Source organism: Nyctibius grandis, chromosome 6 (assembly GCF_013368605.1).
Source record: "Nyctibius grandis isolate bNycGra1 chromosome 6, bNycGra1.pri, whole genome shotgun sequence".
Lineage (NCBI taxonomy): Eukaryota > Metazoa > Chordata > Aves > Nyctibiiformes > Nyctibiidae > Nyctibius > Nyctibius grandis.
In genome coordinates, this window is record NC_090663.1 from 32,121,029 (window position 1) to 32,192,543 (window position 71,515).

Genomic DNA, 71,515 nt, shown 5'->3' on the forward strand with positions numbered 1-71,515 from the left:
TCTAGCAGTTCCCTGTCCTTCTTGAACTGAGGGGCCCACAACTGGACACAATATTCCAGATGCGGCCTCACCAGGGCAGAGTAGAGGGGGAGGAGAACCTCTCTCGACCTACTAACCACACCCCTTCTAATACACCCCAGGATGCCATTGGCCTTCTTGGCCACAAGGGCACATTGCTGGCTCATGGTCATCCTGCTGTCCACTAGGACCCCCAGGTCCCTTTCCCCTACGCTGCTCTCCAACAGGTCTGTCCCCAACTTGTACTCATACATGGGGTTGTTCTTGCCCAGATGCAGGACTCGACACTTGCCCTTGTTATATTTCATTAAATTTCTCCCCACCCAACTCTCCAGCCTGTCTAGGTCCCTCTGAATGGCTGCGCAGCCTTCCGGTGTGTCAGCCACTCCTCCCAGTTTTGTGTCATCAGCAAACTTGCTGACAGTGCACTCTAATCCCTCATCCAAGTCATTAATGAATATATTAAATAGAACTGGTCCCAGTACCGATCCTTGAGGGACTCCTCAGGCCTCCAACTAGACTCTGTCCCATTGACCACCACTCTCTGGCTTCTTTCCTTCAGCCAGTTCACAATCCACCTCACTACCCGATCATCCAGACCACACTTCCTCAGTTTAGCTGCGAGGATGCTGTGGGAGACTGTGTCAAACGCTTTACTGAAATCGAGATAGAACACATCCACAGCTTTACCATCATCTATCCACCGGGTTATGTCCTCATAAAAGGCTATCAAGTTGGTTAAGCATGACTTCCCCTTGGTGAAGCCATGTTGAGTGCCCCTAATGATCCCCTATCCTTGATGTGCCTAGAGACAGCACCAAGGACAAGTTGTTCCATCACCTTTCCGGGGATGGAGGTGAGGCTGACCGGTCTATAGTTACCCGGGTCCTCCTTCTTGCCCTTTTTGAAGACTGGAGTGACATTCGCTTTCCTCCAGTCCTCAGGCACCTCTCCCGTTCCCCATGACTTAGCAAAGATGATGGAGAGTGGCCTAGCAATGACTTCTGCCAGCTCCCTCAGCACCCGCGGGTGCATCCCATCAGGTCCCATGGATTTATGGACGTCCAGGTTGCTTAATTGGTCCCTGACCCAGCCCTCATCAACCAAGACAGATTCCTCCTCTATCCTGACTTCTTCTGGGGCTTCAGGGGTCTGGGGCTCCTCAGGACAGCCTCCAGCAGTATAGACAAGAGGCAAAGAAGGCATTCAGTAACTCTGCCTTCTTTTTATCCTCTGTCTCCAGGGCACCCACCTCATTCATCAGTGGGCCTACATTGCCTCTAGTGTTGGTTTTACCTGCAATGTATTTGAAGAAGCCCTTTCTGTTGTCCTTGACCTCTCTTGCAAGGTTTAATTCCAAGGAGGCCTTAGCTTTCCTAGTTGCCTCCCTACATCCTCTGACAACAGACTTCTATTCCTCCCAAGTGGCCAGCCCCTCCTTCCATGATCTGTACACCCTCTTCTTCCACTTGAGTTTGCCCAGCAGTTCCCTGCTTAACCATGCAGGTCTCCTGGTACCCTTCCTTGACTTCCTACTTGTTGGGATGCTCTGATCTTGAGCTCGGAAGAAGCAGTCCTTGAATGCTAACCAACTATCTTGAGCCCCCTTACCTTCTAGTACCCTGTCCCATGGGATTTCCCCTAGCAATTGCTTGAAAAGGCCAAAGTTGGCCCTACTGAAGTCCAGGGTTGTAATTCTGCTAGCTATTCTGTTCCTGCCACATGAGATCCTGAACTCTACCATCTCATGGTCACTACAACCAAGGCTGCCCTCAACCTTCACCGCTTCAACCAGACCCTCCTTGTTAGTGAGGATAAGATCCAGCAGCGCTCCTCTCCTAGTTGGCTCATCCACCATTTGCATCAGAAAGTTATCATCAGTGCTACTCGAATGCTACAGTTTTCATTTACGTTGGCAGCTGCCAGGAGCCCATTTGGAGCAGCGATTTTGCACTGTTAGCCACAGAGGCCTTTTGGATGGAAGACACTCTACTGAGCTACACTCACGGTCCCGAGTTTCTTCCATAGTGATGCTGAAAGAGAACCTCTGACACGAGGTGATGTACATATGGGTATAGCATGTTGAGGTTTTTTAACCACCTTACAGTGAGTTTTGGGAGCACTGATCTTAACCCAGGCCCCAGGTAGTATGGCCAAGCAGAAAGACTCTTTATATACACCACCCAGAGGTATGGGTTTTGACCAAATGCTTACGGAGTCCCTGATTAATTCTTATATAGTTAGTACAATGATATTTTTTTTTTGTGTGTTTGGAAAAGAGCAATGCTTGCCAAGATAGGCTATTGTGTCTAATTAATTATTTTTCAAGATTAAAAGCTACTATACTATCTCTGAGAAATATTGCAGCAACTTCAGAAAATATTTGGTAAAATATTTAGTATGTTACAGCTTTTTGCGAGTTTTTTTTAAAAATCATCTTACACCACTGTAAACCAGGGGAAAACCCCCACACCTCAGTGTGCTTAACTATTTGTTCTGCTGCACCAGTCCTGTGCTTCTGGGATGCCGCTGTCAGCAGAATTTGGTGAGAGGAGGGGGAGCGGGCAGGGCGGTGGTTTACCAGCCTACAGCAGGCATAGGCATCCTGACAAATTCAAGATTTTTGTTGACCCAATTGTCCTCAGGATCAGGACTAAATTTTAACAGCTGTCTGGTGATTGCAGAAGCCTCTTTATCTGCAACCTTCCTCTACACGATAGCAGCAAATCCAGCGTCTCCACCAGATGCAGTCTACAACCTCTTTGAAGAGTGTCAGATGTTGCTAGCGTGATGCACTTCGCATTCAGAGAACATCAGCCCAGTTGCTCTGCAGGGAGCAAGGGACTGGCTCAGTAATGTGCATCAGTTCAGAAGTGGGGTCAGAGAATTTCTGCACATTTTTGGGAGTCTGTGTGCTAGATGGGTAGGATGCCCACTGCCTGTGCATAGAAAGCAGAATAATGGAAGACACTATAGAGAGGAAGGAAAGAAACAATAACTGAAAGCAGCCCTTGCAGGGCTATGGAAGGATTTCATGAAGCTCTGAATCTACTTTATGAAATCTACTCCCCTGCAGGGTCATGAGCTGGTGTGTTAGCCTGGATTCAGATAGCAAAGGCTCTCCTGGCCCCATCACTCTGTGCATTGCCACCGAGGGGCCTCTGGGCAGCCTGTGTGTCCTACCAGCTCTGTCCCACCAGATCTCTGTGCGCAGTGGAATCCCATTGTGTTTCTTCCAGAGGCGCCTCTGAATCCCTAGGGGCAGGAGCTGATTTTTGGACGGCATGCAAGAGCTCTTGAAATGCCTGTGTAGAACCTGCTGCTCTGTTGTGAGAGGTTGAGGAATCTAAGCAAATGGTCAACTTCTTGAGATTTAGGAAACAGTCTGGTATTTAGGCTAGAGTGAAAACAAATGTTCCCTGCAAAAGCAGATGAGGATGCTGTGTTTCACTTCCTGGAATTTAGGGCTGGCAAAGACAGAATCCTTTTAATTCATATCATATCAAGGTCTTCTGCACATTCCTTCTGAATCGGAGATGCTGGAAGTGGAAAGTTGGCTCTGGTTTTTATGTGTTTCCAAAACAAAGTCCTTTTGGTGATATTCTTAACATAGATTGAATGAGTGAAATGAAAATGCTAGAAACTTTTCTTAGAACCCCACCTTTAGGACACTGATTTTTTTGAGAGACATCTAACAGACCCTTGTAGGTACAGCTTGTTACATGTAATGTTGTCCTTATGGATTTTCCGGTTTACCACTTTGGTTTTTCAAACGTGAGAAACATCATGGGTGATCGTTGTGACTTCAAAGAAAACAGGCTCATCCTCTTGGTCCAGTTCTTTTCTCACTAACACAATGCTGTAACTCTGGATTTCAACAGTTATCCCTCATTTACACCAGTGAAGTCACTCCCTGTGTGAAGTGACTGGTCTTTTTTTCCTGTACAACTAGAACCAAACGTGAGCTGATGCATTTCATTTAGTCGGTCAAATCCAGTCTCCCTGTCATGTGTGACATACATGGGCCCAAAGGTTTCCACCCTGATATGAACAGAAATGGTAGGCAGTCTAAACTTGCACCTTTGTGGCCTTGTAACTGCTTTAGTGAATTGCTAAGTGCACAATTAACGTAAATCCCAGAAAGAGGACACAAGCCTCTGCCTATACTTTCTCCACAAGCTTAGCTGTTCCTTCTACCCTGAATTTTCCCTGCCCCAAATTCATGCTCCTTATGTGGACCTAATCACTATGTCTGCTCTAATTATCAGCAAAAACACTCCCCATCTGACTGGAGAATTTAAGGACTGACATCAATGCATTTCAATAAGCATGGAGGTCTGTTACCACCACTGTAAAGACTAGGAGGGTGCAAACTCTGCCTGTACCCTCTGCATGTGGCTTTTCTTGCACTATGGTCCAGTTCAGGTTCCAGGTCTCTGCATAATTCCTGGATTCAGGAGACCACAGACTGTGCCCAGATCTTCCCTGACAGAGCTAGGCTTTGGAGATGCTTGTCAGGCCACGGGACACCTCTTGCATCAGGGGCACCCTGCCAGGTGTTGAGATTGGGCAAAGCTTTGGGTAGCAATGAACACAGGAGTGAGGCAGGGCAGATTTTGGCTGTTTCATCACCAGGGCACACATTTCACTTAACTGCGCAAAGGAAACTCAGTCCCTCTTCCTGCAAAAGATGTAAAATAGTGGCATTGCAGCCTGCTGTGGAGAAATCATACATGTGTAACACCACCCACAGTTACCCTGCCTCAGCTCTGCTTCCCCTGTTAACCTGAAGAGTGAAACAAAGCATAAATATCAAATTGCTTCTTGGCTATTTTAGAGCTTCTGTACAATCCTCTTCCTTCCTCCCTCCCTCTTTCCTGTGGTCCCCAGAGCGGAACCCTCCTGATGCTCCAGGGCTGGAGCCACAGGGATGCTCTTTTCCAGGCTCCAATGCCACAAAGACACAATGAGGAGAGAGTGGCCTTGCGAGCAGCCCATGATCTGTGTGTTTCATGGCTGCAGGCCTTCCATCTGTTTTTTTCTCAAGGACTGCCAGATTGCTGCCAGGGCATGCCAGCAAGCATGTCCTCGAGCATGTTACTGTCCTGCCCCTCTGGCCACATCTGCAGGCTCACTGCATGGTGGGACTGGTCCTCAGGCCTTCCCAGCAAATGGTAGAGACCCAAGTTCAGATGGGTTAGTCATTACATTGCCATATCAATGTATGGCATTCAAGCTCTGACATCAGATCTCTCTCAGAGCTGACTCCTTAGCAAAGAAAGCAACAGTGCCAGGATATTTTGGATTCACCATTTGCTCTCAGAATCCAAACAGGGTCAAAAAAGCCACTCCTGGCACATTTTAACCTCTGTAGAGGTCTGAAAGCTTTTCTCCCTGAAGGACACCTCACCACAGCCTACTTCGAGTTTGACTTTTGTGGTGTCTCCTTTCTGCTGCGGCTCCTGGAGACATCACAGGAGTTGCAGAGCTGGTGAAGCTCTGGAGTGGGCAGAGGGAGCCTGTGGTGCCTGTGCTCACAGCCACTGCTCATTTTATTTTTGCTTCTGAGTGGGAAGCCTGCAGTTGGTTTTAATCCCATTTAGAACGTGTGTCTCTCAGAGTCTGGCTCTCTTCTTGTGTAACACTGCGACGCTGAGATATTCTGGGACACTTTTACTAACCATGGCAGATATGCATTCCTGGAGGCTGGAGAGAGGGTGTTTTTCAGTGCAGGGCCACATGTTTGAGTGATTCCAGCTGGGAAACCCACTCTCTCTGGTGGTCTGATGGAGCCCAGGTTTACTGACCTTCATAAAGCAGTGCCACCCACTGCAGTAAGATCCTCCCTCCATGCCACTCACATCCCCCTTCACACTGTGCACCCCGGTAACCTGGGACTTCACGCTTGCTACTCCCGGGTTTGGGCAGGCAGAGCAGTTTAGGGGCAAGGATGGCACCAAGGAGAAGGGAAGAAATGAAGCTACCCATGAATGACAGCAGGCTTCATTCAGGCTCCAGTGGGCTCTTTGAGGGATCCAATGTGGTTTTTTGAAAGCAAATTTCTTAAATCCTTAATTCCAAATAATCCCTGCTGCTGAAATGGGATGCAAACATCCTATACTGTGATCATGCCTCTCTCCTAGTCTTCAAAATAATTGAGGGGTGATACTTATGCAAGGTGACTGCCTAGCCGAGTTCCTCTTGTCCCCCTGATCTCCATTCAGATGCTAATGATGCTTTAAACCAATGTTTGTGCTTCAAAGTCCTAAAGCAAAGCTAGGCAGAAGATCTGTAGACAGTACAGGAGCTAGCTATTTTTAACTCTCCTCTTTCCTAAGTCAATATTGGGATAGGCAGCAATGAAAAAAGCCAACATACGGAGAAGGAATTTGAAGCCATGAGGGCTTCAGAAGCTGTCAGAACAAGCAGCCCCACAGGGCAAAGGGCAGCAGAGGGGCACTGGCAGGTGCTAAGTGGGCTGGGGGACCATTTGTCTCCCAGGAAAAAAAAGCACTCGACTCTTCAGAGATTTACAATGGCTTCTGTCCACCCAAACTCTTTACCTACCTATATATTTCAACATCCCTTAAGCAGAACTGCGTGCCTCCGACTTCCCTGTTAATGGCAGAGGCTACAGTTATACTTTGGAGCGCTGTTCTGATCAGCCCCCAGCTGTACAGCTGCTGATGTTTTGGGAGGAAAGCATTTCCTCAAACCCTTCATCTTGTCAAGTTGACTAAATCCTACCATGTTTTGGAAAAGGATAATCGGAGCAGGCTTCATAGATTCATTCAGACCACCAGAGACTCTGCTTGCAGCTTTCTTAACAAGAGGTTCCCAACAAAGTTTCAGAGAGGCATGGATTTAAATAATACCTTTTTCTTATACTTGTATAAAGCACATTGGGAGAAAAATAACTGAGAAGATAAAATATAAGTTTGGTTATGGATAAGAATTGCAAGAATTTGTTTGAATTTACTTTGGCTCTACAAATGTTTTCTCCCATCACAAAGAGAGAAAGGGAATTCTGTATTCTCTTGGCAATGAGGAGAGCACATTTCTATTCTCTTTGACTAAGAAAATAGAAAATAGGGATTAAGTGACCTGTTCCTACTATATTCTTTCTTTGCTGTGTTCTCCACTGATGGACAAAGGGACCCAGCAAAGAACACTGTTCTGATTGGGAACTTTTTGTATCCTTACTGCTATTCCTTCAGCACTTAGCCTGTTAATGTGGGACAAAGGAAGCAAAACCTGGATGGGAATAGGGGCCAGGAAGGTGGAGGATTACCCTACGATTCCCTTTCTCTGAAAGAAACCTCAAATGGGTAAGATCAGAATGGGCCCCATCTTCCCAGCTCTTGCAGTACAGGTCCTTTCAGAGCTGCAGCCTGGGCTCTCCCATGTTTGGTTCCTGCATCCCCCCCAAGGCACCCGTGCAGGGCGGAGGAAGGATAAGGTGGATAAGCTCATTGCAGCAGGAGGCTGGCGCATAGTGTGTGTCTCACTGCTCCTGAGCTTCACAAACCTGCTCAACAAACAGCTTAGAAGATTGCTCACTGTGGTGTCTTTGTTCACTGATTCAGCAAGGAGTCCTCTAGCAAAAAGAAGGTAGACAAGGCTTGATATTCCTGTACTTTTGAAATAACAAACAAGATTTGACTCCTCCTACATCCCAACCCCACCTAAAAAGAGCAAATCACGTTTTCCAAGTCCGTGTTCTTCACACACTACAAGGAATCAAAGAGAAGCGAAGCCGACTCTTATTTTTCTCCTCTTTTCCTATACACCCTGAAGAAAGATCTGATTAACCTATACTGAAAGTCTGGCACCGCTCAAGAGAACGGCATTTTGTTGGGGCTGAATGTTAGACCTGGAAAAAACTGGCCAGCATCTTCTCACCAGCTGCAATCAAATTATGGTGAAATAGTTTCTATTAGGGACATGGGCCTAACAAATGAAGTGATATTGGACACAGAAACTACTAAAGGACATCTTGTTGCCTGATTCATGTGAGCTAAAAAAATGTCTACTAATTTACAGGTCTTCAGTTTTTCAGCATTCCTTTAGGGACTCCTTTCAGAGTTTGCTTCCCAGGGGTACTAAGCAACTGCCTTCTGAAAATTGCTCCTTCTCAGTGTGTTGAGTTTAGCGGTCAGATAACAAGGTTTTCACCCTGAGAAATACTGTTGACAAGTGAGATATAAGTTCAGATTCATTGCAATGCCTGTGTTGTGGCTAGAACAGTGAAATGTTCACCAGCAAGAGGAAGCTTGCTACTGCCACAGCAGCAATCACGTCATTTCAATGGAATTTCTTTTTTTGGTTATTGGGAGAATGTCCTGCAAAATGGTAAATTTCTGTATATAACATATTTTAAACACAGTTGGTTATCAAGGGTTAACTTGGTTAGTGGAACCAAAGTGAAAGTTTTAAAATTCTGCTGCCATGGAGAACAAATGCCTTCAAAGCGCTTATAGCATATGTTATTTAAAAGAGAACTGAAACAATGTCCTGGTTTGAATTATTTTTCTTCACAGTACTCCTCTAACTTTATTGCCAAAGAAAAGACTTCCAGAGCCAATTTTTAATCTTAATTATACCAGATTCTATCTGGCATATTTCCCTTGAAGTTAGAGTTACACCAGATTTACACAAAGCAGAATCTGTCCCAGTTTCCACATTAGACACTTTCTCGAAAGATAATTTAGGTTAAAAACTGGGATATCTGACTAAAACAGCCAGCAGTCCAAGGATCAAAACCTACCTACATGCTGCCATATTCCCTATTCTTGAGTCTAAGCCTGAGCTGCAGCCTCCCATCCATTGCTGCAGGGAAGTGATCTATCCCTGCATTTTCCTCTCATCTCACTTTCTCATTTCTCCCTCTACAACCACCTTGCTCAAGTGAAGTGCATACAACCGAGTACTCTAAGGGATTGTCAACAACAGACAGGCAAATAAACATGTGGCTGAAGAAGAAAGTGCTTCCTGCAGAATAGATGAGGTACAGACTGAAACCTGGTGACCTCAGACAAAAGGAAAAGCCCAAACAATCTGTTCTAGAAGTGACAGAAAAGAGAGGAAGAGTTTCCCCTGACTTTTCAGTGTGTCAGTCCCTCCTGTCTCCCAACTAAATAAAGAAAACTGAACACGTGGGCTTCAGTCACTGGCACTCTTGGAATGGCTCTAGGTATGATTGGCGCCTGCTTGATTTCTTCCATCACAGATTAGGGTTATAGAACCAACCTCAATCTTGTGTTTGAGCACAGGAAACATAAAGCACTGCAAAAGCAACAATGTGATTCACACCTCCTGCCAACACACCTCCAGCACAATCTTGGTAAATAAAAGTAAAATGAATGGTTGAATTCAAAGACTAAGAGAAATGACTAAATTTGTTTCCAGGTCTAGAGCTTTTTGCTGACTGTGTTAACATGGATGTTGATTCTTGCGATTCCTAATGGAGGATTAGGGGTTGATCTGTTCTGGAAAGTATTGGGTGAAACTTGTAACCTCCACTGTCTCCACACAAGCCCCAATTCTGTAAGTTCTTAGGAGGCACTGATGGCTTTCCCTCCTCTTTATCCTTGGGATGAGGGCGATTCATGCTCAGAATCTCTCCATGCCACAGAAATAGAGGCATGGTGTTTTGGAGCATGAAACAACCAGGGAGGAGAGGGATCCTTTTAGTAAGCCAATTACAATTCAGAAACCTTGGCCATAGCTCCAGTTCTTCTACAGAAAATCATTCTGAAGGGATGTATTGTTAATCATTAAGCATCAGAAGAAAACCTGATGACAGTTTTCATCAGATTTGTCTGGGATGAAGCAGAAAAATGACATCCCATGTCTGGAGCATGGACAGTTCAGGGTAGTCAGTAAACAGACGTGTTGAGTCTCTCCTGAGTTTGCCCCCTTGTGATGCTCAGCCTACCTGGCTCTCCTGTGCCCATGGGAGGGATGTATGGTGGATGTGGTCAGCCCAGGCACATGCGGGGACACAGTGACACAGACCGGGGCTGGCCCATGCCCATCGTGTCAAGGGTGACCATGTCGAGGGTGGCTGTAACCTCTATGTCTGGGGTGGCTGTAACCGCTATGTCCAGGGTGGCCTCCACACCAGCCAGCTCCCCCGTGCGGATCTCAGGGCTGGGTCCCTGAGCACAGCAGCCCAAGAGGGCAAAGTTGGTACCAATAGTAAATAGACACAGAACCGAAGCAGCCTGATCTGGCCGTGTTTTGGTCCCGCTGCAATCCATTAATTGCTGCAGCTTGAAAGAACAAAGGCAGAGATAATGGTCTCAGGAGTTATGAACAGAAATCAAGCCTGGGCTGAATCACCAGAGGAGGTCCTTTGATTTCAGGGGGAAAACTTCTCATTTGTGGCAAGGAGGAATTGCTCTCTCTGCTTTACTTGCAGCATGCCCCATCCCCCCGAGCTGCTGAGCGCGGCCCACGGCAGCCCGGGGCTGGGCAGGGCTGGACCTGCAGGGATGAAGCCCTCGGCATCTCGGGGATGGGGGGACGGCCCCGCTTCACCATCCTCTCCAAATCCGGTCGATCCCTTAACTAACCCCAGAGACCCCAAGGGCTGGCGGGGCGTGCGGGGCCCGGCGCGGCCGGGCTGGCTCCTACCACGGGCTCCGGTGCCCTCTAGTGTCACGGTTGGCAGCGGCGCTGCCCGGGCACCCTCGGCCGGCTGCGGGGGCACCTCCGGAGGCACCCTCGGCCGGTGGCACCCTCTCCCCCCCCCGCCCTGTCGGTGCGGGCCCGGGGCTCCTCGCCGCGGGGGCTGGGGGGGCCGGGGCAGAGCGAAGCACCGAGTAAGGCGCCGGTGAAGGGCGAGCTGGAGAAACAACCCGTTTTCCCCTGGCCTTGCGGGCTGCCTTATCTCCCCCCTAAACTGGGTTCGGGCTGCTTCTGGACTAGAGCGGCCTGTTTATTCTGTCGCAGTGAAAAAGTCAGGGCGGGAGCTGAAGGAAAAACAAAGCCTGTTTTTTTAAAAATAAGGCTTCCACGGCTGTTTTGGCATCATTTAACTTCAGGAGCCAAATGAAACAATGAAAGCAAACCAGCTCGACGTTGAGCAGCAGCGGCCTCAGTGGGAAAACGACGGGCACGGGGAGCTACCTTAGCCAACCATGTGGGGAATCAAAATAAAGGTTGGGGAGGGCAGGTTGGGCAACGTTCATTTCTTTTGTCTGGCTCCCTGCTCTCCCGGTGACACGGGATCCCTGCTATTCAGAGCCAAATTCTGTTGAACAAACAAAATGAGGGAATCTGGTGTTGTGGAAAGAGGGAAAGAAAAAAACCAAACTGGTAGGACTGTAAATGCACACAGGGCCTTCCTGCGGGCAGCGCACGTCTCCCAGTGGGCCTGGGGGCCTTGGCCGTCCCCTGCCTTGCTCCTCTTCTGTCTCAGGAAGCCCTCACCGCTGTGTTCCCCTCCCTCTGCGACAGATACAAGCACAGATTTATAGCGAGAAGCGATGAGAGGCTACTCCTCTCTCTCCCTCTCTCAGGGGTTTAGGGGGGACTGCTCCAAGCCGGAGCTGCTCTTCACCACACTCTTCCTCCTCCAAAAGGTAAAAAGGGTGAGCAGGCTGCGGCTGACCCCCGCGCCGTGCACTGCTGCAACGTGGGTAACGATAATCAAACCCAGACCTGCCTTCCCACCGAGACAAAAGGCTGCGGCCCCACGGCGTGGCTTCCCGCGGGCCCCGAGCCGGGGCACCCCCTCTCACCCGCCCCTGCGCTGCAGGAGACCCCTCATGAGCCATCTATTAGGCTGCCTTATAGCCTCAACCAGCTAAACGCTGCCCGGCTCACCCTTGGGACAGAGTCGCAGGAAAGGGCTCATTACTTGCAGCAAATTGGGACTCCTCCCAGGTGGGGGGATGCTGAGCGGGGCGGCTCGCCGTCTCCCAGTCCCCCTGGAAGCGTCCGAGAGCGGAGCCAGACGTCCTGCAAAAATCCGCCGTCGGTGCCCGCTGCCCGGACCCTGCGGGTGCTGCGGGTCCGGGGAGGGACCCCCCCCCCCCCGCCCCGCTCCGCCCAGGGGGCAGGTTGGGAGGATAAACAGGCGAGAGCGGCTCTAGCCCGCCGTTTTGTTTAAGATGTGCCGCTTCCATCTGTTGCCGCACAAACACACGCTAGCGGGATGCCGTATAATCCAGCCCTTCGCGGGGAGGAGAAGGGGGCTGCAGTGGTGAAAATCCCCCCCACCCCCAGCCTGTCCTCTCGCTAACGCCAAGCCCCCCGCGATTCCCTGGACGGCATCCTCCTGCGCCACACGGGGCGGGGGGTAGAGCTCAGCAGCCGTCCCGGAGGGTTTATTTTAACTACCACCTCCTCTGCGCGGGACCAATCCATAGGCACCGCCGGCTCTTGGGAGGGGGGATCGGCCCAGCAGCAGCTGCCCGGCCCCGGCCGTGCGGGCAGAGCCCGGTATGGGTGCCGCCGGCTGGGTCCCCCCACGGGGCGGCGGGAGTGGGGCCGGCGCGGCCCGGCCCTTAGCGTGGGGAAAGGGGAAGCCACGTCGGAGAAAGTGTTACCGCTCCCCTGGAGGGGCCCTGGGCGAAGAGGCACCACCATCCCCGTCCCGGTCCCAGCAAAGGCAGTCGGGCTCCCCGCCCGCAGCGCCAGGCTGGCGCGTCAGGCAGTTTTGCCACTCCCCGAATTTGCAATTTTTATTTTTCGCTGGGTCTTGTGAGATCCCACGTGGAAGCCGTTAACGACCGCTCGATAATGATCATGACAAAGGCATTATTCAAATGAGGCAGGTAATTGCAACCAGAAGGCGCCTCCTCCCCTTCCTTTTGCTCCTTTCTTTTTGCAAGAGTAACTCTCGCATTACATCCCATCCTGACGATACTTCGCCAGGAACCACCTCCATCGCCCCGCACGTTAAGCCACATACGTTCACGACGGTAAATCACTGCCCGGTCCCGGCAGGGCCGGGCGGGATCGCCTCGGAGCTCGCAGGCAGTTGTTTGCCGCCGATCTGAACCGCGCATCTCCGCGGGGCTTAAATCTGAGAAAAACCGCAGCTCCGACCCAAGTTCTCATAGGACTTTTCCCTCCGCGAATTAAGGGGTTCAGGCTGCTGGGTGCGCTCGCCCCTCCAGGCAGAGAGTTCCAGGGTGAAGTGTTGTTTTTTTTTCTGGCTTGTTTTTGACTCACTAGGAGCCTGTTGTTTATTCACAAGCATTACGGTATCCTGTTAGCATTCCGACTAGGGGCTGCTCACAGATTTGACTCCGATGATTTCCTGGAGGAACATGTGGAAGCAATAGCGGGGTTGTGCGCTCACCCGAGCCGAGGATGCACTAGCGGGGGGCCGTGCAAAGGGCCGGGAGCCCTGCCGGGGACCCTGCGAGTCCAGCCAGGGGCACCTCAGCCTGAGCCCTCTTCTCATGGGAGTCGGTTCTAGTTTCTGCCCTCATTCCCTTCGGGGCATCTTCGCTTCAGAGGCTTAGTTCTCCTTCGCTTAGGAAAGAGAAAAACCACCGGATCCTGGCGCTTGGCTTTGAGGACAAACTTTTCTTTTGTTTAATACTAAAAGGAAAAAAGAGGTGCGAGGAGGGAAGGAGGGCCAGACTCGGGAGGGGAGGAAGCGGGAGAAGCCCCGGGGAGCAGCTCTTCGGCCTCTGCCCTCCCCAGGAGGCAGGAGGGCAGGCACGAGAGCAGGGAGAAGGGCAGGCAAGCTGGCAGGGACCTCCCGCGCCGCTCCTTTCCTGGGGCTGCACTGCCCCCTCTCCCGCGGCCGCCGCATCGCCCCGCCGGCCCCGCTCGCCTCTTTCCGCACGGAGCCTGCAGCAGAAAGGCTGCGAGGGCAGCTCCCCGGCAGCTCCCCCGGCCACCCCTTATCGCCAGCAGATAGCGACGGTCAACAAAGCAGAGATACCCCGGTGCTGGCTCCCCGGTGGGGATCAAAGCTCCGTCTGAGCATGTTCAAACAGGACGGACTCGGACGTGCGCTGCCCTCGCCTCCGCAGGCACCTCCAGCCCTCGCCGTGCCCCCTGGCTTGGTTATTGCTGGGGTTTGTTTGCGCTGGGCAAAGCAAAGGCAGAGAGGATGAGAAGAGCTTTCCCGGTCCCGTCGGAGCAGCGGGGTTTGGAGGGGCCGGCTCTTGGGGAAGGTTACTTTTCGTTGTGTCTTTCATTCATAAATGTCAGTGATTCGTCTCTCCCCCTCTCTCTCAGTGCCTCCTGCTCCTGGCTGGCTCACGGCCTTCCTTCCCGCTCTCTAGCCCAAGCTCAGTGGTGTACAATGGACGCGAGGAAGCCGCAAATTCGTTTACAGATCAAACTCCCCATCCATAAACTCACACTGTGGCCGTGGACACCGAGCCCTGCGCCCGACCCACCGTCCTGGAGGATCTGAGGCGGGAAGGCTCATTCATGAAATTGGGAACACCCGGAGTTTTCATGAAAGTTTTTTGGGTTGGGTGGGTTTTTTAAAACTATTATTATTTTCTCCCCCTGCAGTTCAAAACTCTCGGCTTCCCCCTTTCCTCCCCCTCGCCCCTGCCATATGGCTAACCTCCCCCCTCCCCTGCGAGGCTGGTGAAATCTGGAGGCAGAGACTGGCCCCCCTGCCTGCGTAAGAGCCTCCTGCCGGCGCGCCCGCCTCCGGCCGCGGGGCTGGGGGCGCCGGGCGAGCCGGGGCGGCTCTTATTCTGAAGGGGCCGGAGGGGGGCTTCGTTTCCTGACAGCTATTTACTTAAAGCAAATGATTAGTTTTGGAAGGATGGACTATAACATTGAATCAATTACGGGACGCGGTTTGTGAGACCATTACAGTCGGAGCGGGAGGGAGGGCGAGCGGGAGGGAGAGAGCGCGGCTGAGCGGGGAAAGTCGCAAAAGACGTGGACATATTTTGGATATTTTACAATCTGCAGGACTGGGGCTGCGGATTATAAAGGAGAAGGTAAGCGGTGAGGGACAGTTTCCCCACCTTTTTTTTTTCACCTCTTCTCCCGCTTCTTTTTTATTATTTTCTTTTTTTTTCCCCTTCACTTATTTGTTGTTGGTTTGAGTTTTCTTTTTTCTTTTTTCTTTTTTCTTTTTTCTTTTTTCTTTTTTCTTTTTTCTTTTTTCTTTTTTCTTTTTTCTTTTTTCTTTTTTCTTTTTTCTTTTTTCTTTTTTCTTTTTTCTTTTTTTTCCCCCTTTTTTCCCGATGCTCTGAGCCAGGCAGTGAGGCTCCTTCCCGCGGGGCGCAGGCGGCGAGGGGCGGCAGACGCTGGCGGTCCCGCGGAGAGGAGCGGGGACCCAGCGCTCCGCGGGCCGTCGGGGCGCGGCGGCGAGGAGCGCTGGCAGCGCTAATGACAAACACATTGGGACGGCGGGGCCACCGCTCCGCATTCCTGCCGCGGGGGCGGGAGAGACCCGCGGGGGTCCGCGGGCAGCAGCGGTGCCCGTCCGGGGGAGGGGACGGGGGGACCCGCACCGACAAAGTAAGGTAGGGTCGCGCCCAGCGGCTCCCCCTCTTCTCGCATCCCTTGCTGCCTTCACCCCGCCGCTTTCTCGTCCCTTCCCCCACCCTTTGTTTTTCACCACCTTCTCCTCTTCAGATCCCCCTTCCCCACCTCACTCACCCTGACCTGATAGCCTAAAATGCCCTGAGATCCCGGGCGGGGGGCACGCACACAACCCCCTCCAAGGCAACCCGATCTCCATCCCTGCGCGCCCCGTCTTTTTTTACACGTCTCAGCGGAAAAGAAGATGCTGAATTTAGGCAGGACTGATAGCTGGAGCCTTTCCAGCTTACAGCCCTCTCTCGCAACGGGAACGCCAGCCCTTCCGCATGCCCCCCGGACTGCTGGAGCCCACCGCCTCCTACCCCGGCGGAGGGCAAAGTCTTCGCGGCCACCGTTTGGATTTTGTCAAGCGCGGAGGTTACAAACTTGCCAGCCTCTGCCAGGCTGGAGTCCCCTGGAAAAGTCCTAGGAGCAAGTAGGAAATGGCTTTTTTGGCTGTCCGCGGCATTGCTCAACATATTTGGACGCGGATCCCTCAGCCCAGGAGCCGTTCCAGAGAACAGGACTTGGACAGCTTTTTCTGGAGCCAGCAGCGACAGATCTAGCGAGGCGGCCGCCAGCCCCCGGGGCTTGCCCGCATCCCGGCAGGGAGGTGGCTGCGGGGCAGAGGCGGGGGCGATGCCCTGGTCCCCGCCCGCTCCGGGGGCACGTTTCCAGCGCCCTCGACGGCATTTTCGGCGCGTCTCTTGCAAACGCTCCAGCTCCCTGGCGCTCCTCCGGGACCCAAGGCTGCACGCCCGGGGCGGACAAAGCATCGCCTCGGCCTGGGTGGGGACCGACGGACCTGTCCCGAGGGTTGCGGGCACGTCGCTTTCCCTTGGGCCCACAGCTCCGAGCCGGGGCACAATGGCTGTCCCCCCGCCGAGACTCCCGCCCCCTCTCCGGACCCCGCGCCCTCGGGGTCCGTGCCTCGCCCGACAGAGAGGGCTGGAGAAGAAGCCCCGGGTCGCAGCGCCAGCAGAATTAGCCAGCCCCGGAGGGAAACACGGCTTCGCTCTGCCCCTCTCCGTCTCCCCTATCCAGCTTTTCTTTTTCCTGGCTACCTCGCACAAAAAAAAAATTTAAAAAAAAAAAAATCGCTCCAGTTTGGCAAAGGCTTTCCTATTGTTTCCCAGACAAACAGCGAAGTGGCTGGGAGTTGCCATCTCTGCTAGGTTTGCCGGTGTCCCGGGCACCCTTTGATCCGCAGCGGCTCTAGCCGTCGGGGTCCGCCGAGCGGCCGTGGGCCAAGGGGCCGCCGCGGCAGCGCCGCTTCCCCGCTCCCTGGGGGCTGCCGCTCCGGCTCCCCGCGGGCAGGCAGGGTCTGGCAAGCGCCTGCAGCCTGATGGGGGCTGCAGAGTGTGAACGTACCTCCCCCCCCCATCCCCACCACAGTCCCAGCTGGCTGTAGGCTGCCCTCTATCTCCCCGACGGGGCGCAAGGGGGGAAGGGGGCGGCTTGCGATGCCCTCGGCATCTACCAGGGCCGATGCAGAGCCCAGCTGGGGTCCCAGCCCGGCTGCGTTAACTCCGTGTCCCCTGGATGGAGCAAGAGACGGGATCAAAGCAAGGAGACAGGCATCAAAGGTTCTTCTGTCATTGGCTGATCAAAATACGAACTGTGGAGATCCGACTTTTAACTCTGGGTCTAGAAAAGCTAGGGAAAAATGTCCCAGCAAGGGACTTGGGTTTTAGCTTCTAGTTAACAAAGAGCATTTTAGAAAGGCTCTCAGCTAAACAGTGGTTTAACCAACCTCAAAGCTTGGGAAAAAAAAAGTTTGAAGACAAATGAGACCTCACAAAGCACTGGGATTTAGGAGTCCAGAAGCAAACCAGCTCTCCCAGCCCGCAGGCACTCTCCTGCTGCTTTAAAATGAGACCCCTTGTCCTGGTATTCCTCTCCAGGCACCAAAGGGCGGGATATATGCCAGTCCGGCTGCCATCAGGCACTGAGGCCATCTTTGCTGTTATTTGCTCGTTGATGTATGGGAAATCTTCATGTGGCTGTGAGAGCAATATATAGGTATTAGGTTTCAAGAAAGCAGGAAGCAATAAATATTTTAATAAAATACCTCTCTGCAGTACTACAGTATCAAGCTAGGTTTGGAGTACAAAGTATGTAGACAGAAAAAGTCTTGCATATTTTCAGCTATGCCAGTTGGTCTAAAAATGAGTTGATCTCACTACTTCTGTATGTAAGCTCTAAAAATTTTAGTAGAAGATTGCTTCACTCATTTTAAAGACCAGGGAATGACTTCTGAGAGGTTATTTTTCCTGGTGGTGGCAGGAATTGCTGATAATTTAAGAAAAGCAGGCAAGTAAGCAAACAATCATTTCTCTCCCTCATGCCTTGTTCTCCTGCTTTACTCATCTCTTTCAAGCCAATAAAGCTTTGCATGGGCACCCGAGGGAAAAGTTTGCAACAGCTAGGCTTCCTAGCTCTTGTGGTCAACAGAGATGGACTTTTTTTTTCCATGCAATGCTTCTGAGCACTTGAGTTGAGATCTGAGGTGTTCTTTGATTTGTTCCTGAGAACCCAAGTGAGATGTTTTCCTTGGAAGCGCCAGTCTTTTTGTCTGTTTGCTGAGACAGTCTGGAAAATCCTCTTTGGATCGAGCAGGGAAATTTAGACTTTGCAAATTTCCCCCCACGTTTAGCTCCTAGACTGGTGGAGTCTGTCTTTGAGGGTTGGGCTGAAGAATCAGGGCTGTCTAGAAGGCTCATCGGGTAGCAGCCGTCACTGTGTGTCCTGCAGAGCCCAAAGCACTCTGCAGGAGCCCAGCACTGGGCTAGTCTTGGTGTGTAGTTATTCCTGCATACAGGCTATGCTGGATTCAAATACTTGTAAAGAGCTGTGGAACAAGCCTCATTTTAGGAGAACATTTGTGCCAGTCTTTTTCATTGAAGAAATTTTCTTTTGTTGTTTGTGCCTTTCCCCAGTGAAACCTTCAGAACCTCCTGTTAGCACTGCGGGGCAGCTCTGCTCTTGTGGGGATCTGAGTTTGCAATTTGGGAATTGAGAACGAAGAAAAGTTTCAGGAGATCCTGTCAGAACATTTATGTTCAGCTAGTGACGTGTATCACAAGGAAGAAATGTTCCCCTCTTTTCTTGGGCTGGCCTTAGCTCTTCCTGGAAAAGATCAGTCTTCCCAGAAGGACATACTGCCACTCTGACAAAATCACCACTGAAATTATCCAGCCCTCTCATAACAAGCATCATCACATCATTACGTGCCAAGATTTGCAATCCAACTACTGTCTTATCACTTATGTAAATACAGAACAATAGGGACTAGTTTGGTTTTATTACTTGTTTTAAATCCGTGAACTCGTATGAAATTAAAATATAAAAAAAGTTGGATTTTAGTTAGATCCAGGAGACCCAGTTCAGATTCCATCTGCTAAGTTGGAAACTAGCGTTGTCTTCTGCTCAACAAGACATTTGGCTCATTGATGTGGATCAACATTGCCATCCTGTGGCCAAGAGGATGAACTGTAGTGACTGGGTAGCTGGCAGGAGAGAAGTCTGCTCGTCTCCAGTCTCCTGGTGGATGGACTAGTTTGCTGTCTTGAAAGAAGTCTTTGATTTACAGCAGTATGAAAAAATATATACCGCTGGCTCTTCTTGGTCCACCACCGTGCTTTCTCTCTAGGTCATGTAGAGCAATCACCCAGGAATAGCATCATTTTCTAAACACATATACCCATCGGCTCTCTGGGTACTGATTTTACTTTGTCTTCTGCGGTGCAGTCAATGAAACCCTTCTTTGTAGGAAACCAGCACTTGACAGTGAGTGTTTAGAAGATTGACTCCTTGCTGATAACAGTTCTTCAGATGTTCTTTTTCTGATTTTTTTATCACTAAAGCACACAAGAGAGATAGATACCAAAATTTCAGTCAGATCCTTTCAAAACCCAGTGCTTAAAGTAGATGCAATGACTGTTTTACCTTGGGCAATCAGCCTTCCCTGCAGGGAGTTTGACAAACCCCTTGTGGCATCATCTAGCTTTCACTATACACGCCCAGGTTTCTATTGTAGCTAGTGATGTTCATGGTATGCAAGGAATCAAGGTTGGCTCAAAGTTATGGTGTATGTGTGCTGTCAATACCAGGCTTCAGCTTGCATAAATCTACTGGATTCAGTGAGGCTACACCAATTTATAGTTTGATGGAGTGGTGTTAGGAACTGAACCTGATGTATCTATTCAGGCCTGAGATTTGGGTGACTTAGGACAAAGAGGGCTGCTCTGCCATAAGGAAGGTTAAAAAAGCCAAATAAGTGCATACAAAAAATTAGTTAATTGTAAATAAACAAAAACACGGTAAGTGTAGCTGCTTGGTGTTGTGGGAATGACAAGTGTGAAATTGTACCTGCCTTAAACCTTGACTCCAGCACTGACGTGTGAGGATATGCTCTAATGGGACTCCAGCATGCGTAAGTCAGATGCACGATGTAATTAAATCCAGTTCAAATAGATTTTGAGTACAGATGATGGTGAATCTTTAGTACATCATTCTGTCTTTCACAGTGAGGAAGTGTTGCTCTGGGTCTTGATGAGATTAGTGGGTCACTGAGGAAAGATCAAAGCTATGGGTTGTGAAAGAATACCCAGCTGGAAAATGCAAATTTAGGAAGCCCTTGTGTTTTTAAACTGCAATGGTAGATTGAGGCACTCAGCTCTTATTGATTTCTATGGCAGCCCAACCAAGACAGCAAATTCAAAGCAGCACTTTGGAAATGCCATCACCTGTACTTACACCAGGACAGTCATGGGACTTCACTCCTCACATGCATGGCTCTGCAACAGTGCAAGTCCACTTCAGCAGAGCTCTGCAGACTGATGTGCAAGAGCTGGGCTAGCTTTGCATTTTCTCCTTCTGTGCTGCATCAGTTACATTGAATAGCCTGCAAAACCAACACAAAAGGCAGCGAGATCTGCCTTTTCAGAGAGAAAAGGCAGAAGAAAACTTGGCAGGCAGTGAGGTAATGTTGTCTTGTGGATCTTGGGAGGTTAGGAATCAGATCAGTAAAGCAGACCATGGTGAGTCTTTCAATATTTACAGTGGGTTACTTTATTAGAAAAAAATTACAGCATATAAGTGTGATAAAAATGAGTAAGGGGACTGAGACGGAGGGACTTGGATGTCCTAGAGTCTGTTATCAATGGGAGACAGATACATAAACACATGGCAATTTTTGCTAATTGAAGAATCGTCCAAAATGCCTTGTCTCTGCTGGAATGTTGTCAGTTGAATTTCTGAAGTTGTTTGTACAGGTTTTTAGGGGTTGGTAGCTTGTAAGTCTTCTAATTCTGCTTCTGAGACCTTTATATTTGATTTGTGTATCAAACACTTTTTCCTTTGCAAAAGTGTGTTATCTGCTCCACACATTGTGGAAGGAAAGAGGTACTGGTTCAGAAACACTCCTCGGCATGTTGTAAGCATTTAACTCCCATATGGCACTGGTATAGTGGTAATAAATAGATGCACCTCTGTGCTTTCCTATCTCAGCATCAGGAGCTGAATACCAGAGGGTGAACAGAAACTCTCCAGAACCTTTGAAAAGTAGTCCCTGTCTTGGCACATCATCCTTTATTTTACTCCTTGGTCTGTGTTTCAGATTAGGGACTCTTCTGTGCAGTCTTCTTTTAATCCATATTGGCTTTGGGCCAAATCCAGTTACTATTAAAGTCACCAACAAAATGTCCATTGATTTCAATGGGAGCAGGGGTTGTAGTTTGTTGGAAATTATCTAGCAGGCTGCTTGAGGGTTTTAAGTAGAAATGTCATTAGATGGCACAAAAATTACATAAATGCTTATTGCCACTGCTGCCTCTTCAAGACTGATGCCTTAGGATTATGTGATTGAAAGCTAAAATTATCACCTGTGATCTGTGACTCTCGACACTGGTGGGGTGAAGAGATGCTCTGTGAATGGCAGTGCTGGCCTACAGTCTGTCGTGGATTTATTCCATTAGAATATTTCAGCATATGTTTTAAATAGCATGTCTCTTGATCAAGGGAATTCTTGCTAAATAAGCAATAAAAACTATTGTGTTGCATTGTATTCAGTAAGCTATATATATACATATGTACAATGGCAAAACAAAAATATCACTCAGGATTGTACTATTTGTAATAAAAGTAGCTTTTAAATATGCTTTTTCTCCTACAAAAGCTGCTTGCAGTTAAAAGGCCAGAACTTACTGCATAGTCATTGCATCCTCACTGATGCCTATGGTGGTCTCTGTGCAGGGGGGTTTCTGTTGGCTCAGTCCTGGAGGCTGCAGTGGGCATCAGAGCTACTTGTAGGCTGTTTGAGAGAGGGATGCACCAGTACTTCGCTCCTTACACTGCCAGTGGAGAAGGGGTTATGGTGCCTTAGCTGCATTCCTTGTGCCGGTGATGTGTCTGTGGCCCCACGTACCTCGTGGGAGGTGGTGGCACACATTGCAATGGGCTGTGGGTGCGAGCTGGGGTCCCCAGGCTGTTTCTCCCCATGGCACCATGCAGAGTGCCAGGAAGCTGTGCCAAGGCGCTGCAGGAGAGGGGTCCTGCAAACTCTCATTCCGGTTTTCAGTCCATTAACTGCGTCCCTGTTGTCTTCTCCTTTCTGTTTCAGTCTTTGGTAGCTATGGGTACTTCCCCACGGACGTTCCTGATCCTGGGATGTTTTCTCACAGGTAATGTTCCTCAGTCCTCTATGCCTCTCCTCTCCTACTCCTTCATAAATCCTTATTTAAGATTGCTTTCATTGTGCCCATGATAACAAATCCCAAATGGTTGCCAGCTGGCTAGAGGCTCGATTTTTCTGCCCTTCCCTTCCGTAGGCTAAGACAAGAACTACTGAGACAATGGTGCTTTTCCTAGCCTGTGCCGGCCACTTTGGCACCCTTACAGCTGCTCTAACCTCCCGCCTGGTTTGCCTGCCTGCGCAGGGAAAGTGAGCCTGCCTACCCCCAGCTGTCCCAGCCCTGCCCCGCTGGCGAGGCTGCCTGTGTGGGCTCCCCGCATCCTCTCACACCACACCACCTAACCGCACTCGCCGGGGCTGCCTGCCCAGCCTCCCAACATCTGCCGAGCGAATGGTGCCAGGAGGGGAGGGCAGGGTTTGCCACAGGGTGCCAAATATAGAAAGGGCCTGTAAACTGAGATAACACGTGCAGGAGTGAGAAACTGGTTTCAAATCCAGTCTGGATTCCTGCTGCTGGTTTATTGCACAGAGCCCACTTTCACACTGTGGGCCTAAGTGCCTGTTTATTGTGGACTGCCCTATCTGTTTTGTACAGGTCATTTGATAGACTGAAACAGCAAATCTGTTTCCTTGGTGAATTCCCCATTTTTTTAGGGTGTGGATCCTCTAATTTTCCTTCTGGGAGTTGGACCTGCACCAGCCCACCTACAAATTACCTAGGCTTGCAAATCTGAGCCTCTAGCTGTAGATTGCATCTGAAAACCAGTGCCATCTACAACATCTAGTTCAGTGAATTACAGTTTTATTTGGCTATAAACCTTCTGTACATTTTGGCTAGAGGTAGACCTGGTGCACAAATTTTGGATCTAAGCCCCTGCTCCGGCCCTTTGCAGCAATAGAAGCCAGATGTAAAATGCAAGTGTTGGTCTTGGGAAGGGGGTTCTAACTTTCAGTTGGGAGCTTACTTGAAGGCTGACAGAACTGCTGGTTTCCTGACCATTGCTGTGAGGACCTGTAAGATGCCTGTGACACAGCAGCCAGGGTGTGGGATTCACTGGTTTGCAGCGGATCGTGCCCACATTTGGTGCTGGGAAGCTGAGGTGTGGATTGGGAGCCATCTCTAACTTCACCTCTGTCTTTTACCTCTTGATTTGACAAACAGAAGTGAGCAAGCAAACACTTAGCATTTCAAAAGGGAAGCCATTTGCCATCCATTGGGCAAAGCTCTGGCTTTTAACAAGGGCAGATTTCCTGGGACATCAGCATGTCTGAAACGGTGGTCAGAAAAACAGCTGCTCTGGATCCACTCTGCTTGCTTTCGCATCCTGCACTGAGGCTGTTCTGTGTGTTCATATGCTATTTATTCACGTCTTTTTGCAGGACCGTTCCTAACACTTTGCCAGCTCCCTCTGCCGACTATTGTTCCCAATAAGAATGAAATGGTGGTACAGCTGAATTCCAACTTCACGCTCAAATGCTCTGGAGACAGCGAAGTGAGCTGGCAGTACCCATTGGTGGAGGGAAGCCACAGGATAGACATTAGACATGAAGAAAACAACAGTGGCCTCTTCGTGACGGTGCTGGAAGTTGGAAATGCCTCAGCTGCTCACACGGGCTTGTATGTTTGCTATTATAACCACACTCAAGTGGAGGATGGGGAAGTGGAAGGGAAGGACATCTACATCTATGTGCCTGGTAAGTTGGGGATGCCACAGCTGTACCCAGAGGCTTGGATGGGAGGGCTGAACCGTGGAGGTTCAGAAGAGCCGTACTGCTGGTGGCAATTTGCTTTCAGAGGAAGATAAATGACCCCAGGGCGATTTCCTAATGTGTAAATCAAGACCAGCCCCTGTGAGACTATGGATGTGTTCCTCTTTCTTTCTATTGGTTTTCACTTTTTTTAGTAAGAGTTTTAGTTCTCAAAACCAGGGACCAAATCACAACTTCAGAGTTGAGGTCTTCTGACCACCAGGGGCTGGGTAGCAGACCTCGGTGTCCAAGTCAGCTCAGCTGTGGGAGCATGTCCAGCCTTCAGGTTTGCCTGGCCTCCAGGTGAGGATTAACGTCAACACCAGTCCTTTCAAGGGTGACTTGGATGGATGTTTTGGGACTTGCACTGACCAAACCAGTGCCATGTCTGACACTAAAGCAGTTGACAGATGAGAAATGCCATATCTCATTCTTAACCTGAATTAGGCCTGAACTGAAAACTGGAAAAAGCTCATGTGTGCAGAGGGCCTGGGAAGCATAAAGCAACAGAGACATCTTGGGGGTGGCTGTCACAAAGGAGGGTGAAATGAGAAGTATTATTGCTGGCCAGCCTGACGCAAGATTAAAAATATGGTGCTACCATGCAGTGCCCTGTAATTTTCAAAGCAAACACAGCCTTCCCAGGCCCTGCGCCGCCTTTCTCTTTAATGGTGGAAAACCTGTTGGATCAGAAGAAACAGCATCCTTTCTTTTTGGAAGTACCTATCCCCACCTTTGCCCTCCCATCCCTTGGTTCTGACTGGAATTTTGTGTAAAGGCTTTCCACGCTGTCCATGGGATGAAGATCTTTATTGTCACAGCTGAGATAGGCACCAGAGGCTGAGCCACAACTGACTGCCTTTGTAAATCCCTGTCTGGATGTTTCCTCAGTGTTGGCTGGGGTTCAGGATGAGTGGCACTATTGCAGGGCCCAGAAAGATCAAACCAGTAGATTTGCAGTAAATATTTTGAACAGGAAACAAAAGGGAGAAGAAGAGGTTGCAAATCATCCTGCAAAACTGCAATATGTTGTGAAGGAGATGACGTCTGCAACTGCAAGGAAGACTGTGGAAGGGGGGGGAACTCAGGAAGCACTAACTGGACTTGTTTTAAAGGCAATTTTGCAGTGGCATTAAGTTTTTGCAATTCATGATGTGTGATTCCAAGTGATTCTTCCAAGACTTTTTCTCCATTTCCCACAACACATGCAAAGCGTTTGTGTTCATCCATGAAGCAAGAAGATGTTTCAGCAGAGGCTGTGGTCTTTGACACTTGTACCTCGATTTCCAAACAGTTCTAACCAAATCACCAGAAGATGTTGTTGGTGTTAAGCAGTCTTGTAACTCACCCAGGGAAGGAATATAAAGGCAAGAGATGGAAAAGTTCTTCAAGAGGGCTTTTCGGTTTGGTTTTTAAATGCTTCTAGACATCAGCCTACCAGATTTGCAGGACAGAGACACCCTGTAATTTTTTCCACTAGCTAACCATCAAGATGTCATAAATGCAGAAACATATCCTTTTCTTCAAATTATAGAGAATGTTTCTGTTTCCACTATAAACTTTGTCTTTACAATTGTTTTTCGTGCAATGAATTAGGATGGCAATGGGCGGCAGCAACCCACTTTAGCCAAGGAGGATTACATTGAAACTTCACACAATATCCCATTTTCACTAACAGCACACAGAAAATCAAAATAGGTGAATCCTGTTTCTGTTTTAAATTACAGCGGGAAAATGAATACATGGAGTTGGCAGTGTCTTTGGGATGGAGCACTGTGTTTGGAATATTACTACAAAGAGCCTGCCAGTGCAGCAGAAAGTCTATTGTTGGAGGGATTTAGATTGCTATTTATTAAATTTTATTATAAAGCTTCACACAGAAGCTTCAGGCTAGCAGGGATTACTTGTTTACTCCGAATGGCCAAATGGAGATCATTTAAGGGCTGTGCTTTTTAAGTTGGATATGTTATGCAATTATGTTTTAAACTCAGACTTTGGATTGGTTGGATAGGAAAGCTGGCATGTATTTTGTTGACTTTAACAGAAGTAAAACTACCAGGTGTTTGTTTGCTTTTTTCTAGTTGAATGCCATATTTTGAAAACCACATGCTGTGACCATAATTAACTATGTCTCATAACTGCAATGTTGGACATGTTAGAAATGCATGAAGATAAGTACCTTGAACTATTTTTGATGAAATGTGGCTTTAATGGTTTTCAACATAAACAACATGAAACTCATTTCTACATTTTGAAATTGGAAGTGTTTGGATTTTTTTTTTTTTAATTTTTTTCCCTGCTTATATATTGGTTAGGATACACCTACTATTCCCAAAGGACAAAAAAAATCTAACTGAAGGAGCGATTTGTGCCAATAAAAAGCAGGATCTTTAATAATTTTTTTGTGCAGTGAATGTTGCACCTAAGTGCAAAATCTTGTGTCGTAAAAATATGATGTTTAAGTCCAAATTCTTCCCTGAGATCTTTGCTGTACATACATGTTGATAGAGTTGTCTATGGTAAAGTGAATTCATCTTTACTTTAGTCCCCAGCAATTGCATTAATTTTTTCATACCCAGTAGTGATTTTCTTGCCTATTCTCACTTAAAATTCTTTTCGCCTTACTGTAGGAATATCTCAGAACCAGGTCTAAGGGGAATAATAATACTTAGCTTTTTTCTCCTTGGGGTCCTTTGCATTTCCTATTCTTTCCTGTTTTGTGCTTAGGTCAAACAACAAAAATGAGATACTGCATACATTAGCATGCCTGACCTGCAGCCTCTGAAAAAGTGGAGTAATGATGAACTGTACTAGTTTCAGTTACGATCTATAAGTGGTCGTTGATATCCAATTCTTGCACATGGACTTACAAACAAGACAGTGTAAAATTAGCTCTTGTTTTTTACAGACCCAGACACGCCTTTTGTTCCTTCTATACCAGAAGACCAGTTCATCTTAGTAGAAGAAGGTGATCCCACCATTATCCCATGTCGGACAAGTGACCCAAGTGCTCAAGTGACTTTAATTAACAGTTTAGACAAGGCTGTCTATGCTTTCTATGACAGCAAACAAGGCTTCGTAGGGAATTTCCCTGCTGGCTCATATACATGCAAAACAACAGTTAAAGGCGTGGAGTTCAAGTCCGATGAGTTCCTCATCTATATTTTAAGAGGTATTTATTTTTGTTCATTTAAAAAAAAAAAGAAGTAATAATATTCAGCCCAGTTCTTTCTTCATGCTGTAAGAGCCGTATTAGCACCAGCATCAGAGGATTATATCAGATACTTCCCTGATGATGAGCTCCTTACTCCTCTGGCAGTATGGCTAGTTATTTAGTTGCTAGTTTAATTCGTGGTCACGTACAATGTTCATGAGAATAAAGTGTCCTTAACTTTATCTTGTCTTCCAAATGGTTGCAAGAAAAGTCTTCTATAATCCATGTATTTTCATTCTGTTTGCTGATATGTAACTTAAAGACTGGTGTTTCCCAGTGGCTTCAAATTGTAGGACTTAGGGTAGTCTGAAAACCAGCATGATTCAAATATTTTGGTAATAAAGTTTTTATTGGCCAGCAATAGATTCCCAAAGAAAGTCACTGATTAGCAAAATGGGGAATTGCTTTTATACCAAGTGCCTTTTCACAGGGACACTTGAGGTAGGAACTTCTAATTTTAAGCATAGATCATTCTTTGTGGGATTGAACTCAACACCTGTACATTTCGTGATTTAAATACACATTGTTTATATCAGTATAAACCAGCAGTACCTTCACTGAATTTTCCAGGTAATTCCTCAGTAGAGGAAGTGAAATGGAAATTTCCTCCTGAAATCATACCATGTGAAAATCGCGTACTTTTTAAAACTAAATCTGCTTTCTTCTTTTAGCTACTTCACAGCTGCCGGTTGAGATTGAAGCTCTTAAAACTGTCTACAAAACAGGCGAGACTATCGTAGTAACTTGTGTGGTCTTTGACAATGAGGTGGTTAATTTACAGTGGAATTATCCTGGGAAAGTGGTAAATATCTCTCTTTTTATTTTATTTTTCATTTGAATGTTTGTAGTTACTTATTGGGGAGAAGGTGGGCTTGTAAAATATTCTTCTCTTCTCTGAACGAGGACAGCTAAGGAGAGGAAACAAAGTAATTTCTTTTACTTTTAGTTTACCACAAAAGAAAGTCAGTCCCAAAAGTTCGAGTTTGCTGTTAGTAAGTATGCAAAGCATGAGAGGAAGGTGAGGTGTGACCAGGAGTCCATCCTTGGAGGAAGGAATGCTGTCTCTCAGGTCTTGTGCTGGTTCAAAAAAAGAAATGTTGTGGAAATAGAAAAATCTAGGAATGTGTCAAACATCTGCATAGAGCTCTGCTGCTGGAGGTCTGAAACTTTAAAATGGCTCTCTTAAACGCTGGATTCTTGGGCATAATAGAGGACGATGAAGAATCGAGTTCATAGACTTAATCATTCCACATTATGCAGGTGTCAATTAAAATGGCTCTTACAGTCAGTGTAATTACTCACTAATGAGAATTGCCTAGTAAGAAAACCTTAAAACTTTAGGACAATCTCAGAAATTTTCAAACTGGCATTACCATCCTTCTGCAGTGAAATTTTTTATTGGTTAGAGCCCATCCCTGTCAATGGAGAATTTCAGAATGTAAAAAGCCTGGTCACTGACAGGATGGAGTAGTTGAAGTGACTACCTAATTTTTGCCCCAAATCCAACCTTTTATTAAAGTAAGTTAAGAGCCCAAGAGAAAAAAAGCATTTGAGAAGGTTTTTGTTATATTTTCCATGTTACACATTATAATCTTTGTTATATGTCACCTTTCAAAACTGTCCCCAGTATATTTTTTGTTTCAGCCTCTCATGATAACATGGTCTACCATTCTCACCATCCTTTTACTTGCAGCAGTCTTCTCCTTGCCAGTAAATTATTCTTGTTTTAAGAGCAGGAAGAACATAGCATCTAGCAACTGGTTACTTTTTGTCTGGCGGAGAGGATAAAAATTCACTCTACTTCATGGGAACTGAACAAATAAAATTAAAAATAAAAACCCACAGCTTTTATGTCTGAGGAGAAGGTAGCATGTAAGCGGTAAAAGACTCTTTCAGGCTGCTCAACCAAATTTTGAATGGTATTTTGTTTCAAGTGAACAAAATATGAGCTCTGAAACTCCTCACCCTTCTGTGCCTGCCCCTCAAAGGATGTATTTTTATAGACACACTTTTTGTGCCTGTGGCTGAAAATACATCCCTAACTGAGTAAAAAAGTCTTCTGCCATACAGGGTTTTGATGGTTACTCTCACTCCAGTGGCATCGTAAATCCTCAATGCTGTGCTTTCAGCTCAGTTATTTAAGTAAGTTTTTTTTTCCTTCTCCAAACTACAGAAAGAAAAAGGTCTGATAAAACTTGATGATATCAAAGTCCCATCGCAGAAGCTGGTTTACACCTTGACCATTCCTGAGGCATCAGTGAAAGACACAGGGGATTATGAATGTACTGCTCGGCACGCAACCAAGGAGGTTAAGGAAAATAAGAAAGTAGTCATTACAGTTCATGGTATAGTCTAATTTTAGTGTCCAGAAATTATTAACTAGTTGGAAAACACTGTTCTTGAAAAATGAGGCACAGTGTTGTTTATGCAAGGCTTTTTCTTTTACAGACAAAGGCTTTGTTCACCTGGAACCTCAGTTTAGCCCTCTGGAAGCTGTCAATCTACACGAAGTCAAAAACTTCATCGTTGATGTGCAGGCATACCCAGCACCAAAGATGTACTGGTTAAAAGATAATGTGACTCTGATTGAAAATCTTACTGAAATTGTTACTAGTTCCAACAGAGTCCAGGAAACAAGGTAAAAATATTCTTCTGACTCTTACTTTGCCATGTTAACTTGAGTTTCTCCCCCAGAAACCTGGGCACTGCTCCTGCTCTCTCCTTCCTCTGCAATTTGTTTCTTCTTCCTCAGTGGCATTTAAAAATAATTTATTTGTTTTCTGCTCTAGAGGGCGATGCCTCATCTGTCTTATTTATTCCCTTGATAACATCAACGTCTCCAAACCATAGGAGTCTTACTCTGAGCGCTACGTCCCTTCAGTCCCTCCAACATATCTCCACATCAATAATTTCTAACTATTTCCAATAATACCAGGGGCTTTGTCAGATCCTTGCAGAATGTAACTATGTCCACTTTTTTCTCATTGTATTTTGGTAGTTATTTACCATTAGAGTAATGATTTTAGTGTAAAGGCATGCTAGAAATGCCAAATGTCACTACATTATAATCTCTACGTACCCAGATTACATGTTACACCAAAGTGATTTTTTTTTACGCCTGCCCTAAAAATACAAACAAAACCTCTCATTTTGACAGGTTTCAGAGTATATTAAAATTGATCCGGGCCAAGGAAGAAGACAGCGGATACTATACCTTGGTTGCTGAAAATGAAGATGAGATTAAAAGATACACCTTCTCCTTGCTAATACAAGGTAAGGAGCCCCAAAGCCTTGCCCACCAGAACTGATGGCACACAGCAAAGACTTGATTCACATACACATTGGATTCCCTGGAGTATTGAGATAGGGAAGGCGTGAACGGAGGTGTCTGGAGGAGTGCGTGCGTGCCTGCCGAGTCCTTGGAGCTCTCGTACCCTGATCCTGGCTTTCACTTTGACTTGAGCCAAAAAGAAACTTTATCCTTCTGCCTAAATTATTCCAGCTGGCAGCGGGGACGATAGCTCATTTAGTACGACATGAGGATGTGGCATAACCGCAGCACTTCCTTTTCATGGGTCTAGCCTAGGATCCGCTCTGTCCTGCAGGAGATAAGGACCTCCTGGCCAAGTTCGGGTCTCTAGCTGTCACTAAGCTGTTGGCCAGACAATACCTGTCCTGGTTTATTTGAAATTTTAGACTGCTTTTATAGACCCTGATGAATATTTTAACAAATTCCTGACTCATTCCCAGTTCCAGCCCTGATCTTAGACCTTGTGGATGACCACCATGGCTCTGCAGGGGGGCAGATGGTGAGGTGCTTGGCGGAGGGGACCCCGCTTCCTGACGTGGAATGGCTGGTTTGCAAGGACATTAAAAAGTAAGAAGAGCGGGTGCTTTCTTATCTAAAATATGACTTCTTGTGTCCTTGATTATCTTAACATTATTAGTTACCGTACCATGCTTTGCTCATCAAGGGCCAGTAGGCTATAGATCATTTTTTTCTTTTTAGAGGCATGTTGCTTATATATCAACATTGATTCAGAAATTTTCTCTCACAAAGCTTTGAGCTCAATAAGCAAACTCAGCAGATTTCACAGTCCCAGGCTGAATAAGGATCTCGAGAAGCAGCTGTCTCTCTGTTCAGGGAGTTCTTATTTCACAGATAGCTCTGACTGCCTTCTTAACACTTTTGCGTGGTTCTAAATTTTCACTTGTAGTTATTTCTCCCAAAATTACAATTTTCACTTTCAAAGTATTTTAGACATGTGGAGTAATTACTCCTATTTCGCTAGTTCTAGACTGGCTCCTTCTGTGACTACTGGGTCGCAGAGTTTTCCCTGGAAGGTTATCCACCAGGGAGAGGGAGACGACTCATGGAAGGAGGGTAGGAGCCCTGGGCATCTCCCAGCTGTGTTCTGCCCTTATTGTGCTAAAATCTCTTGCTGCTTAGTGGGATGATTGTCCTCCTGGCCCTGCCTCAGAAAGCCTTGTACAGCACTAAGGATTCAGCAAGAAACAGAGATCCATCCAGTACTATAACTCTATGGGATATATGATGACACCAAGGACTATCTGTTCCAGACCTGCTGGGCTGCAGTAATGCAGCAGTAATGAGTATCAGAAGGTCAATTATTCTGAGTAAAGAAAGATGCAGGCATTTCACTGCGGTGGTCTTAAGCATTTCCGGTCTTTAAAATGATCATTGTCAGAAGAAAGTTATAGGGAAAGGTGATTCCTGTTCTGTTCACACTTCTTTATCCATACTTAGCCCAATGCCCATTTCCCCTGTTATTCTTCTCTGCAGATGCAGCAATGACACCTCGTGGACTCTTCTGACTAACAATATCTCTGATATACACATGGAAGCCCACCTGGATGAGAAAAACATGGTGGAAAGCCAGGTGACCTTCCAGAAGGTAGAGGAAACCCTGGCTGTGCGATGTGTGGCAAGGAATGACCTTGGTGCTGTTACTCGGGAACTGAAGCTTGTGGCTCCCAGTGAGTTTGCTTTGTCCTTCTGTGAGAGTAGGGCAGTCAGTTTAACCTCTCTCTAACACATTCCAGTTCAGTCTAGAAGAATGCTTAATAGACAAAAATGTGAATTGTTGCAGATAAAAATAAAAGAAAATGAATTTTTTCCATCCTGGGACATCTGAAGACGAGGTATTCTACAGGTCTTTATGGTCCGGTTGTTTTTTGCTTATTATGTGGTTCCATGATTCATTTTATCATTTTATGGCCACTGGCTATGGGATGTTCTTCTAGACAATCTCTGCATTTGGTTTTGAAACAGGAAGGCAGAGCAGCTCTGGGCTTGGAAAGTCACCAGCCCCAGGGACTGCTCCTGCCACATCTACAGGACGCAGAAGCTACGGTGGTAGGGGAGGTGGGTGTCTTATGTGAGTGTCATGTTCCTCATGGCTCAGAAGGAAAATATGGTCTGTCTTTTTACTCCACAGCCTTGCGATCAGAACTAACGGTGGCTGCTGCAGTCTTAGTGCTACTGGTGATTGTGATAATTTCACTGATTGTCCTGGTCATCATATGGAAACAGGTAATGTAGAAAAGTATTTCAGTTTGGATGCTGAGCCCCGCTGGGTTTTGGTCTGCTCTGAAGTCAAACACAGGACTAATGGTTCGTTTTGCATTCAATGTGCTTTGCAGAAGCCAAGATATGAGATAAGATGGAGAGTCATTGAATCTATCAGCCCTGATGGCCATGAATACATTTATGTGGACCCAATGCAACTGCCTTATGACTCCAGATGGGAGTTTCCTCGAGATGGGTTAGTGCTCGGTAAGTTTTCTGTAAGGGACTAATCCTGTCCTTCTCTGTGGAGGAGGATGATTAAGTACAACTCTGAGGTCTCTGCTACCAGGATTTGCGATGTAACTCCAGGCCACGAAGTCCAGAGCCTCTCTGTATCTGTCTGTTCTCAATTCTCCTACCACATCTTCCTCTTCTCCTACAGTGGTGTCAGCCTTGAGCTCCTTGTGTTAATGTCTCCCACACCTCCATTCCAGCTCTCCTCCGTGTGCTCTGCATGCAGTGCCCACCTCCACATGGCTTACAGGGCCCCTCCTCAACACTCAGTTCTGCTAAGGCACCCACAAGAAGTGCATCAGCATTTTTTATTTGCAAGACACTTATATACTTATGTCCAGAGGCCAAGGGAAATCTGCAAGTGATTATGTAGTTTTATTAAAAATATTTTAAAAATTACTAATCCACGATGTGCATATATCAGTGCTGAGTAACTTTATAACTTATTTTTGTGGCTACTGTCCTTCTTCCTTCCCCTTCTGCTTTCTTGCTTTGCTCTCTCTGCATTGGAATTCATACAGAATTCACTTAGTCATCACTTCTTCAGGGCTGGCCCAATCTGTCATTTGTGTCAATTGAAAGTGTAATGTTTCTAGACATTTTTAATGTTCTATCTCGATAGTGCTTTAAATACACAAGGTTTCCCTCTCTTGGAGGTATCTGTGCACCAAGTTGTACACAAAATACAGGAGAAGAAGATGAAATATATTTTTTGTTTGATATATTTTAAGAAACACACTCCCCTTGTGTAGTTCTCCTTCCCCCACCACAGAGAAAGAATTGATGTTAATTCCTGACAGAAGCATCACAAAAATTTCTGGTTCAGGAGCGATATCTTTTAATTAAGTTCACGTTGCTAATTGAAAACTAGAGGAGGGTGGATATTTAATGGAATTATTTTATTACAACCCAGACTTTATTTATATGCCTAAACAGGATTTGTCAGATCTGAGTTGTTAACAGACCACCACTGTGAATTTGTCTCCCTCTGACTCATGAGCACCAGCCTACTTCAATGCCTTCCTGTTTACAAGTATATTCAGGATAGTCAGTGCTTTAAAAATGAATGCTACGTGTCCTTTTAGCGATTTGGATTGCACAAACATTCTTCTTGACACGATTAACATTTGTCCACTGGCAGTTTTGCCGTATGAAATGCTTGCTGGTGGGGCCCTCTTCTGTTTCTGGGGCTGATAATTCTGGTTGGTGCAGGTTTCTCTTATCGAAGCAGGAAATGGCAGCACAGCAATTACAGCTTTAGCTCAGGGAGGCTCTGAAGCAGGATACAAAACCATTTTGGCTCAGTCAGATGAGCATTTCCCATCCTAGCTGTGTAAGCCAGCTGGCATTTGTTTGTTTTTCTAGCTAGCAGTGCCTGGAGAGCAGTGCTGCATCAAATGCCAACTCTGAATATTGGCTGGATGGAGCCTCAATTGATAAATTTGGGTTACACTGCAAATTTCCCTTTGCTATCACCCCTCCACAATGTATGTAGTGCCCTGCTGTCTAAAGTGCTCAGCATCCAGCGCAAGACTGGGAGACATGTAGCAGAACGAGAATAACGCAGGAGCAGTGAGGTCCCAGAAGGACCTGGACCTCCTCTGTCGGCCGAGGTGGCAGAGGGCAGGGCCTTTCGAGGAGTGGGGTCCGAGTGCTGCCATTTCTCAGGATCTTGGGGTGGCTGTTGAAAGGTAGCAGAGTTGCTTCCATCACTTCCCAGCAAGCCACCCTTTTTTTCTGGTGGACTTCATAAAATGAAATGCCGGTCTGACACAGAATCGGACCCGTTCATCCGATTTGCAAAAGGCAAGTTAAGGTTCAAGTTACACAGCATTTAGGGATGTGGTACCTAACTTGTCATGAGTCTAAAAACTGTCTGTAGATTGTCACTTGTTTGGCTTTTGATATAGACCAAGAAAGTTATGGTTTAATTTGGGGTGGGCTGATCATCAATCAATTTTAGCCAAAGCAGCATCCAGTTGAGAAGGCTGTATCTGGAACAAATTCACAGACTTCACCTTTGTATTTGTGTGCCCCTGAGCAGAGAAACAGCACCTTCTGACAGGCTCAGCAGGGAAGATCTGTGGACAGGTAACAGAGGCTGAAATAGCTCTCACCCCCAGGTGCTGTTCCTCTAGGAACTAGCACCCCCAGGTGCTAGTCTGAGGAGCCTGGAGCTGCTGCTGTGTCTGCTCAGTCCCTCTGTGGTGGAGAAGTAGAGCTGCTCCTTTGGTGGGCAGATCACAGACATGTCTTTATATTAAGAAAAGTAAACACATGCTATAATTTTTGGCTCCGCTGAAGGCCTCGACACCAAGAAAGTGATGGCATTACAGATGCCTCCAGCTCTTAAGCAGTCAGTTCCCACCTGGCTCCAAATTTCAAGTGTAAAACACATAAGGCTTGGGCTACGTCTGTGGAGAGGGGTGAAAAGGGGAAACAGCAGCGATCGCTCCCCGCCACTCCGGAAGCGCTCTCACTGACTCCACATGCGCCTCGGCTCAGCAGAGATGATGCAGAGGGAGATGCACGCCTCGTGCTCAGCCGACAATATGGTTTGGGGAGGAATTGGCTTGTGAAGACAAGAAGATCAAGGAGCATCAGCCAATGCCATCACATTCTGAAGGGCTGCATCCTGCCATGTGGCTCCCAGACCTTTCGTCTGAAAAGTTTCAGGGGCCAAATTTCATACTCAGGTTGTTTGAATTAGCTGGAAATTTAGTGGGAAGCTTTCTCACATCCTGACTTGGAAGAATAACCTTTGGAGCACAGGAATCTTGAAAAGAAATCGCATAGTTTTTGTGTGCATGACAAACTACGCTGTCATAGTCTTGGAGAGGTTCTTCAGTGGTAACTCAGCTAAGCTTGCTTTAACGGTTTCTTGTGCTTGTTAATGATGTAGATATCGTTTGGCTGGAAATTTTCTTTTAAAAGCATGTATACAATAAAAGTGGGAGCTGCAGCTAGAGGATAACAGAAACATATGGCATTGCATGCCAGATATCACCTTCAGAAGCATAAAAGGTGGCAAGTTCAAACGAACGTCTAAGACAAAATGCCGTATATCTCCATAGTAAAAGTCACTACTTATTCTTCCTGTGCGGGAAGTTAAAAAGTAACACAAAATATAATACAGAGCTTGTCAGGAATATGAAAATATCATGGCATCTGGAGCTCATATATGGGTTTGTTCACTGAGTAAGTGTTGCCTTAATGAACTTGCTTTTCAATATGGAACCTCTGAAATATAGTATTTTGGAGTATGTTTGTGAAGCTCATATTTCTCTAAAATCTCGCTCAATCTGTACACAATTCTTCTGTACGCTGTATCAGGATACAGGATATGATAATCCAAAATTTTTATCTAAATTGATTTGTGGAAAGAGTAAAGTGTGTATAAACATTAGCCATTTCATTACAGCACTTGGAAATTTGCAATAAAATTTATTCAAGTATATGAAACACACTTGTACATTAAACTTCACAGAAGCCTCCACTCATATGTGAACAACATGTATTTCAACTTCATGCAGATCACTGATGGTCCTGCCTGTGTATTTCTAAATGTGCTGCTGATGTGCTTCAGTCTGTCTCACTGCTAGATGTATCCAGCTGTATAACAGCCCGAAAATACAGCTAAGGAGTGCAATTAAGATTTTTAAGTAAAGGGCACAAGTGTACTGTAGTCAGGTGCTGACTGAGGCAGAGAAGTCAACTTAATCACAGGAGAATCGGTGTTTAGGAAGGATAAAGTGAGGGTGGCAGGGTAGAGTGGGAGGTGAATTTGAATGAGTTGAGTTGTTCTTCAGAGTCCCATTCCTACAAGCTCCCACCGGCAGATGTGCTCCTGATGTTTGCTTGCTTGTTTTTATTTAAGAATTGTACTTAATGACAGCATTTCTTTAAAATATATTTGCCTTTTCTGCTTAACAACAACAGTAATAATAATACTACCAGTGGTCTGGCTAAGTGAGTGTGCTCTTTCCACACAAGAATCACAACCCGTAGAGGAATGGCAGCAGGAAACAAGGTGAATTGCTGTTACTTTCTGAAACAAATAATGCTCTCCCTTGTGTTCAGGTCGAATCCTTGGTTCTGGTGCGTTTGGAAAAGTAGTTGAAGGGACTGCATATGGATTGAGTCGCTCTCAACCAGTGATGAAAGTAGCTGTAAAAATGCTGAAACGTAAGTTGTTGCTGTTCCATTTCCCAAGCTAGGTAGGGCATGTTCCCACAGGGTTATTTAAGCATTGCTTGTGTATAAATAGGTTTTCCATATCTGAAGCTGAAAATTAACTGTGGAATGACTGAAATTTAATTTATACTTTAGATTGCTTCGTGGTGCTTCAAGACTGAAAGTACCCCAGGCTTCTGAGAACACCCAAAGTTTGGTTTTAGCTGTATGGAGCGTAGCAGCCACAATAACTGAGAAAAGATAAAATAACCATGAACGTGTGTGAACAAATGAAAACAATACAACAAAGGAGAAATGGGCAGGTCTCATGTGAGAATCTTAAGTTCACTGAAGATTTCCTGGTTTGTGAGAGCTGAGAATATGATGCAGTGATTCTGGAGGAACCATGAGGAGCTTTCTTGTGTTGAAACTATCAGATTGTAAAGTGCCTCTGTGCCACTTGGGCAATCCACTGTACCCCTGGAGAGGGACAAAAAGACTGGGTCAGCTATTCAGTTGCATCAAATGAGTCCTTTATTAGTGATTTGTGACTCCTCTCCAAGTCTTAAGAAAGCCCCTTGGCAAGTAAAGGACACAGTCTTCTTGAAGAAACCATAGTAGCAATGCTCCAATGAGGCATGCAAGGAGAAATTGTTTGTTATTGTGGAAAAGGCGATTGCTGTTACTGAGTGGCTGGTGTGTTTTTTCAACAGCTACAGCTAGATCCAGTGAAAAACAGGCGCTCATGTCAGAACTGAAGATAATGACACATCTTGGACCCCACCTGAATATTGTGAATCTGCTTGGAGCTTGTACAAAAGCAGGTGGGCTTGGTTGACAAAATGGAGGTTTGTTGTGGAGCCATCACTCGCTGTTCAACAACCACACAAATTTCAAGTAAAGGATTTAACAATAAATATAAACAAATGAAAGGTTTCACAAACCTGCTTGATATTTGATAGTAGTTGCAGTCATAATGTAGTAAATAAAAATGTATTAACCCACAATGCTTTTTATGTTTTATATTCTATTCACTACTATTTTTGGAGTATTTTTTTTTAAAGACTCCACTCATCAATGCATTATTTTACTTCATTTCATCAGGTCCTATTTACATCATCACTGAATACTGCTTTTATGGCGATTTGGTGAACTATCTGCATAAGAACAGGGATAATTTCCTGAGCCGACACCCAGAGAAGCCAAAGAAAGGTTTGGATATCTTTGGGATGAACCCAGCTGATGAAAGCACAAGAAGGTGGGAAAAAAGAAAAAAATATATCACTGGCAACTTAAGGAAATGTCATTACTAACCCTTACTCTGTTACTCTCATTCATTGGTTTAGAGCCCTCCCTAATTCTTCTCATTAGACTTTTATTTATCAGGTTTCATAGATTTGGGAAGGTTTCAGCACTTTTTGTTCAGTCTCCCTGACATATGTCCTAGGTCCATGTTTCCCCTGTGTAGAGATGCCTGCAGTCCCAGGACTGCCGTGGGTTCTCCATACACATCATGAGGTCCCAAAGAACATTTCTGTTAATAAAGCACGGCTCAGTGTTCTTCTTTTCTGTAAAAACATCCTTTTGCCTCTACTCACTCAAGTTTTAAAAGTAAAGCACAACCACCTGGTTTCCTTGTTTCCCTACTTGGGGAACATCCATTGTCTAAAAGTCCTTCCCTTCAAACAACCTGGCAGAGTTTGTTCTCCAAGCTCCAGTACTCTCCTTTATCTATCAATGGCTTAGCCAGTCCGAAAAGTTTCCTTATGGTTAATGTTCATCCCATAGCTTTTTCCAGATGACAGAGGAGGAAGCTTGTTGTCATACATTCAGCAACAAATTAATGTAATAAAATTAGCTAGGATTTAGAAAGTGAACAGAGATTTCTTCAAAAAAATCACTCAGGCAAACAGATGAACTGACTCGGTAGCTGAGTACAGCCGGGACTATTCGTCTGAGCACGGGTTCGCTCAGCAGGACTGGATTTGCTGCAAACTGTCTGGGTGAATAAATTACATCTATCATTCCTTGATAGATGTAATACCTTGAACTAAAAGCCCTAGGTAGTAATACTTGAATTCAGTGGGAGTTTGGGAAGTTAGACAATATATGTTTACATACCTGACTATTGACAAAAGGATAAGTTTGAAGCACTTACGTTTGACTACAGTGGTACATGGTAAGATGTACTAATATGTGATAATACATGGTTATGTTGTAATACATGATCTTTATATATTCCCTATCAAGAAAACAGCTCTTATATTTCACAGCAATACAACTGTACACTAAAAGAGAACTGTTAGACTTATGGGATGCTGTGGCAGGGGGGTCACCTGGGCAATATTAGCTGATATACCTGTATTTTTTTCCAATTTCAGTTACGTGATATTGTCATTTGAAAACACTGGAGAATACATGGACATGAAACAGGCTGATACAACTCAGTATGTGCCAATGCTGGAAAGGAAGGAGGGGTCTAAATACTCTGATATTCAGAGATCTGTGTACGATCGGCCTGCTTCATATAAGAAGAAATCTATGTCAGGTAACGTAGAATTTGTATCATTAATACAAATAATTCTTGCCTAAATGCATATCTTATTTTTGCCTTCTATATGAACGTAAACTACTCAGTTGTGTTCTGCAAGCGTATGAGTATAAGCTATAAGCTAAAAGCTTATGCTAGTGTTCTTCATTATGCTCTGGGGATGAGAGTGGGTGCTCCTGGAGCAGAAGGGGTCCAGTGGTATATTTGCTTCCATGCTGAAGCGCTGAGCAGCTGTGCCATAGGCACTTTTTGGAGGCAGCGATTTTATCAGTCTTGTAGTTCGCAAGATTTTGAGCAATAGCAATGAACAATAATAATAGTAAATTTATATTGCTCTGTTTCCACTTACATTTCACATTAACTGACACTTACCAAATGGAGAACACACTCAAATACTTTCCTGGATTATGTAATGAAGATAACGAATGCATCCCATTCCCTGGCCCTGTTCTCAGAAAGCAAATATGCTTTGCTTTAAAAATAGGCACCATCACTTCTGCCTGTAGGCCTTGGAAACTGAACCATATCCAGTCCCAGACTGACATGGCAGACTAATGTACCCATATTGTGCTCTAGGACAGTTGGGGTAAATGAATCACTGAATTTTGACTGGTTTTTTTGCTGACATCTTTCATAAAAAAATAAGAACTGTTGCCACAGAATTCCTGACCCTTTTTGCTGGTAGTGGATTAGTCCCAGTGAATACTTGCTGGGAAACATAACAGTGTTCAGCAAAAGTAAACGGCTAAGAATGTACATGCATGCAGAAAAACCTAATGAAGACACCACCTCTAAATAAATGTTTTTGTAGCACACACTGAGTATTGTAGAGAACCTGTAAAACACTTCTGTGGGCCTTTTTATCTTCACCTTTTCCTGCGGTTCAGGGGAAAAAAATACAGACAAGAGAAAACCCCAAACCTGTATTTAATACTGAATGTTTTTAAGAATGCAGTCATTTTAAGAATGAATGTCAGTGACTGATGCAGACACTAAAAGTGGTCAGTTGTTACGAAAAGACTGGTTTGGTCATGGTACTCTGTTAAAGTCGTCAGCTCAGAATCATGACAGGTAGGGGGAAATGGATGTTGCTTTCACACTCCATAGCACAAATACATTTTTCTCTCTTTTTCAATAGAATCAGAAGTCAAAAACCTTCTTTCAGATGACAGTTCGGAGGGCCTCAGCCTGCTGGATTTGCTGAGCTTCACCTACCAGGTTGCACGGGGAATGGAATTCTTGGCTTCTAAAAATGTAAGTACATGGTCAGAAGCATAGACATATCATTAGTACAAGATGGGTAGAAGGGGAAAGGGTGGCATCACTTTTGTCTTCTCCTCACTGCAGTGCATCTGCATGAGCCCTTGCTGGTTCTGAGGACTGGTGCCTCCCTGCCCCTGCTAGCAGGGCAATACAGGTGCCTGTTCAGTAGAAGGTCTTGTTAAGACTGTGCCCAGAAAGTCAACAGTTCTTTTCCAGGGTTCTTTGCAAGGGAAATGGCTCTTGCGGAATTAGCACGTCCTCGAACAACTTAATTTCTCTCCATACAGTGTGTGCATCGTGACTTGGCAGCTCGTAATGTCCTCCTGGCTCAAGGAAAAATCGTGAAGATCTGTGACTTTGGGCTGGCTAGAGACATCATGCATGATTCCAACTATGTCTCCAAGGGCAGCGTATGTACTTCTTAATATCCTGAGCTCTGTTTTAACTGAAATGAGAAGTGTTAGCTTTAAAAGCTGTTTATGTTCTTGCCATTCAGTGTTGACTAACTGACCATCGCAATGAACGCTCCTGAGAACAATTTTTCTTCAGTTCATTAATTCCTGTAACTTCACTAATTCTGCTTCAAAGCTGAAGAGTACTTGGCCACACTTAGTACTTCACAGGCTTATATTTTAACTGGCAGGTTTTATGACTGGATGAATTATTAAGGAACTACTGTCACTGTGATATGTAGAGCACTGATACATCAGTCAATGATGCATCAGACCTAGATCGGCAGTGCCAGCTTTTGTATCATACCTTCAATCAGCCTGGTCATTTGCTAATAATAAAATAAATACAGTTATGGCTTAATTAGTTTTTGTGGGGAGCAAATAGTAACATTTGTTATAATCCTGGTACTTCATTGTTATATGGAATTAAAAATAAACACCAGCCACATTAACACAACTTTTCTTGTTAGAAAGAAGTTAATCCTGGCTATCAAACAACAGTTGTCATGGGAAGCGTTTCTTTAATGACTAATCTGTGTGGTTTGGGGTTTCTTTCTTTTTGCTACAGACTTTTCTTCCAGTAAAATGGATGGCACCTGAAAGCATTTTTGACAATCTGTACACAACATTAAGTGATGTCTGGTCTTACGGCATTCTGCTGTGGGAAATATTTTCTCTTGGTATGTATTGTGAAGACTTTCTTATGTGTAGTGATTAAGCTTTTTCAGTTCAAGCTGTTCTACATAAAGTATTTCAAATTCTACAGTAAAAATATATGTGTGAAATCAACAGTTAGTTATTCTTCTATATAGGGTTTTGGATGCCAACGTTAGGTGTGAATCAAAACGTCCATATTCTCCCAAAGTTCTCCTTAGACTTTTTTTTTTCCAAGATACTTTTTATCACTAGGAAACTGAAAGCACTGAGTGAAAAGCTTTTGTAAAAGCTTTTGTGGAAAAGCATTGGTGTGCCGGCCCAGGATGGATTTTCTGGCTAACATGAGAAGGAACATGCTTCCTCCTTGCAATGGGGTGCCTGGGGCTGCAGCCCAGCCCAGTGGCTGGTTTGAAACAGTCTGTTCATATAAGTTTCAGAAGAGCCTGTCTTAGTCCCATTACAGAATGAAAACAAATGTCAGTCTTCTGGGACGCTGATTTCTCATTTCCAGGTCAGCACTGTTCACACAGTTGGTTTATGGCAGCGTAAAGTGGTTATGACAATGTATAGTAGTTACAGACAATGTACAGTTCCCAGCTGGGAACAGCCTGGCTCTTTCCTCAGCCTGATTAATTAGCCTCCCGGGCAGGTGGCTGGCCTGCTTCAGTAAGAGTGCGTTGCCCAGATTTACTCTGAGCAGAATTAATCACGCCTGTATGGTATCTACTACCACCCCACGGCAACCCCGAGCCTAATGTTATTTTCTAGAATCAGTTGTCACAGAAAACAGCAGTTGCGCCACTGTTTATGGTATTGATTACTGTGATCTCTGGGCATCATAGGATCCTGTAAATATCCATTCACCAGCATCCCTGGGAGGTCTGGGAGTGCTGTTGGATAGCTCGGGAACTGAGGCACAGCTAAGTCTGTGCTTCACTGCTCTACCTGTAAGGAAGGTTCTGAAGCCCAGTTTTATGTGAAACTCCTGCTTTTGAAAGGGCTGAGGTTTCTGGTGTAAACACTACAGTATGCCTCCTCTGCCCGAGAAAGGTGATGTTCCACAGAAAGTAAAACATATCCTCAGCGGCGTTTATTAAGAAAGTCAACTTTGACATCCTGCTGCAACACTGTCTTCAGCTTGAATGATCCTTTTACACAGACATCAGTGATGTCTGTATGCTGTGGTCTCAAATGATCACTTATCTGTGTCAGCTCAGGGGCCGACTCCAAACTTTTCAACAACCCATGCACCCGACACGTTAGCTGTTGTCTAAAGCTAGCTGCCCAGGAGGGAAGACTGCGATATGGAGGGGACTGGCTCACTCTAAGTCTTTGCCCTTACAGCCAGGATGAGGCAAGTAACTCATGCCATGTCACTCTTAGTTGTCATGCAGGTGTCAAAGGCAATTAAACCAGACAGAGCAAGTGACTTGCCTAAGGTCACACAGAAAGTCAGTGGCAGAGCAGAGCCATGACCTCAGGTCTGCCGAACGTGGGTGCCCCCTCCCTGGAAGTGTTTAAGGCCAGGCTGGATGGGGCTTTGAGCAACCTGGTCTAGTGGAAGATGTCCCTGCCCATGGCAGCGGGGCTGGAACTAGATGATTTTTAAGGTCCCTTCCAACCCAAACTATTCTGTGAGTCTGCGAGTCTATGAATGCAGGCTGATGACTTGATCCAGGTATCATCCAACCTCTGTGTCCAGTCAATACATTCTAGAAACACTGTAAATGGATTTTTTTCTAATTAGTACCTACTTCAGTCTTTCCTAGCCAACGTTTCACATCAGGGTTTAATGTGGTCAAGACAAAAGCTCTGATGTGAAACGTTGGCTAGGAAAGATTAATTTTGATGGCATGTCAAATTATAGCATTAACACTTTTTAACATCAACAGCAAGACAGTATTTGGGAACTCTGCATGGATAGTTAAGTATAGAGTAGCATTTTTTTTTCTCTTTTATCTGCAGGTGGCACACCATATCCTGGCATGATGGTTGATTCTACTTTCTACAATAAGATCAAGAGTGGATACCGAATGGCCAAACCTGATCATGCTACCAATGAAGTGTATGTGTGCATTTGGCTTTTCCACTCCTGGCCAGTCTCCAGACAATTTTGGCTTTAGTTTCTGTCTAATTACTCATTTTTCCTTACCAGTTAGTTAAACTGGTTTCCATCTTATCTGCAGGTATGAGATCATGGTGAAGTGCTGGAACAGTGAACCAGAGAAAAGACCTTCTTTTTACCATTTGAGTGAAATTGTGGAGAGCTTGTTGCCTGGAGAGTACAAAAAGGTTTGCTCTTTCTAAGTTTCTCTGTGTTTTCTATATATTGTTTTAGAGGGAATTATAAGTGTTGTTCCAGCCACCAGAGCCATGAGCACTGAACTGGCGAATCTTAACCTACATGAATTATGTGATTTGGACGGGGCATTGCATGTTCAGTTTCTTCATGCAAGCTTGCTGAGAGAAGCAGTTCTGCAGTATTAGCTGGGAAGCAGAACTCTCCATTTCTAATGAAATCCTACCAACTCAATTTTTCTACTGGAGAATGGGTTTTACATATTTTCATGGGATTTTCTAGGCAGTGAAAGAATTCTAGAAAAGGGTCTACTTGGCCCATGTGTATAATCTCCCTATCTCCCTCTTTGGACCCTGACATCAGCAAGTTCTCCCGTCGTACTTCTAATACCTTTGGACAAGTCTTGCCTGCCCCATCATTCAGTGTTTAATTTTCTCACTTACCTTCACTCCCTTCTCCCTCTCCCTACCCCTCTTTCACATCTACTTGCCTGCTCTGTGCTGCCACACTCACTCTTGCATCGCCTAAAACTTACATGTCACTTCTTCCTTCAAATCATTTGAAGATGCTGGGCTTCTCTATCCAGTGTTGCTGGCTCATAGGGCAGAATATTTGCTGGGTTAATGAATCACAGCCACCCATCTGAAGAAAGGCAGCCTTAGTGAATAGCATCTAATGCTGGGTTTGAAATGAATATTTTCAGAGCTACGAGAAGATTCACCTGGACTTCCTGAAAAGTGATCACCCAGCTGTCACACGCATGAGAGGCGACTGTGACAATGTTTACATTGGTGTCACCTACAAGAATGAAGACAAGTTAAAGGACAGGGAAAGCGGATTTGATGAGCAGAGGCTGAGTGCTGACAGCGGGTACATCATCCCCCTGCCTGACATTGACCCTGTTTCTGAAGATGAGCTTGGCAAAAGGAACAGGCACAGGTAGGTGTGGTTTACAGCTCATGTAGCCCATAGTCACCGTTTGGGGTCATATTTGGCAGTATGCATTAACACTTTTTAGCATCCTACTCTGCACATGGTTTCCTTAGCTCTGTTGAAACTACTCATTGGGGAGGTCCCATGTAAATATGGTAGTATGATTGGCCACCTTGTTTTCAGTGGGAAAAACCTAATTTTGCCTATTTTGTGACTGCCAGGGGAAGGGGACTGCTCATAGGGTGCTCCTGTGTGTCACTGGGACTCCCTTGCTATCTTGGACAAGTCCCAGTGGCTGTCTGGTGTCTCTGTGGGCACATTTTGCAACACATCTTGCCCCTACAGCTCAACGCCTTAGAGCTGCATGTGAGATCTCAAGGGATTGGTTTGTCCTGTGTGAGATCATCTTCAAAATTTGGGAGAAGTTGTTTTTAATATCTTCTATAGTATTCTTTTCATTGACAGCAGGGTATCCAGGACTTTTTACTGCTCCTTTGTCAGTTTGCATGACCTATTCCACTACAGAATTCAGAATTAGCAACCCAGAAACATTTTTTTGATATTTTTGTGCTATTTTCAAGGGGGGGATGAATGAAGTCTCTAAGAAGCACTATCCAGATTAAGATTTATTACCTCTCTCTGTTGTTCTTATTATCTTATTTTCTGTATCTTATTTTCACCTGACCTCCCTAGATTTACCTAAGCAACCAGTTGTCAGGTGTCAGCAGTGTCATAAAGTTGTTTCTCTAACGAGTCTCTGACAGAAAGTGCTTGGAGGAACATATGAACAACCTGCTCCTTTGAATTCCAAGCTGGTTTATTACTCTTGAGATACAAGATGTGTCATGTCCTAAGAAACGAGTGGTCAGAGTCACCTAAGATTGCACTGTGGGTCAGAAAGCATGTGGGGAGGTGGTGTTCAGTTCTGCTAGAGACTGGAGTACTTACCCAGCCACATTCACTGTGTATTTTATCTCTGAGATGTTTGTGTCTTCCAGTTCCCAGACATCTGAAGAAAGTGCCATTGAGACTGGTTCCAGTAGCTCTACTTTTATCAAGAGAGAGGACGAGACCATTGAGGACATTGACATGATGGATGACATTGGGATCGACTCCTCAGAGCTGGTGGAGGACAGCTTCCTGTAACCCCATGGACGTCTTCCAACTCTGAACATGGGGAAGCTTGCTGTGTCATCTACAGACTTCTGCTCCACAGAGAAAACCACTTTAATGCAATGTCAAGGATGTGAAGAGGAGGTGGATTTGTACAGAAAAACTCCCAGCCATGGGCAGAGGAATCAGCCTGAGTATGAATGAGAGAGACATGTTGAAGATGGATTTTTTAGTGTTGCTTCTTGCAGTACTTCAGTAGCATCTCAGTGTTGTTTGTCATTCGAACTGGTAGGAGGATGAAGGAAAAGGCCACAAACAGACCAGTTTTGTGTTTCAAGGGCATTCATATGACTTTGACGGATCGAATTTCCACTGCAGCAATACTTCACCATTGTAATTATGTAAATAACTGTCTACTCAAGGATCTTTTGAGGTGCACGTTGAACATATGCCATGGATTTTAGAAGAGATCGTTCATGAATTTAGTGTACTTCCTCCCTCAATCTTAATGTCAGCTGCTGTTGAACTATCATGTGAATTGAAGAACATGCAAAAACCACTTTTGGACCAAAAAGGTCTAAAACCACAAGGGACTGACCGGTACTACAAAACATGTTACTTTTAACCATTAATGCAAGTAAAGGGGAATAATAATAATAATAATTAAAAACCAGTCTATAATAGGTGTTAGAAACCTAGTAAGTCTTTATTAACTATAGAAGATAGCTGTTTTCAAGATAATACTACTACTGTTTTCAGTAACACTAAATGTGTATTTTATAATTCATTGTCCTTCAGTAAAACCACAGTCTCAAGAAACTCTTTTAAGTACAAGGAAAAAATTTATGACCTGAAACTTTTAATGAAACAATTCTTTTATCTGGCTGTACACAGTATGGTAATTGCTCTGGTTAGCTAAAAGTACTTCAACATGCAGAAAAATTTAAGATTTAGTTTTTTATCATGAGCTGAGTAGTTTCTCTATCAGATATGCTAGAAGCAATTATTGTCTTCTGATTAAGTGAGGTTCTAAAAATTTAATTAAAAAAAAAATTTATGCCAGATTTCCAAGGTGCTCAAGAATGGAAAATTATGATAAACCACCAGCAACATCCCATTATTAGTGTTTCATGGGTACTCAAAAGAAATCTTATCCTGAGGTTAGCTGTGAAGAATTGATTTGATATTTGAACTGCTCAAAGAACAAGCCTGGAACTCCAAATTAAATAAGCAGAAATAATTCTGCAGCAAATATTTTTGTCTTAGTTTTCAGGTTTAAACAGGAACAGAAAATTCTGACTATTCTCTTTGCAGACTGTAATGTTAAATGGCAATTGCTTCCAAGAGTGTTTTTCAGAAGAAGATGCATGAAAATGAACCTGCTTTTAGCCTGCAATAGTTGTTTTTTGACACCACTTATATGAACAAAGTATTATGATTACTGCTATCACTGTACAATGTGTTATTGAGATATGATGCTTTGGAAGACTTACATGTGAAAAAAGGTACATCACTGCGAAGGGCCCCATCCTTTCTGGTGCTCAACTCTCAAACTTAACCGTAATTCAGTGCAATGAGTGCCTCGCAGGATGTGCTCAGTCTCTGGCATGACACAACCAATGCAAATGCAGTGCAAACTCATCCCTGTGTTGCAGTACTTTTCCCAGGAAGCGTGAAAGATGGACCAGCAGTGATCGACAGAACATGCTGCCATGTTAAACCACGCTTTAACTTGAAACGGCCCCAAGAAAAGCTCTACGAGTCCCCTTGACTTCACTTGTGGACGGTTGTGGATCAAATTAAAGCAAATGTAATATTGTCAGTGTTACAGGCAAATAATTCTGGGTCTGGGTTACAAAATGTCACCTGGCTGAGGCCACGTACAAGCATACTGCAGATGTGAAACAGGACCTGAAGCGAGGCACCCACATTTTCAACCCTGATGGAGGCTGACAATCAGTAGGAACCATGAGCGATGGCACATCCTCCATTTCTTGCAGTCAACAAATGAAGACCGAGTGACTTCCTGGGAGCCGTGCTTTAGCCAAACACATGTCACTGAGCTCTGTACGGGGACAACTGTGAAACATAAAGACTCTCGATATAGCCAGGACAGATGAGACGATGTGAAGTCTCCCTCCAGCTATGAACTATGAATTGAGGAAACACAAATTGTCTGTCGGATATCCCAGATATCTGAATGGCCACTTGAGACCACATGTGCCTTAATTTGCATGTGTAGTCATTGCAATTACACATTCAAATTAGGCAAGCAATTTCACCTGCGTTTTTGCACATGGCCTAGTGTTCTTCAGGGTTTGAAAATCAGGCCCAGCATGTTTTACTATACCAGTTACTGGAATCTAAGGACATTTTCATGTGGTCTCCCCTTCCCCTCGCCAGTTTCATTCTGTATCTCGCAGTGCATCTCGGGGCTAGACCCAAATGGTGGACGTGAACCAGAGCCGGCTCACTTTCTGATGCATGGTAATGTTGATTCTCCATCCTGTCACGAGCACTGTGTAGATGAACTGCATCCGTGGCAGGGGTCTGGCCAAACCCAGCTAGCTGCAGGCTTGAAATCAGAAAAGGTGGCCTGGAAACTGGAATGAGAAGTGGAGGAAGAGAGGGGATTTACTAGAGAGGGAGAAGTCTGAGAGGATGATTTGTTTAGTTTTACAACATTATCAGTATTACAGACTTTTTCTTTTATGGCTTAATTTTTGAGAAGCCACTGGAAGAGATATTCCCAAACCTTCCACTACAGTAATTGTATAACGACAATCAGCGTTAGCCTATGAAACACAGCTTTTGATTTGGAATGGCCAACCAATTCCTTTCAGTGTGGTGTGCAACTTGTACAAAACGGTCCTATTACATGATGAAGGACGTGAGATATGGTGATGTTATACATCAATATGTATATAAGTATTTTTATATAGACTTCTAGAATACTGCCAAAACATTTATGACAGCTATATCACTGCCTTTGTTTATATTTTTTTTACTGTGATATATTCCACAGGCACGTTAACTGTTGCACTTTGAATGTCCAAAAGTTATATTTTAGAATAATAAAAAAGGAAGTGTTTCCAAAATGGTGGCTGTTGTGAAATGTTTGAAGAAGGGCAAACTGGCCTGAGTGATGGTAGGTGCAAAATGTATTTCAAAAATGCCCCTGTTGATATTTTGTCTTTGAAAAAATCCTGTAAATTAAGATCTCTATATTTCAATAAATGATATATAATTTAAGGATATGTGAGGGGTCTATACTCACTTTTTGAAAGATGGTTATAAAGAATCAGTCTTGCTTGGGGTTTTTTCCCCTAAAAGTTTTTTGGTTAATTGAGTGCTCTGCAAAGCCATCGGGCAGGAATGACAAGCAGGTGTCTCAGCCCTTCCAGTGGGCATAGTGGGGAAGTGCCTGTAAGCAAATGACCTGGATAGCGAGTGACATCTGTGGGGAGCCATGTTGTCCCCCAAAACATAGCAGGTGCAGTGCTCCAGCGACTGCTGCCTGGAGCAGAGAATGTGCCCTGAGGTGGGCACTGTGCTCCCCACACGAGATGAAACCCGTCTGGACCTTGGCACTGTGTGTGCTGGGGGGTTCGCTGACTACTGGTCTGCACACACTGAGGAAAGAGGGGGAACATGGGATGCAAACAGACATGCTGCTGCGCAGGGAGGTTGTGGAGTCTCCTTCTCTGGCGATATTCAAAACGTGCCTGGACACGACCCTGTGCAACGTGCTCTAGGCGAACCTGCTTTGGCAGGGGGTTGGACTAGGTGATCTCCAGAGGTCCCTTCCAACCTTAACCATTCTCCATTCTGATTCTGTGTGTCTGCGATGTACGTGCTCTATCGCTTCTAGCAGTGGTGTACAATAAAGGGTTTCATGCAAAGGTTGCTTTTAACAAGGGACTAAAAGTGACCTGTGTCAATTTTTAGCCTGAAGCTTTTGATGACTACAGAGGATTAGTTGGCCCCACCTTGAAATGGCCATGGTTTCTCTGCCTCTGGCTGCAGGATTTTTTTAAAGCTATGCTGAGCTCACCTACTTTATAAATCAAACCAGATTTTGTCCTATGGTTCTGTGCTCCCACAGTAATTAATTTTACACAGTGCATGTAACTGACTGACTGTGAATTTGAGAAGAATTGCAAGATTTCAACCTGAAAACAGAGTTAAACTTGTCAGCTGCTCTTCCTGCACTGGAGCCTGTCCTGGTTTGCCAGCAGGAGCCAGGCAAGGCTGGCTGTGGGAAAGCCCTGTGAACAGGCAGGTTAGCAACCTCCTGTCCATAGAGTGGTCAGTGTTGTTAAAACATGCTTGGAGATGAACTCTCCATCTAACATCTCCCTCTCCTTCACCACTTCCTTGCAAAACAAAACCCCTCCTTGCTTCAAACAGGGTGCAGCAGCCTGGGCCCTTGCCTTAGATAAGAGTTAGAGCAGGCTCCCTCTCCTTTGTGTCCTTGCTGAAGAGGAGTCTTTATCCTACAACACTGCATGGACACACAACACTTCCTGCCACCCCAGGGGTTCAGGAAAGAGTCATGGCAGCGTTTGTGTCCTTGTGTCTGTCCTGCTTGGCCATGCACCTGCTCTTCTGCAAATTCAGCAGCTGTGTGAGACATGAGGACTGAGGGACTCGTTATTCCTGCTGTGCAGAGTAAATGGTGGTGGTACCAAATCCCTCTCTATGCAAGAGCCTGCAGCTGGGTACAGAGCTCAGATTCAGTTCTCCACGCTCTTCTTCCCCTTTGCAGAGCGGGAATAAAATCTCCCATGTGTAGGGTATGCCTGTGTGTGCCTGTGAGTGTGTGTGTCCACATTGGGTGGCATAGACGGTGAGTGTCTCAAGCTTTCTCTGAAGTAGATCCATTTTGGGCAAAGCCTAGCCCCTCACTCCACTGATAACCACAGTTCAGGTGTCCAGTGGGAGTCCCGCTCATCATCTTGCTCTCTGTCTCAAGGCCTCTGCAAGTATTTGGCTGGAAATGTACCTAGGGAGCATGCTGGCAGGGGGCAGAGTGGCGCTGTGCCAGGATGGGAAGGGGAGGTAGGGAATGGCTTTCCACATGTGCCTTACGCAAGACACTTCAGTTTAAGCAGGTAAACAGACCTTTGGCTAAGCTTCTGAGTTGCTACGAGTGGTGCAAAAGGGGAGCAGCAGGCTCATCAGCCAGAAGCAAGTCATCCAGCCACCCTGACATGCTCCCAGTGGGTCTGGGAACCTGAGGCACAGTGCCCTTGCAACTGTCTCAGTAAGATGGCCGTGTCCTTTCACCTTCTCCCCATTGTTACAGTTTATGTGTTATGGGAGCTGTGTGCTGGCATAATCCCTGGGAAAGATCAGAGGAAAGTAAAGGAAAGCCTTTCGTATGCTCAAAAACAAAGAAGAGGGAACATCACCTCATGGACCTGGGCTGGCCCATGAAGTCAGCAGCTGAAGCAGAGTCCATGCTGTGGGACTCCCACCACTGATGCCTACAGCAAAGCGAAGGGTTGGGCTCAGCACTCGTGGGCTTGTCCACCTGGCCTCATCTCTGTCCCACACCCCTTGGCACAGCCAGCTTGTGTGAGATCAAAACACAACAGGCGACAGAGGAGGCACCAGCCCCTTCCTCTGCCGGCATTGATGTTCAATGTCTTTCAAAGGAAAAACTCATCTAACTTCCAACCCCAATTCATCCCCATCCATATAACTAGAGGTAAGGATTTGGGATACCTTTAAAAAGTCTGATGTTTCCTTACATTTGTTAATACCTTTACTGAAATAAAGAGCCAAACTTTTCTGAGGTGGCCACAAGATGGAAGCATCAGACAAAAATCTGTTAAACAGTTCTTCATCCTTTTTCTGGGTTTGTTTCCACAGCAGCACAGATGTGCTGCTGCTGCAGCAGCAGAGCAGCTGGAGCCTTTACAGCGATAAGAGGTAAAGGAATACATACGATGTCCATCAGCTCCACATGTTTTCTTTGGAAGAACTGTGAACCTGTTATGATAACCATGGTTTTCCACAGGATGAGACCTGCAGTAGACACTCCTTTTTAAGAATGAAATATGTACTCAAGTCTACTCTTGCCAAAGGGAAAACTGAAACACATCATGGAAATCAGGGAAGTTGGCTGGGATTTTTCTGGGCCACAGTTACCCATTTTATGTTACAGTACACAGCCCATATTCTGCAAAGCTGGAAACTTCACTGGCAACTGCCATACTATCCCTGATGGCACTGAAGGACACTCTGCCTTTTGCCTCAAAAACCTTACCTCTAGTGGAGAGAGGGAGGGATTTAGAATAAAATATGATTTGAAACATGATGAGGAGTGAGACCTTAGATAACCCAAACTCAGCTGAGACTGTGTCCGTCTCCTCTGCATTCATTCTTTTGTTGCTTTAGTGCTGTGCTGATGTTTTAGATGAGGAGCCAGAAGCACTCCTGAGCTGAAGGCCAGATTTGCATGTATTTGTGGTATTAAAAAAAGTAAAGAGTTGGGACCAGTCTAATGTATGTAGCCAAACCCCCAAACTCTAACCCTCAGAAGGTATGCAGGTTTGAGGGTTAGTTCGAGTTTGTGAACTATTCCAAATCCTGCAGCAATGTGATGTATCAGACATTGCTGTATCCACCCTGTCATTAGCACTGCTGCGCTGCACCAGCAGGAGCATCACCTGCTTTATCATTTCTCCTTAAAAATGATGCAAGCTTTGTAAGAAGGGGGATGTGATTCATTAGACCAGCTGATACAGCTGAAAAAAATGAGAAGTCAGTCATGTCAGGACTTGAGGTAGGGCTTGGACATCTAAAAACTGGGCTGTGTTTTCAAGCTCTACTAATTGGCCTTTTAAAAGACATCTTCTGCATATTAGTTCTGGGTGGCTGAGACAACAGCCATCGTGTTGCCAGCAATAGCATGTGCCAGCTGATGCCCAAGACTTAGAAATGCCTATTTAAAGGCAGCTTTAAGCTTTGAAATTGGAGCCACCTCATCAAAGGTAAGCCAAGCATGTGTGCACTACCAGCGACAGCTCTGCAAAAAGGTGGCTCCCACCAGCAAGTGTATTTGGGTGTATCTGTATTTATACCAAGTGCATTTGTGAGCTTGTTGATTGATTGCTTTCAAAGGCAGAGTTTTGTTTTGCTCACAATGTGTTTGACATGCAAAATGATGGGTGCTTTGGTAGGTAAAAATGCTGCTACATTGATGTGGGAACAATATAAATGCTTTAAAGCCAATCTTTGATTATTAAAAGGAGTCTACTGTCGTCATTTAACCTGGCATGCTGTATGACACAGACCAGAGGGTTTTCCCAAATTAATTCCCATTTGAACCAGAGCCTGTCATCTAAAAAAAAAACAGCAGTCTTTTCTCATCTCTGTGAATCTTTGTGTAAATATCAGGTTTTGCAGCTGCTTACATGTGAGACAAGTGTTATCAGTTCAACACTCTGGGCATGCACCACACCAAGAATTATATTTCCACACTGTTTGCTCAGACGAGCTCAGAAACCTGTTAGCCATCATTTCTAGTCTGATTGGCTGGATGAGCAGGGCAGTGAGATTTCATCAACATATTTCAGTCACTTTCAGTGTAGTTTCTGGTGGCTGCCTTTGGCAGTTTTGTGTGTGTGTGTACAGTACTCTGATGCTCTGTGTATGAAATGGGAGTTGCTCTGGCTGGAAGTTAGTGGAGGTGGACTGGCCTGAAGGAGAAAAGATGCCTGTAGCCAAAAAAAATGCTATAATGTTTCTATCCAGTAAGAAAATGTGGGTAAATTTAGTTAAACGTGTTTTCCCTCTCTGTCCCAAGACCTTCTCATGGTTTTCCGAGCTGTGCCTCCCTATTGTATGGCCCAGGGAGATTGCTCTGAGCAGAGCAGGAGGGGTGCCAATGCTGACCCCCCTCAGGGGGTCAGAGCTGCCTGCTTTTGGCTTTTATGTATGCAAAAGCAGGAAGGGACAGAGGACCTTCTGTACCAATCCCAGCTACAACATAATGTAGCAACAGGGAGATTTGTGCCTCTGCCTTTGGCTGCAAGCACAGAGGACTGTCCATGCTCTGTTACAGCTGTGGTCAGGAGATGCTCTCCCTGGCTGCAAAGCTCAGCACAAGTAGTGAGACAATGCTGGGGCATGAAGTATTCTGCTTTTTTTCTGCTGTCTTGCTAAGACTGCATGATTTGTTCAAAGGTGCATTAGAACTGCCTCTTTGTCCTGCCACCCACCCTTTTCAGCTTCCCCCCCCGGAGAAGTGGGCTGGGAGCTCTGCCGTATCCCTGCCCCGCTTCAGACTCCGACGACACCAGCAGCTGCCAAAGACCAGGGTCGAAGGGGTCCAGCGCTGCTCCAAGCTGCTTCCGAGAGTCTGCATAGCTAACGCGTTTCCACAGCTCCTCCCTGGATCCTCCACTCTTCCCCTGGCAGTGAGAAACCCTCAGAATTAAATATCGTGAAAAAGCGTTGTTGAGAATGTTCAAGAGAAACTGCATTTTGAGAGAAAATGCATTTGAAAATGTCAGCATTCTGTAAAAGAAGAAAAAAAAATAGTGCGAATGTATGTTGCTTTACTGTCAAAAACTGAGCAGCCCAAACCTGTCCTGAGCTGCCAAAAATTAAAAACTTTATTTTTTTTCCTCGAATATTTTAGTATTCAAATTTTCTCCTGAAAATGCCATGTTCACTATGGAGAACACAGAAAGCAAGCTTTTGGGTTCTTTTCCCCTGTTGAAATTCACTTCTACCTCCTCCCTCCCAAAAAGGACCCCCCTTCCCATGCTGCGTGTTATGACACCTTGTGCTGAGACCGTGACTGCGCTGCTACAAGGACCTCTCATAGGAACAGCTGCTAGAAGTTGCCTTGCAACTCCAGGGAAGTACTTATCAAGATTTCTTATCCTGGCAGCTTCCAAAAAAAATTCCGGCAGAGGCTAGGGGTGCGAGAGCTGCCCCCACTGGGGTGCCGCTCAGGCTGTGGGCAGGGGACCGGCAGTGCCTGCCCGGGCAAGGAAAGATGCATGTTGTTCCCCTGCTCTGCCCTGGGGCAGTGGGCTCTGGGAGCCAGTGAGAGCCTCCTTTCCCAGGAGCATCGCTGACACAAGGGCTCACACGCGTGAGCGAGAACACAGCGGTGCTTGTGTGCGGACACATGACTGCCCACCTGCTGCCTGCTGCTTGCCCACGGGGTCCTCACCTTTATGTCCCGGGAGCAATGCGAAGGAGGGGTCCCCACCACGGCCTTGCAACTTCACTCCAGTCAGAGATGCTGCTGGTGCTGCCTGGGTTTTACCAGCCATGTAGGCAGAGCTCATAAAAGACATCACCTCTGTCTGCAAACCTGCCACATGTTAATCTTGAGACCATCTCAAGCAGGGGAGCCCTTCTGCGCCACCACTGAATTTTGTCACAACGCCGCTCAGGTCGTCTTCTTCTCTGGACCAAAGAGTGAGCAGGGGGTTTGTGAGAGCGCTAAGTGAGCAGAAAGGAAGAGTTTTGTTACATATCTACTGAACGACGGTGAGGTAGCTCACAGCAAACCTCTCTTCCTGTCTTGTCCTCTCTCTAATACTATGTGTCTCGCCCCAGCAGCTTGTCTGCCACGCTGTCCCCAGGCTCCTGCTGAGGTCGCCCAGCCACACACATACTGCTGGCCCTACTGCTGAGACCTGTCTGACTTGTGCTATGGGGAGAACAGTAGCTCTGGCCCAAGAGATCCCTCCAATAACAAGAGGTGGCACTGGATCAGCTGCTGGTGAGGGAGGTAGAAGGGCCCCCATACGATTGTGTGTGGTGGGAGAGGGAATGGGATCATGTAAGCACTAGGACAGGGTAAATGTCATCATATAACACACCCTACAGTCCTAGCAAGGATCAAATCCTGTCACCATTGTCCAGGACAAAGCACCTCTGCTCTCATTCCCACAAGAGCATTGAGCAAGGATCTGACCAAGACCAGTAAGGTCAAAAGTGTGACAGTCCTGGACATCCTAGAAGGATAATTAAGAATTTAGCCTTGAGCTAATCACCAGGAGGACTTCAGAAAACCACAAAAGCAGACACTTTGTCCCAGCCCTGTACTGACGGAGTGTCTTTTAGGGCTCAGAAGATTTTGTGGTTCTGGCTTGAAGTTTCTTACTTCTAGGTGTGCTTACCATCACTCAGGACACCCTTGCTGAGTTTTGTGCATGGACACCTCCCTTCTAGGGAGTGGTTTGAGGGCTTTTATGGCACTGTCTAGAAGCTAGAGGGATGCGTAATCTAAAAATATCGGAGTAGTCCAATGACTCCTTTTACTTAAGGAGTAAGTAAGAAGGTAACAGCAGTGGTAGTTCCATTACTATCATTATTGCTGTTGGCAACCCGGGCTGGATTTGAACAGCTGACAACTGATCTTCCTGTCAGCTCCCCAAACCACCCATTCTTCTTTTTAGCTAGAGTTTTACGTCAATAGCCATGCAACAGCTAAAATACTGAAAAATTCTGTTTTTATGATATTTTTATATTGTTGAATCTGATGTGATGTCATGAGATTGGATCGTTTATATTTATGTATACACAATTGTACCTTCTTCTTTCTTTAAATGGTCAAGCACTCCAAACATTGGTCATCTGGTGCACTGAAATATATCCTCTGCATCTTTCAATGAAAATAAACATTTTGCTTATTTTTTTATTTCATTAAAATACTTACCAGAAAGTTTTGGGAATGATTGGAAGTTTTTAATTTTTTTATGAATCTGGAAAACACAAGATGAGAAGAGGTTTAATTCAGTCAAAAAACCCCCATCTATATAAAACATTTTAACAATAGCAATGGAAAATCAATTATTATCTATCTATCTATCTTATGTGACCCACAGCCTAGGCTGAGATCAAATCTTTTTAGTAGAGCAGACACATCTTGAAGACATACCATTTTTGCTAACCATCTGAATTCTTCTGGCTTGAGTGGTTCTGCAATTGGAAGTGCTCAAAGGCTGGACACAAGTACTAATACTTCAAAGCAAAAGAGAATATTAATTTATTGCAGAAGTTACACATCTTTCAAACTTTTCATTCTGTTAACACGACTACATCAAAAAGGTTTGTTGAAATTTTGTCTCAAATCTAGACATGCAGTTTCAGCTTATCAACCTTTGCATGCGACCTTAGTTATCAGTAATTCTGTAGAATAAATTCTGCTAAATATGTAGATGTACAGCTATACATCTGCTCAAAAGGACTATAGTTTCTCTCTGCAAAGAAAACTTGGCATGAAAATGAAATTATTGTTTTGGATGGAGTAATGAAAGCAAAGGATGTTAGGTAATAAGAGGGTCCTAGGGGACCAGGAGGAGCAGGGACTATCTGTGCAGTGGCCAGGCTGGTCTGTGCCCTGCCGCCAAAGTGTTCTGTCCCAATATAAGCCCCCCAGCTTAGGCTTCAGCAAGCTTGGCTCTTTTTGCAAAGAAATTGGCAGAAAGGTCCCTTAGCATGAAAAAAACAGAAAGTGGCAACTGGTAAATACTTGCCTTTCCTGTTTCCCTCCCTCTCAATTCTGCAAACAGATCATTATGGAAGTCGCAAACTAGGACTGTCCTTTCTTGTCCTTCTTCTCCCTCAAGGCCACATCACCCCCATGATATGTCAGTGGTCAGTACTTTGGAAAATCAGTTTGACTCCTTCTTCCCTCCCTGCAGGTACTGTGACTCATTTGCCTGAACATCGCTCTGGAGGACACAGATTCTTTGCTCGGTGCTCACTGCGGTGCTTTGCTCCATGTTCACTGCAATACTTTGAACGACAGCTCGTTCTTGGGTTTAAAACCTACAGATTTCAAAGGGACATCTATATCAGTGACTCTCCAGGAACATAGCTAGATTGTCTCTTTAAAAAAGAAACAGTATTATCAAAACAATAAATGGACAATATGCACCAGGCTCCCAATACCATCTCCAGATCCTGAACTCATGACTCTTCAATGCTTTGTAAATGAAGGTCCATTCCTGTCTCTGCTTCCAATATATTATCAAAGAGTTATCCAAAATGTCCTCATGTGCTTTTCGATCCCTGTTCTTCTTCTGGTACAAGTCTGGAAAGACTCCTACTGACTTAGAAGGATTTTGACTCAAAGTCTGTATTGATTACATAGTGTGCAATATGCTCCCCACTGGCTGACCTTATTAGTCAACAGATGTCTAGGGGGCAAAATGATGGTGGTGCTTAGGAAAAAAACTGAAGCACTGCTGCACCCAATAACAAAAAATCATAGGATGATCCTCTGAGGCATGATTTAAAACCAAGGCAAAACACGTTATTTCAGTTTCACTTGGTGGACTTTCAAGTTGTGCTTGCTTCACACAACGATGTTTATCTGCAATGACGAGAGCTAGCAATACACTATGTACAAATGAAAGTGAAGAAACTGTGATTCCAGCAGTTGGGACATCATCATCCATCACAAAGACATGGCAAAGCAATCTGGTACAGCACATAGCCAGTCCAGCTCTCCTTCTGCCAGCACAGAAGTCCACAGGAATTCACAGATTTCGGGGCTCTTTCTCCAGAACTTCATTCTCTGGGAAAACCACCAGCATTCAGCTGATTAAGTATTATTATATGCACAGTTACCTGTTTTGTCAGGAAAAAAAATTCCTTCCTCTTCCCTTTTTCAATTTGCCAGTAACTTTTTAAAAATGAGAATCCCAGAAGCTGTTGCTAAACTGTACTAGAGTGTGCCTAGATGAGCTTTAATAATTAGCACTAATTTGAATAAAGCCGAAAGAAAGTTCAAGGGTTATACTCAATAGGAGATCCAGGCACTGTCTTCAGTCTCAAGTGTCCACATCCATAAAGCAAAACTGCAAGAAAACTATGATTAACTTCTATTTATCTCCCCCAGTTTCACAAAGGCCAGGTTTATCGTCTGGCTTACGTGCAGTCATTAGCATGTAATAACATAAATACCCAGATTCCCTTATCAAGTTGAGTAGTTCATCTGCTTTTTGTCTTCTGCAGGTTCAGATGGCTCTGTGTACACAGTCGCAGGTGTACGTGCGGGGTCTGGTTTGGATTTGACACTTCCTCTTTCATCTCATCCATTCCCAGCGAGGCAGCGATGAGCGTTTCATATCTCTGAAGTCCATTTCCTTTAGCTGCTCCTTGTCATTTCCTAGCAGGATTTGTCTGTGTATGTGAAGGCACAGCTGGAGAGAGGTGGTGTTTGTCCTTTTTTTTCCCACAGCTGCCCTTTCTGTGTGCATGGAAGCTGTCAAGGAGGCTGCAGGTCTCTTGGTCACAACGAGGAGCAGTAGAGGAGTGTGACCTCAAACTCTTCCCAGGACACAAATCGTCTCCGTGGCTTAAATATGGTACTTCCTGCGGTTTTAGATATGCAATTATTTTCACTTTTTTCTTCTTGGAAAATAAATTAAAGAGGAATGGAGAACTGAGAAGCAAACCTGTGTGTTTTAGGCAAATGAGAAGAGGCAGGAAAAGAGCAGAGACAAGTCCACAGGTAGGGAAGGTGGTAGAGATTAAATGAACCAAACCTAAACCTGGCTCAAAGTTTGCAGCAAAGAAGCAGCTGTAAGATAAGGAAAGGGCAATATCAAAGGCAAAGCTAGCGTTTATACAGTAGCTGTGAAATCAAGGGCAGATACTAATAGACTTCCTTCAATTTGTATCACACTGTAGTCGTCATTTAACAACAACATTAAATGGCACTGAAAGATGAATTTAAAACATACTTTTCTAGACTGATTTCACAAAAACTCCCATCCCAGCTGTGATAGAGCTGGTACTCTCTATTTACCAACAGAATGAGGACTGGGTCCTCTAGGAAGACCACATCTTGCCATGGGAATCTCTACCTTTGTTTGCCAAAGGCATGCTGTCAAAATGATACCTGCTTATTTCCTAAAATGAGTTAAAAGTAGCTTGAGGATTACACCTGTCTCTGCCAATTTCTGTCATTAAACAATTTCCTGTCTCCAGTTTCGTGCTTTATTTCCTGCTGGTGTCTAAAGGATGCACACTGACAGCTGAAGTAAGCGACTGTTGTGAAACACTGGCACTGCCTGTGGGGCCGTGATCAGCAGCAAGACTAACTGGTGAGCCTGGGTGAGACGTTTTCTTTTGCTTTGATCAATCGTTTAGTGTGAGAAAAATGCGGCTTTGGCGGATCTGGCACTATTCACTAATTGGGCTGAATATGCAGATTGACTAAAGCACATGCTTATGGTTTGGGAGATCCAAGTTCAACTCCACCATCTGCTTGAAGCCTCATTTTCCTGCAGTCCTGGTTGAGCAGGCTCTGGGTTGAGCAGGGCTGGCAGGTGCAGAGTCTCTCTCGCTGAAGCTGTTACACTTTGCATACAAAGATTAAATATTTATTAGCGCTGATGGTCCCGCGTGTCCCAGCTCCCACCTGGGTGCTCTAATCACGGCACTGTAATGCTCCCTCTGGAGCAATTCATGTTCAAATGTAATGTGCAAAGTGAGACCACATCAAGGGGAGAGACTGCAGAAGTCTTTTGGTGCTGCACAACAGCTTGCAAGGCTAAGACAGTCTTCTGGGGAAGGGATGAAGGTATGCATCTCCTTGTACAGAGGAAAGCAGGGCAGAATTGGGGTTTCCTTCACCCTCAATATGTGCCAAGCCTGCAGCTCTGTGGGGTTCTCCTTCGGGTGTGGAGACTTCTCCAGTCTCTGAGCTATGCAAAGGACCATGAAAAGTGTTTAAGAAGCCTGAGCCTGCAGGGGAGATTTTAAATCCTTTGTACTAGGTTCCTCACCTGCCAACTTTGGGGGATTTCAGTAAATCAGAAGAGCTGGAAACAAGTGGAGGAGATGCTTGGGTAAAGGGGCACAACATCTGGTAGAAGACGACAAACTAGAAACAGCTGTGTGCTTTTTTGGCTTTTATCAGTTCAGGTGAGATGCATTGAAGTATTGCAGAGCTCTAGAGGCTGCCACAATCAACAACACAACTGCAGAACTGAGTCTTTCCTTCAAAACCTCACAGGCTATAGTGGGTAAATATAGTTCAGACACAAATGTTTTTAGATGACGAGTGTTCTTTTAAATCTTTTTTTTCTCTCTTCTGAGAGTGCCAAGTAGTGCCAGTTTGGAAGTAATTTCTGAAATGTGGACATCTGTCTTCTAGGATCTGTACTGAAAACACCAGCTTTTTTCATATGGCTCACCAAACAAGCCATTCATTAGTAACTAGTTTAAATCTGTAATGACTTTGGGTCTGATTCATGGTTGTAACTCTTGAGCTTTGTGCCATTGTCAGTGGGGTTTGCACGATCATACATCTTGGGTGCAGAAGTGAATCTGTCCCTCTTTCTGGTCTGACTAATGATTTTCATGTGACGTTTCACAGCTCTTCATCAATCCCCAGAGCCCTTCTTAATATCTGAGAAAGAAAAAGCTGCAGAATAACATCTACACCATAAAATTACTCTAAAAATAACAGCTAATCTCCTGTTTGAGATGTTAATTTATAGAAGGAAAGGCTTTGGAATAAACCCCAAATCTTGTAATTACATGACTTTTTTTTTCTTGAGGTACATGAGCAATTCTTCTGTCCTTTGCTGAGAAAGTATGTGCTGTGTTCTACTCCCAGATCTTTTAGCACTAGCTAAAAGGTATTTCACACCAGTCCACATGTAAGAAAAAGCTTTTCATCAGTCTGAAGTAAGGTATAAACAACCTCAGGAAGTTTGGAATACATTATTAAAACTGTTCTCTAGTATCCTTGTTACTGGGTGCTTTGGCATCACATCCTTTCGTGTAAGCTTATTATGTAAGTCCCTTGTTGGCTAGCCTCTGCTCTGTCCCGTGATTGCTCACCAGAAAATCACATCCTTTTGTAAGTGGGGTAAAAAAAGAAAGACAGTGTGATGCTGTTCATTTAATGATTCACCCGTCTTGCTTTTCTCCCCTTCTAACCCCGCTCTGTGTATGGATTTCAACCTGCCTGTATCTCGGGCATTTCTCCTGGCTTTCTCCATCCCATGCCTTGGGCATTCCTGCACTCAAATATGTCCAGGCTGGCTTTGGGCACCTCCCTGAGCACAGCATCAGGATGTGTTGGCCCTTGAGCACTGCTGCAGTCAGGAGAAAGGCTGTGGCACACATTGGGAGCGATGTGCACAAAAGCTGGCATTAAAAAAATGAGGATACTGAAGAGGACCGCTTTTGCTCCCCTGTTATATTGCATGAGCTGAGCCTCCCAAGGAGATAGCCCTCTCCAAGCCCCACACACCACCCTGTTGCAGGCATGCTGCTCTATTCAGGTTTTGCAGAGAGAGGTGATGTAGCCGTGCCTAAATTTCTGCCGAAACCGAGAGGTGTTTAAACGCCAAAAGGGGAATGGGGCACCCAGATATTTGTGTTTCCAGTTTCAAGTCGGTGCCTCTGCCTCTTACCTCGCATTTGGCATTTTAAACTAAAGGATGCCACAGGCAGACCCTGTACCTAGAAGATTTTGAAGATCAACCAAAACGTCAGTCTTGGATAATGCTTTGAGGTCCTGTAGCTGTGGATGTGACAAGTACTGTATTTATTATTGCTAAGGAGATATAAGTATATGCAGTTACAGGAAAATATGAAACTATGGAAACATGAATATGAAGCATTTACAGTGCTGTGCAAGGAAAAGCATCAGGTAGTTATTTTCTTTGACAGCGTATCTTGAAATGAGTAGGTCACTGTGTTCCTAGGATGACATCTGGTATCTCATTTGTTCTCAAGAGAAGACTTCAAAAGTCTTCAGACTTTTGTCACAGAGCTGTAATCACCTCTCTCTCTAAAAGACCCTTCCCCTTGTCCTTTTATCAGTAGTGGTCCTCACGCCGAATAGAGCAAAGATCGTAAATCACCCCGCAGATTAAGTAACAGGGCTGAAAACAGCCAGGCGATGGGGATAGCAGAGCATCACCACCACCGAAGCAAAAGTCAGCTCGGACTTCTGGTGAGGTTATCTGAGGTGCCCAGAAGTCCCAGAATCAATATGAATTCAGCTTCCCGCAGGGCTTCCTGCACTGCGTATCGGTCCATCAGGCAGTGCTGGTGGTGGTGCTGTGGGTGCCAGGGCTCGCGGAGCACAGGGGTGGCCGCGGGAGGAAGAGGAGGAAAACGGGGACCAAGCAAATCTTCAGAAATCTTCCTGCGGTTTCTAAGGCATTGCCAAAGTTTGACACGCTTGTGCAGGCATAACAGGAATAAATACGTTGCTGGTAATGAATATGGGTAAAGGAAGACGTGAGGGGGATCTTGCCAGTGTTTGCAGATACTTTTTCCAAAATTGCTTTGGAGGTGGAACCAACCCCAAATATTTCTTTGCTCTTCTTCACATGGAGGTATGTTTAATGCACCATTTTGAAAGGGTTAGTAAGTGGCTGAAAGATGCTATATCAGGGGTTTTATTAACAGAGCTGTAGCGAGGGTGGGTGAGGAGCAAGAAGCAGGAGCAAAGAAGCCCGAACCCTGTGTTGGGATGGGTGGCTGCGGTGGCCAGGAGGGAAGGCAGCAGCGTGCATCGCTGTGGAAAGCAGAGAAAGCCTGCTTGAAGAATGTGCTGGCAGAGGGAGAGACAACACAGCACCCAGATATCTAGTCTGTCCTCCTGGCAAGTTGAAGCCTATCGGTAAAAGCTGCTATGGTTGTTATACACTACAGTTACGAGCTATCTATTGTCTCCAAGAAATTAAGCATGCGTTAATGGTGTATTATCTATTCTTTATGTAAAACAGAAATTTTCTCCTCTTGCTCTGGCTCTACATTTTACATCCACTGAAAAATGCAGATCTGGATCTACTTATTTGCTTATCTGAACTGCTTTTGCTGCTTTTGCTACCACTGTTATAAATTTCTTAGGAAACCACCCTGCAAAGCCTCGGTCGGAATTTAATCCTTTTTGGCTGATGGCACAACAAATAACAAATTTCTTCAAGGTCAGTCACATCAGAGGTGTTGTTCAAAGCTTTTAAAATAGCTAGCCTAGTGCTGAGTCAAACATATTTTTCTTGACTTGGTTTGTGTTAAAGGCCTGAGCTACAAACCTTACTCAGGCAAAATTCCCATTTATTTTAACCAGGCACTCGCCTCCTGTTGTGTCCTGGTTTTGCTTGCTTTGGTGGAAATCAACTTGCATAACACCTTGATCTGCACAGACAGTGTGACACTAACCTTCTTTAACCAAGTTGTCCTTGGTTACCAAGTTATCCTCACCCAGCGCAGGCAGCAGTTATCACAACAGATATGGAAGTATCAGGGAGGGAAACCTCCTGGCCACAGCCAGATCCTGAACCTCGAGCACAACTGAGTAAGGTCATTTTGGGGACCTGCCCATTCTCCTGGGACAGCAGGATGACTTTCAAGGGTGCAGAGGCAGCCTTAGCTTCATGTAGGGATATTCCTTTCCCCAGCCAGCTCCTGAACCTCGAGCACAACTGAGTAAGGTCATTTTGGGGACCTGCCCATTCTCCTGGGACAGCAGGATGACTTTCAAGGGTGCAGAGGCAGCCTTAGCTTCATGTAGGGATACTCCTTTCCCCAGGAATATGTAAGATTGTTGCAATTGAAGAAAGCGCTTCACCAATTCCTTGTTATCCTCATGTTTGGTACCACGGGGTTTCAGGGCATAATTACTGCCATATGGTACCAGTGGGTTTCCACAGGTAATTAGCTCCATGATCTCTGTCTGGTCAAGCTCCTCTGTTTGCCAAGAGCAGTCAGATCCTTGCAAAAAATCCACCCCTATAATGGAGTTTGCAAGTCCAGCCCCATTGCCCAGCTACCTCGACTGTGGCTAATGCATCTTCCAAGGCCCTGAAGTTTTCTTACTGGACCAGAAGTAGACTTATTAGCTTGAAATATCATTTCAGAGAGCAGGAGGGCGAGGGGAGGCAGCAGTAAGTGAGGCAGAAAATGAAGGTGGCCCTTCTGTGCAGCACAGATAATCCCAGAAGGTCCCACAGCCCCTGGAGCTGCTCTGGGCATGGGGCCAGGCTCTGAGACCGCATGGAAAGAGCAGAGGATCTGGCTTGGCTCTCAGATTGGTGTTTACAGGGAAGGCAGAGGAAAAGTGGATGTTTTACTTGAAATGTTATGAAAATCGCTGAGAAATAATGCCTGTAGAATGCAGTTCTCAATGTCTATTTCTGTTCACGAGGGACAAAAAGGCATGTAACAGAACCAAAAATTCTGCAAATCCATTTCCTTTTATTTTATCGCTGCAAGGTTCACAAACTGAAAGAAGAGTTTGAGAAATGTGAGTCAGTTTCCAAGTGGAATTATTAGGTTTAATTTTTATACTCAAACCTATTGTTTTTTTAAGATAAGCTGGAATTTTTCCCTCTATACAACAATAGTTAAACTTGATACTCAGTTGCTTGGCTAAGAGACTGATAGGATTAAAATCTAAAAATACAAAAGATAGAAACCAGATTGTGTTATCTAAAATATACATCCTCTCCTGTCGTGCTGGTAACTTAAGTTCATACACTGTAAACAGAGAACTAACAAGCTCTGGTATTGTCATTTGGGCTAGGATTTTTTTCAACATAAGCTAGCTCCAAGCAGCTCGCAGAGCTCTCTGAGAGATCAGGTACATAGATTTCAATGTAACTTCAGTCCACAAGTGTTTGAATGATATAGTACAGTACTCCTGTTCGTATAAATATTTGAAGTCGGAAAAAACGTTTGTTTCTAATTCTGTTAAAAAAAGCCAGTTTAAGCTAACTTCCCATAGCAGAACACTTCTTTCTCTCTCTCTCTCTCTCTCTCTCTCTCACACACATCTGTGTGCAGCTCTGAATCTTGTGTGTAGATCCCCTCCAAGAGTGATGGGTTTTGTGTACCCACTTGGCCCTTCTTGTTTCTTACAAAGCAGTTGGAAGGTAGCAGGGGCCTGATTCAAAGCCAGATGATTTTGCAGAGCCCCCATTGACTTTGGAGGACACTGGACAAACAGAGTTGTAGGGCCACTCACTTTCTAGGTTTCATGTGTTTCTAGGGAATTCAGTCATTCTCCTCATGCAATCTGCAGTCCCAACGCAGCAGTTACAGAGGTGACTGCCATCACACTGAAGGGCCTGGAGACCTCACAGAGTCTACCAGCCTGTATGTTCAATTTATATGGAAGATTTTTTGTTGCATTCACTGCTTTCTGAAAACATAATGATACATTTTTATCTTGTTATTATGAGAAAAATGCTGTTTCCAACTAGAGAGACCCCTCATAAATGAATATCCGAGAGACGGGAAATGGGAACACTGCAAATTCTTGTCATCCTGGGTCATGGGCAAAAGCAGTGAGTAAGGAAACCTGGAAGAGAATTGCCAGCAAAGTAGGAATTGCAACTGACATTAAAAACCATTTCTGAGATGCTTGTCTTGACAAATTCAGAACTGGAAACCATGTGTAAGAAGCTGCAAACAAAGAAAACAACATCTAAATGTCAGAAAAATCAAGATGCTGATTCTGTAATCAGCGAAGGCAGAAGATGCAGCAAAGTCAAAGGCACGAGACAAAACCAGACTCTCATGCTCTGGGATATGCCTGTTCTCAGGTTTTTATTTTCTCTTCTAGCCTCTCAGGTTCTCTAACAGGACTTTTCCTTGCCTACACTCTAGCACTGAAAATACCACCCTCCTGGTTACCAGTGACACCTACCATGGCGCCAATGAGATCAGTTATCACAGATGGGGAGGAGATGTCTGAGGTAATCCAGTCCCAATCTTTTAAGGACCTTCAATCCAAGACTAATAAACCCGAGCACCAGCAGAAGTCAGAAGTGATTTTTCAGACGCAGCTCCTGTGCCAGCAGTAACTGGATGTTTGCGGGAGCTGGTGGCAAGCGTGACTCACTGACCATAATACCACTCCCAGTGCTGCAGGGAAAGGCTCGGAGATGCCACCACCACCTGATGCGCATCCTCCAGCTTCTGCCAAGTGTGTCAGGAATTGCAGCCCGGCTCCTAGAGATGGGAGGAGCCTCAAGGGCTTTGCCACTTTACCAGCCTATTTCCTCCATGGGTCGATGTAGCTTTGTCCATAGTTTTTCCAGGGAACTGGAAGTTGTCTTGCAGTGAAAGTATTTTCTTTGATTTTAGGCAGAATTTTTAACATTTCTTTTTTGCACTGAGTATCTACCCAGCTGGAAGGTAGGAGTCTTCCAGCACAGCCAGGATGATAAGAGCCATCTCTGTTGGCTTCACTGTCAGAATGGCCTTCATCCTTCATCCTACGTAGAATTATAGAAACATAGAATGGCTGGGTTGGAAGGGACCATCAAAGATCATGTAGTCCAAACCCCCTGCCATGGGCAGGGACATCTTTCACTAGATCAGGTTGCCGAAGTCTCATCCAACCTGACCTTGAACATTTCCAATGATGAGGCATCCACAGCTTCTCTGGGCAACATGTTCCAGTGTCTCACCACCCTCACCGTAAAGAATTGTTTCCTTCTGTCCAATCTAAATATACCCTCTTTCAGTTTAAAACCATTGCCCCTTGTCCTGTTACTACAGGCCCTGGGAAGAAGGCCTCTCTCTGTCTTTCTTATCTATCCAAGCCCACACAAAGCCGTCAATGCATGGAGGAAGTAACAAACAAGTGGCAGCAGTGGAAGAGGCAAAGCCACCTCACTGTGAAAGCTGAGGGGAAGCAAGGCCATTCGTAGTGTTTATTCAAAGCAGGCCAGACCAGGTCAGTCCTATATCCCTGCGCATTGCTTCTCTGGAGCAGCTGTCTGGTACCCTGCGATTTGCAGCTTCACTCGGCCCTGCACCCTTGTGCCAGACACCACTTTTTAGGGATAATTTATTTCTGAGTCAGGAAGCCTGCGGAAAGAATAAAAAGTTACTTCTAGTGAGGAGTGAGCTCATAAACTTACACAGAGCATGGTCTTGTGCTTCCTGATACTTGGAAGTGAAAATAATTTCAAAGTTTAAGAAGGGAGGCTCTCTGCTTTAACTTCACCTTTGAGACTTTTTATTTGTTTGCTGTTGTTTCTTTTAAATTCTGGCTTATACAAGTGGAGCCAGTCTATGCATTAACTTGTTCCTGTCAGCCTGTGGCTTAGCTATATATTTTAAGATTATTTTCCATTACAGGAAACGGGAAGCTGTGGAATGCAAAATATCATTTTAGTAAAAATAATACTGCCTAACAAATCCCAGATAATTTAGAGTCTATGTAAAAAAGCAGATACACCAGAGAGACTTACTTGGAAACAGTATTTGGTGAATAATTTTTTTTTCCACACTGCATTATTTAAAGTTAGGTGGATACATCCAGAGAGGCTGACTTGAGTAGGTGGTTTGTTACTCATCACTTATTTCTCAGCCATTGCTCCAAGCATACACAAAATACAAACAAATTCATCCTGCACCAATGTCCCCAGCAACACTTCTGCCTCCAACACAGTCCACCTGAAGCCATTATCCTGTATAATATAGGATTACCACAAACAGCATGAAGTCCAAGGAAAGTTGGCAGCTGCTTGTCCTTTGGGACAGGTTACAGATGGTCAAAGAGCAAATCTGAATGTATCACCCATTCTTATTCACTGGTGAGAAATCTTTCTTAAAATGGTAGGAAGCTACTTCTTTTAGTATTATACTGAGGGCTGAGAACTTGGCAGAGAAGGCGATACAGAGTGTTTCTAATTACCTAGAAAGCAGGTTAAGGCTGGGGTAGGCACTGGCCTGCAGTACCTGGCCATGGTCTACCCACAACAGCACAGAGCTTTGCAGGGACCAATTTGCTTTCAATTATTTTCACCTCCTCAGCAATCTGCCTGCCGTTCCTTCCCTCCCTGCCTCCCCACGCAAGCACAGGAGAAGCAGCATAGCTAATCAAATAGAAGATGAGCCAATTTGTGACTATTTTCCATGGGCAGAGGTGAAAATTGCTGCAGTATGATGTACAAAGGGCAGCCCCTTCACTTTGGGATTGGGTGTGCGGCACGGTTAAGGCCCCTGAATGCTTTGCACTTGCAAACGCTGAAGATTCACAGTGGTGAGAGTGGGTTTGCCACTTGTAGCTCTCACATCAACTTGCCTCCTTCCTCCCATCCCACCAGGCCCCAGGAGAAGCAGCGCTGGTGACCTGGCAGAGCTGCTGGGCGGTGGAAAGGGTCTGTGGCTGAGCTGCCCACCAGCCCGGCAGCTGCTCCCAGCAAATCCTTACATGCCAGGGTGTGTTCAAGAAAAGCAGGGAATCAGTTTGCAAGCTATCCAGCCATTTAAGCTGGAATTAGTTGCTCACGGTAAATTTATTTGCACTAGATAATTCCACCCTTACCAGCGAACGGTTAGTTTTGTTTGCGTACGGACTGCAGGAACAAATCAAGACTTTTCAGCACCTGTAACTGAGTTTTGGCCATGCGGAGTAATTAGAGAAAGTATATTAAATTAAGTCCCCTTATTTTATGTGTTGCAGAGGCTTCCCTTGCCAGATACAATTACTTCCAAATGCAGTGACAGGGTGACGTTCTGGTAGAAACTCTCCACAGTAACATTATCAGAGTGACTTTAAGCCAGCACACAGGGACAAGAAAGCCAGCCAAGGTTCCACAGGACCGGGGCTATCCCTAAGAGCCCTAACACCCTGGTTTGCTTGTGAGGGAAATGAGAGAGGATGTGTGTGGTGCCACAGCAGAAAAAGAATTAAAAAGCAGCTGTGAATCCACTGACAAGCAAGGTAACCATACCGAGCATATCTCTGTGGTGCAGCTGTGTCAATTTGGGGAAAATATTTACGTTCAATCCACCTCAAAAATCTAAAGCACGCTACTGTGTCTTTAGTAGAAAAGGAGAATAATTTTAACAGTGTACATAAGAGAGATAACCCCTTATTTTATTAACAATTTATCTACAGATATTTTTCTTCTTTTATATGAATGCTTATAATAAAACATCAGTGGGAAAAACAGAGGCCATTACTATAGCAGATCACCCTTCGTGCTGACCACAGCATCAGGCAAGTAGGGCTTCCTCAGAGAGCATTTGGCATCACGATTTTGTTTCTTCTGGACATCATCTTATGTTTTGAAAGAGAAACAAAAAAAAAAATGCCTGCTGTTGTCTCATGGATGCCTCATGGCTATTCATTTCATTTTGTTGTTTTTCATATTCCAAAGTAACCACATTCTTCCTGACAGTGCTTGGTTCTTATCATGTGCTGGAAAAAGAGTACTGCTGGCTGGTACCTTCCCTTCTGTTGAAAAGGAACCCAAACCAGCAGACCCTTGCACCTGCAAGTAATACTTAAATAAATGGGACATTGCACAGAAATTATTAACTTGATTAAAGATTGCAAAGCCAGTTTGCCCTTATGAAAACACTTCCGAGCCTGAACAGGAAAAGGCAAAAAATGCAAAAAAACATCAGTGCCCATTTCTTGCTTGCAGTAGGCTTTGGTCAAATCATCACCAAGAAGAGGACACTGTAAATGGAAGCACCCAAATATGAGCTGAAGTTTCAAAGCGATATCTACTGCCAGAAGGATCACATAAAACCTGCTGCTCCCGCTGAGATACGGTTAAAACTCACACCAAGATCACTAAGGGAAGGATGGGATCCAAAAATCATGGCCACAGGTAATGATAGCAATTTGACCATTGTAAGAGTGAGCTCTTACATCTAGGGATGCTTTCCAGATCCCCAAAGTTCTCCTCACTCCCAGCCAGGAGTACTTACCCTTGTTCAGACAGGGCTGGCTCTGATCTTGCTAAATGATTATCAGGTAAACTTCCTCTCAGCTGCCAGGCTAGCTACATTTTCATAACAGTGCCTCTGGGATACCAGTTTGAATAACTGGTCTTTTCAGTTTACTTGCAAGCAAAATGAGGCTTTTTTAAACTGAAACCACAAGAGTAGATCCAGGCTTTCCAGTAGCCTGTATTCAGTGCTACCAAACTGTTCAGGTTTGTTTTCCATCCATTTGCAATGACCTTCTAGTCATTAAATACAAAATCTTTGTTTAAGGCAAAGTGAGAAAACAAAAATTTGGTTTTGCCCTTCACTTATCCTTTTGAATGGAAATGATGG

At 45.3% G+C, this 71,515-nt stretch overlaps 1 protein-coding gene across 1 annotated transcript; it reads left to right on the forward strand.

Moving 5' to 3' along the window:
* The first annotated feature begins 14,867 nt into the window (after positions 1-14,867).
* On the forward strand, positions 14,868-49,665 carry PDGFRA (platelet derived growth factor receptor alpha). The gene is made up of 23 exons (XM_068403670.1): positions 14,868-14,954; positions 22,166-22,226; positions 23,618-23,932; positions 26,895-27,158; positions 27,872-28,002; positions 29,374-29,545; positions 29,649-29,838; positions 30,358-30,473; positions 30,951-31,077; positions 32,005-32,198; positions 32,660-32,754; positions 32,865-32,997; positions 37,105-37,209; positions 37,911-38,021; positions 38,302-38,455; positions 39,579-39,745; positions 40,887-41,002; positions 41,299-41,421; positions 42,032-42,143; positions 44,086-44,185; positions 44,307-44,412; positions 45,123-45,358; positions 46,351-49,665. Exons 2-23 carry the CDS (start codon positions 22,178-22,180, stop codon positions 46,496-46,498), a joined length of 3,264 nt encoding a protein of 1,087 aa, XP_068259771.1. The 5' UTR covers positions 14,868-14,954; positions 22,166-22,177; the 3' UTR covers positions 46,499-49,665.
* The last annotated feature ends 21,850 nt before the right edge of the window (positions 49,666-71,515 follow it).

What these genes read in the sequence shown, in the direction of transcription:
- PDGFRA (XM_068403670.1), top strand. Translation starts at nt 22,178, where the DNA reads ATGGGTACTTCCCCACGGACGTTCCTGATCCTGGGATGTTTTCTCACA. An exon ending in CCTGGGATGTTTTCTCACAG is followed by an intron (nt 22,227 to 23,617) that starts GTAATGTTCCTC and finishes GTCTTTTTGCAG; the next exon opens with GACCGTTCCTAACACTTTGC. An exon ending in TGCCTGGAGAGTACAAAAAG is followed by an intron (nt 44,413 to 45,122) that starts GTTTGCTCTTTC and finishes GAATATTTTCAG; the next exon opens with AGCTACGAGAAGATTCACCT.